At 44.1% G+C, this 70,053-nt stretch overlaps 7 protein-coding genes and 1 non-coding gene across 8 annotated transcripts; 5 read left to right on the top strand and 3 right to left on the bottom strand.

The window, feature by feature from the left end:
- Positions 1 to 13,047: 13,047 nt before the first annotated feature.
- LOC119693506 lies at positions 13,048 to 31,458 on the top strand. Its single transcript, XM_038117215.2, is given in 6 exon segments — positions 13,048 to 13,415; positions 18,648 to 20,125; positions 22,591 to 23,016; positions 23,018 to 24,541; positions 29,090 to 30,021; positions 30,370 to 31,458. Coding segments are annotated over 6 exon segments (5,514 nt in total). The 5' UTR covers positions 13,048 to 13,213; the 3' UTR covers positions 31,322 to 31,458.
- A 1,997-nt stretch (positions 31,459 to 33,455) lies between these two features.
- On the bottom strand, positions 33,456 to 38,821 carry LOC119693472 (stimulator of interferon genes protein homolog). The gene is made up of 8 exons (XM_048623296.1): positions 38,654 to 38,821; positions 37,875 to 37,931; positions 37,409 to 37,644; positions 37,097 to 37,210; positions 36,575 to 36,724; positions 35,170 to 35,371; positions 34,787 to 34,900; positions 33,456 to 34,655 (listed from the first exon to the last, which is right to left on the bottom strand). The coding sequence occupies exons 1-8, from the start codon at positions 38,727 to 38,729 to the stop codon at positions 34,567 to 34,569; spliced, it is 1,038 nt and encodes a 345-aa protein (XP_048479253.1). The 5' UTR covers positions 38,730 to 38,821; the 3' UTR covers positions 33,456 to 34,566.
- A 646-nt stretch (positions 38,822 to 39,467) lies between these two features.
- Positions 39,468 to 41,135, top strand: LOC119693445 (nucleoporin NUP42). The gene is made up of 3 exons (XM_038116915.2): positions 39,468 to 39,811; positions 39,891 to 40,117; positions 40,254 to 41,135. Exons 1-3 carry the CDS (start codon positions 39,718 to 39,720, stop codon positions 41,001 to 41,003), a joined length of 1,071 nt encoding a protein of 356 aa, XP_037972843.2. The 5' UTR covers positions 39,468 to 39,717; the 3' UTR covers positions 41,004 to 41,135.
- Positions 41,125 to 44,287, bottom strand: LOC105380555 (U5 small nuclear ribonucleoprotein 40 kDa protein). Its single transcript, XM_038116916.2, has 6 exons — positions 44,077 to 44,287; positions 43,798 to 43,924; positions 43,400 to 43,603; positions 42,732 to 42,974; positions 41,870 to 42,048; positions 41,125 to 41,354 (listed from the first exon to the last, which is right to left on the bottom strand). The coding sequence occupies exons 1-6, from the start codon at positions 44,191 to 44,193 to the stop codon at positions 41,175 to 41,177; spliced, it is 1,050 nt and encodes a 349-aa protein (XP_037972844.1). The 5' UTR covers positions 44,194 to 44,287; the 3' UTR covers positions 41,125 to 41,174.
- Positions 44,288 to 44,385: 98 nt separating this feature from the next.
- On the top strand, positions 44,386 to 45,774 carry LOC119693446 (nucleoside diphosphate kinase 6). Its single transcript, XM_038116919.2, has 3 exons — positions 44,386 to 44,738; positions 44,820 to 44,980; positions 45,327 to 45,774. Exons 1-3 carry the CDS (start codon positions 44,395 to 44,397, stop codon positions 45,470 to 45,472), a joined length of 651 nt encoding a protein of 216 aa, XP_037972847.2. The 5' UTR covers positions 44,386 to 44,394; the 3' UTR covers positions 45,473 to 45,774.
- Positions 45,775 to 45,927: 153 nt separating this feature from the next.
- LOC105387751 lies at positions 45,928 to 48,053 on the bottom strand. The gene is made up of 4 exons (XM_038116917.2): positions 47,819 to 48,053; positions 46,975 to 47,523; positions 46,660 to 46,821; positions 45,928 to 46,269 (listed from the first exon to the last, which is right to left on the bottom strand). Exons 1-4 carry the CDS (start codon positions 47,850 to 47,852, stop codon positions 46,109 to 46,111), a joined length of 906 nt encoding a protein of 301 aa, XP_037972845.2. The 5' UTR covers positions 47,853 to 48,053; the 3' UTR covers positions 45,928 to 46,108.
- A 1,481-nt stretch (positions 48,054 to 49,534) lies between these two features.
- On the top strand, positions 49,535 to 55,917 carry LOC119693507 (vegetative cell wall protein gp1-like). Its single transcript, XM_048625870.1, has 8 exons — positions 49,535 to 49,922; positions 50,083 to 50,250; positions 50,463 to 50,702; positions 51,025 to 51,085; positions 51,253 to 51,372; positions 51,888 to 52,045; positions 52,235 to 52,336; positions 55,839 to 55,917. Exons 1-8 carry the CDS (start codon positions 49,765 to 49,767, stop codon positions 55,915 to 55,917), a joined length of 1,086 nt encoding a protein of 361 aa, XP_048481827.1. The 5' UTR covers positions 49,535 to 49,764.
- On the top strand, positions 54,537 to 54,608 carry Trnad-guc. Its single transcript has one exon. It is a non-coding gene; the product is annotated as a tRNA-Asp (tRNA).
- Positions 55,918 to 70,053: the final 14,136 nt, after the last annotated feature.

Here is a 70,053-nt window from a genome sequence, read left to right as displayed (position 1 = left end):
TATGCGGCAACCCGTAATGCATAAGAAATAGAAATTAAGTTAGATAATTAAGTTTTTGTTACGAAAAGTCTTGGGTTATGCCCGGGGAGAATCAGAAAGGGAGGGGTTTTAGTCGGTGGGAGTCCGACACTACCTGACAGTACGGGCTGTCAGGTGTCCATTAGGATTTCCCCTCCCTACGAAAAAAAAAAAAAAAAAAAAAAAAAAACCTAACCTAACCTAACCTAACCTAACCTAACCTAACCTAACCTAACCAGTTGCATTCTTGCCGCCGTCCGGGACGCATCGTTTTTGCAACGCTCCGCACCTAAAAAATCGCGAAATATAGTAAAAATAGTGTCAAATTGTGCGGGCAAGCGAGCGCTACATTGCTGTGCAAAAATTTTTGTCCAAAAAGTGAAAGTAGGAAGTGAGAAAAAGTGATAAATTTAACCTTTTCGGCTGCGTGCCGGCCGAAAACGATCGACGACCCCTACTTTTTCTGGTACGCCCTGGACCGCATCGGTGACCTCTACAATCCTGCCAAGTTCCAGATTTTTGGCGCCAAGCGTCTAAGTACAAACGCCAAAAAAACAACTTCCACGTGGCCACGAGGTCATTGATCCCGACAAGTCCGGCCAAACCTGACACTCCAAAATCAACGAGCAAGACCGGCAAGTTGCAAAACAGTTTTTTACTTTCAAAAATTTTGACTTTTGGTAGAGCCACAGACATTTTAAGAAATTAAGTTTTTTCAAAAATCAATAACTTGCCCAAGTGGTCTATGACATATACTTCTGAGACCACTATTAAGTAGACCATAATTAACTCTATATTGGAGCAAAAAATTTTTAAAATCTGTTCTCTACTTTTTGAAATATTAATTTATTAAAATTTTAGGTATTACGTGGTACCCCCAATATTAAGTGTGGGAACTCAATGGGGACTACCGTTTTTTTGCTCACCAGTTGGCGCCACTGTCGACCTAGGTCAAGAGGTACCATAGCTGTCAAACTTATCAAAGGAGACTGTATTAAATTGGCGCGAAATAAAGTTTTAAAATTTTGAATCTTATAAGCTTATTAATTATAAAATAACTATCATCACATCGAGTTACTATGCCGCAATGTAGTGTAGATCCGTTATGTTCGGAAAGAAAAGGAGAACTTATGTTAACAAGGGATGAAACTGTTCTAAAACAGTGGCTTGTGAAATAATTACTATCCGACAATCTCGTGTTTGTGAAAATCATTATAACCAATTTCAGAAAGAACATAATGTATATAAGGATTAGGCATTTAATAAATACAATAAAAATAAAAGAATTACACACTGATTTAACTTTTATTTATCCTTTCCGTTTAAACACACTGCTATACAAAAAATATAACACATTAGTAATCCACACAATGAATGCTGGTTGAGTTGTTAGTTGAAACTAAATAATGGTAGTATAGTATACTAAGTATTCTATTATTTGTGGGGGTGTCAGTACCTGCACCTGGCTCACTCGAATGGAGCCTTTGTGCATATCGCCTTAAGGTCTAAACTCCACTCCTAAGCTTGGACCATTTCCTACCACGTTGGTCCTCTGTAGGTTGGTGGGTTCGAAAATCTAGATGTGCAGGTTTTATCACGATGTTTTAATTAACCGTAAGAGCGATGGTATACATTGTACATAAATTCCAAAGTACTCATTGGTGACAATATCTAGATCTGGAGTTTAATTATTAGTGTTCACACTGCTATACAAAGTTTCTGAAGGCCACTCAACAGTAAGTATACACTGAATAATTTTGTTGTATGATGCTGTCCTCTACGTTTCCAACCAAGTTACTGTTACGGTCATAGTCTTGGTGTCTGTAAAAAGAAAAAACATAGCTGTTACCTAAGCAAACAAGCATACACTTCGTAAAAAATAAGTTTGTAAACAGTAAACAAACTAACCTCGGAATTAGCTGCTCTTTGAGACTGCTTATTTTTGCGCCTCTTTTCCTTAATTATTCAGCTTTCAACGACAAATAATCCATATTTGCGATAATTTTGCAAAAAGAGATCACTTTTCAACAGGGAAATGAACGAAAATATAATTTATCACGAAGCCCGCCAAACAAATTATATGAAAAGTAAAATGTCACTTGACCTCAGTGAACACCAGCGCCCCTAGCGGCAAATTCACACGCGTTAGCCCCCATTTACTCCTGACAAAACTTGTTGTAGTTCAATTAGGGATACTACAAATTTTCAAAATATTTTTTTTTAGTTGTTTGTGTATTATTTATATTTTTTTTGTATTTTATTGTTGTTTTTTGTATTTAATTAAGCATTTTAACATATTAAAATTATTTTGACAATTTTACTGAACGGGGCTCATCAAGCCCGACAGATTGAGCCCAATCTCGGGTGATTTTGGACCATAGAATCCAAAGTTAACAAAACGGCGGCCATTTTGGACGCCATTTTGAATTTCTTTGGATTCAAGTAACTCCTGACAGAATACTCGTATTGAGCTGCGGTTTTCTTTGTTATAGCTGATCCCTCATACTCTACAATATTTTATACTTTTTGACTCTACATAGAGCAACTTTTTTTATTTAGAGATTGCACAAGATTCGGATTGGTACCACTGACCCATACTTTCTGGCCAAAACCGCGTTGCTCTGGGACATCTGGATCCGGAGTTATAGGTATTTGAATTTTCTGGCGGCCATTTTGTCCGCCATATTGGAAATCTTAAAATCGCTTTATCTCCGGAACCCGTCATCCAATCTCGGCGCGGTTTTTGGGCCTACACTCGGGTGGGCCAGGGCTGCTTTCCAGAATATAGACCCTGACTCTACATAGAGTTTTGGATTTTTATTTTGAAATATATTTTTAAATTAAAAGTGTTAATTAAGTTTTCGGTTTTTATATGGATACAGAGCTTTATTGAGCCCTGATTAATTGACCTAGAGTCAGTACTACTCACTCTACAAGAGTTTTATTTAGATTTAATTTAATTCTTTTGTTCTTCTCTGATTTGTCAACAATTATAAGTTGGCAAACGACCCGCTCTGGTAAAGAGAGTAAAGACTCTACATTATAATTTTATTGTTTGTCCATATTTTGATTGACGTTTTAAATACTGTTTATTATTATTCACTGTAATAAACTTTACTCTACATTTTATTGTTATTCATAAATTTTACAACTTATACAAACTTAATTGTACAAATTGACACGTTCCTAAAGAACGAATAATGTTCGGACACCGCACGCCTGTACGTAAATCGAACAGCGCAGAGAAAAAAGAAACAAATTCTCAGTCCCAAGAGGCCGGACAGATGCGGGCTTCACACGTGCTACGTAGCATTGGTGAGTGGGAGGCTGTAAACCCGAGCCAAAGCTCCTCAAACCCTTCCCCCCGAGCGGCGCTGGTTGCCGCGGCAGCTCCCTGCAAAGTTATGTCACCACTGACACAGGGGTTAACCGGTGAAGGAGCCGAAAAACTCTCGGCTGAAACAGCAATCTCGCCCAAGCCCAAGTACAAGAATAGGACCTCAGAGGCCCGGGCATGCCTCACAAGTGCTAAATTGCAGCTGGGAAAGGCGCGAAATCTCAGGACCGATATAAAAAATGAAGTAACACAGACGATAGAGCGCCTATACCAGCTCGTAAAAGACTCGGAAATAGACAAAGGAAGAGGAAAGGAGAGCGAAGCGATGAAGGAAAAAGATAGAGAGCCAATAGACAAAGAGGTGGAAAGCAAACCAACCCCTCCGATAAATGACCTAAGCGGAGAAATTATCAGAGCTTTAGAAACTCACACCGAAAAGCTAAGGTTGGCAAGCGAGAAAATTGACGAACTGAAAATCCAACTCGATGCAAGCGTCAAGCCCTCGTATGCAGAGGTATTGGGAGCCAGTTCGCCCAGAACCGCACCACTGGAGTCTAAGGCTACTCACTTTAACTCAAATAACGGACCTAGTCACTCTATCATCATTTCGTCTGATGAGGGTAACGATACGAGTGACCAAATCCTCACTAAAATAAGGGAGGCCATCCAACCAAGGGAAAATGGCTTCCAAATTCAAAAAGTGAGAAAGGCTAAAAACCAAAAAGTCGTTCTTAGCTGTCAGTCGAAGGAAGAAGCCCAGAAGGTCACAGAAAAAATTAAGACATCTGGCAAAGCATTACAAGTGGAGACAGCAGTAAACAAAAACCCGTTGGTAATCATTAAGAATGTTCTGAGCTACAACACTGACGACGACATCATTAACTCCCTCAAGTCTCAAAACAAACAAGTCACTTCGGACCTAAGCGAGGATGAGCTGAGAGCCACAGTACGATACCGACGAAGAGCAAGGAACCCACATGAGAACCACGTGGTGCTCCAGGTGTCTCCAAAGCTCTGGCAGACATTGACGACGGCTGGAAGGGTTCATATTGACCTGCAAACAAGACCGGTCATGGATCAGTCACCGCTAGTGCAGTGCACAAAGTGTCTGGCGTTTGGACATGGCCGAAAACTCTGTAAGGAACCAACTGACCTTTGCGGCCACTGCGGGGGCCCACACATGCGTGCTCAGTGCACTGTTTGGATCGCCGAAGAGCCCGCAACATGCAGAAACTGCCAGCTAGCCAAACTCAGCACAGACGACCACAATGCTTTCGACACCAACTGCCCGATTAGGAGAAAGTGGGATACCATAGCCCGATCAAGTGTTGCGTATTGCTAAGGGCACCCCTGGCACTACACCGAACAGCTGTGAAAAATGGATTAGCGTCGTCCAAGCTAACCTGCAAAGGAAGAAACTCGCTACTGACGAACTAGTACTTGAAGCAGGTGCAAGGAAAATAGGGCTGGCGCTGATTCAGGAACCTTATGTAGGGACAATCGGTGAGATGAAAGGCTACCCAGGAGTTAGAATTTTTCAGCATTCCGGTATAAGTACTAAATTCAAGAAGTGCGCCATAGCAGTATTTGACAATGAAATCCGCGCTACCCTGTGTCCAACACTGACCACGGAGAATATGGTAGTGGTGAGACTGCAACTTGGAAAGACCGAAGTGTTGGCAGTGTCAGTATACTGGGAGGAAGACCAAGCAGTCGAACCATATTTGGATCAGTTGAGCGAGGTGGTGCGAAGTTCAGGAGCTAAACATATATTGGTAGGCGGTGACGTGAATGCGTGGAGCACATGGTGGGGAAGTGAGACGGAAAATATAAGAGGAAAAGAGGTGTCGGGAGTGCTGGAGGAGCTAGACCTCAACATTCTCAATAAAGGAGACAAGCCAACGTTTGACACGATAAGGGGAGGTAAAATATACCAAAGTCGAGTTGACATCACCGTTTGTTCTGTTGAAATGCTTGCTCTTGTGAAAAACTGGAGAGTCGATCCAACAGTAACCAGTGCAGACCATAATGCCATAACCTTTAAAATCAAAATTAACAAAGATTCGGACACTACAAACACAAAAAATAACACCAGGAAATATAACACTAAAAAAGCAAATTGGAGTCAATTTCATGAGAAAATGGCACAATTTCTACAGGACCAAAACATAAATAAAGACACAATAAATATGATCGGCACGACAGTGGAACTGGAAGATCTAATCAACAAATACATACATGTAACAACGATGTCATGCGACGAGTCCATCCCAAAAACCAAAGTGGCAAGTAAAACACGCCTTCCCTGGTGGAATGATGAGCTACAGAACCTGAAAAGTGAAGTCTCTAAAAAGAAGAGGAGAATTAGATGTGCTGCTCCACAACGCCGGAACTGGGTGGTGAAGGAATACCTGGAACAAAAAGAAAAGTACGAATTAGCAGTGAGTAAGGCACAAACTGAAGGATGGAAGGAGTTTTGTGGAAAACAAGACGGTGAAAGTTTATGGGATGGCATATACAGGGTGATTGCAAAATCAAAAAGGAGACATGAAGACATGCCCATGGTAGAGGGGGGTAGAACTTTGAGTCCGGAGGAGTCAGTGAACCTGCTGGCTAAAACCTTCTTTCCTGAAGACTGCAGAAGTGGGGAGACAGCCGAACATCTGGCTACAAGGGAAGCAGCTGTGAAGTCTACTGAGATAAAACAAGACGACTCATGGGATCCACCTTTCATAGCTGACGAACTTAGATTTGCAGTGAGAAGCTTCAGCAGCAAAAAGGCGCCCGGCAATGACGGTTTCACAGCCGATATCTGCAGTGCTGCCATCGCCGCTGACGAAGAAGCATTCCTAGCCATCACAAACAAGTGCCTTGAGATAGCGCATTTCCCGATTCCTTGGAAGGAAGCCGCAGTGGTGGTACTCAGGAAATCGGGAAAAGAAGTTTATACTGTCCCAAAAGCACATCGACCCATTGGGCTATTGTCGATGCTGGGCAAAATCCTCGAAAAAATGCTGGTAAGAAGGATAAGATGGCATGTGTCTCCGAGGATGAACCCACGGCAGTATGGCTTTGTCCCACAAAGAAGTACGGAGGATGCATTGTATGACATAATCGGGTACATTGAGTCAAAAATGAAGGACAAAAAGATCGTGGTACTAGTCTCACTTGACATTGAGGGGGCTTTTGATAGTGCATGGTGGCCTGCGGTAAAATGTCGGCTGGCCGAAAAGCGATGTCCTTGCAATCTCCGTAGGTTAGTGGCGAGTTACCTGGAAGACAGGACAGTATCTATGAAATACTCAGGGGCAGAATGCAAGAGAAACACCACAAAAGGCTGCGTACAAGGCTCGATCGCAGGACCCACATTCTGGAATTTGCTGCTTGACCCACTCCTCCAGGAACTAGAGGACAGCCGTATTTACTGCCAAGCGTTTGCTGACGATGTGGTGCTCATCTTCTCCGGTGACACAGCACTAGAATTAGAGAGCCAGATCAATGTCAGTCTTGCCCGTGTGAGCGAGTGGGGGATCAGAAACAAGCTAAAATTTGCTCCGCATAAAACAAACGCGATGTTGCTAACAAATAAACTTAAGTACGATACCCCACGGCTGCGCATGGGCACCACTGACATTGAGCTGGTCAACGAAATCAAGATTCTTGGCCTCATCATAGATAGGAAGCTAACCTTTCAGAGCCACGTCTCCTATGTGTGCAAGAAAGCCATTAATATCTACAAAGGTTTAGCTAGAGCGGCCAAAGTGACGTGGGGCCTGAATCCTGAGGTGGTGAGAACCATATACGTGGCAGTGATTGAGCCCATAATCTTGTACGCGTCGAGTGCATGGGTAAAGGCAGCGGACAAAGGATATATTAAAAACCAGCTGAACACCGTTATGAGAGGATTCGCTCAAAAAATATGCAAGGCACATAAAACTGTCTCAATGAACTCGGCTCTAATACTGACGGGACTGCTGCCACTTGACCTAAGAGTCAAGGAGGCCGCATCCCTGTCCCAAAGAAAGGGAAGCCACAGCCAGTTCTGAAGGGCCGAAAAGTAGAGGAAAGGGCTAGCCCTCTCCAACGACCACACCCTTCACAGGAGATTCAGTTAAACTTTGAGTGCCTAGAGAGTGAAGTGGAGGTGCAGGCACGCATGACAGACGGTGCAGCGCACATATTCACTGATGGCAGCAAAATTGAAGGCAAGGTCGGTTCAGCGCTATCTTGGTGGAACAGCCGAAACGAAATAACCTGCCGAAAATTTAAGCTGGAAGATCACTGCACTGTCTTTCAGGCGGAACTTTACGCTGTTTACCGCGCCACGGAATTGGCCAAAACAAGGAAAGAAACCACTATCCATGTGTACAGCGATTCCAGATCTACGCTGGAACTGCTCAGAGGTAGCGACTCTTCCCACCAACTGGCTGCCAAAACGAAAGACAACATCGCGTGTCTTTCCAAGCAGGGAAAGGAGGTGGTGCTCTTCTGGGTAAAGGCTCACATCGGTATAGAAGGGAACGAAAGGGCGGATGTCTTGGCAAAGGAAGCAGCCCTAAAAAAGAAGACAAAGGCGGACTATGGGGATTGCCCGATTTCCTTCATCAAACGAACGATCAGGGAGGGTACGGTTGATGAATGGAACCGCAGGTATACCACGGAAGATAAGGCCAACGTCACAAAAATCTTCTTCCCTGATGCCGTTAACGCCTATAGAATACGCACAAAAATAAATGTGACGCCACTGCACACCCAGATATTCACAGGACATGGGGGCTTCTCGGAGTACCTCCATAGATTTAAGAAAAAAGACTGTGCAGCGTGCGTCTGCGATCCAGCAGTACCGGAGACCGTGCCACATATCCTCTTCGACTGTCCTAGATTTGGTAAAGCGCGTTTCGACATAAGTCAGATTCTAGAAACAGACGTAAATCTAAATACAGCATCTGAGCTGATAGCATATAAAATTTATAGAGTAAGGTTTATAGAATATTGTGAAAAAATATGTAAAATACTTATAAGCAAAAACAAAACTTAAAATACTGAAAAAACATAGTATTTATATAATGATTATATTTGTAATGTGTTAGAGTAAGTTATTTTAAGTTCACATTTGTAGTAGGTAAGAAACACTAACACTATCAATATAATAATAATATTGAATATGTGTTAGATAGAGATATAAAAGATGAAAGAAAAAAAATATATATATAAAAAAAAAAAGATTACAAGAAAAGAAACTATGCAAAAAAAAAAAATGTTTTATAGTGTACATATCGCCAGATCTGTGTGACCGCATATGCGGCAACCCGTAATACATAAGAAATAGAAATTAAGTTGTATGATTAAGTTTAATATTGTTAAGAAAAGTCTTGGGTTATGCCCGGGGAGAATCAGAAAGGGAGGGGTTTTAGTCGGTGAGAGTCCGACACTACCTGACAGTACGGGCTGTCAGGTGTCCATAATGGATTTCCCCTCCCTACGTAAAAAAAAAAAAAAAAAAAAAACCTAACCTAACCTAACCTAACCTAACCTAACCCTGCATGTGCTTTAATCCAGAATAAGTTAACTGTCTTATTCTGAGATTTGCAACGGCTCAGGTTGCTTCTTGCTTCAGTTGCTAGAGGGTGACGAGTATTGTGGTTGACAATAGTCTCCAGAGCTGACCTCGAGTCACTGAATATGCCGAAAATCGTCTCCTGGCGGTCCAATATCACCCTCGTAGCCTTGCATATAGCCAGTAGCATAGGTAGTACAGCTACCTAAACGACAGGATGGTCAAAGTTAGGTATGGTGGTCAGGAATACTCCAAGAGCACAAATAAGGGATGTGTGCAAGGATCGATTGGTGGTCCGACTCTGTGGAACCTTCTTCTGGACCCACTGTTAAAAGGACTGGACTGTCGGGGCGACTACTGCCAGGCTTTTGCAGACGACGTCGTTTTAGTGTTTGACGAAGACAGAGCGGTAGACATACAGCGTCAAGCAAATGCTGCCCTCGCCCATGTACAGAGATGGGGCCAGGATAACAAGCTGAACTTTGCAGCACACAAGACTAAGGCAATGATCGTCACGAACAAGGAAATCAAAATACTTGGACTAACCATAGACGACAAACTGACGTTCAATAGTCATGTGGCAGAGGTTTGCAAAAAAGCCCTCAACATCTACAAACAGCTGTCTAGAGCAGCCAAAGTCAAATGGGGCCTTCATCCGGAATTCATGCGACTAATTTACACGGCTACTGTAGAGACGATTATCATGTATGCCGCAAGCGCTTGGGCACCGGCGACTAAGAAACTGGGAATACAGAAGCACCTGAATGCAGTACAAAGAGGGTTTGCTCAAAAGCTGACAAAAGCATACCGGACCGTGTCCCTAAACTCCGCACTCCTACTGGCTGGCATACTGCCCCTAGATCTTCACATACAGGAAACACAAGTCAAGTACAAGTCAGGTACAACTGCATCGGTCACCAAGATATTCTTTCCAGACGCCATAGATGCATACAGGACAGTCCGCAAAATTTAAATTAGCAATGTACTAACCATTAGTTTAAAAACTGTATAAGTAGTTGATAAGAAACCTAAACATAAATAAAGTATTATTAGAATACTTTTATTATTAGAATTAGATAATAGCATGAAATAATATTAAGTGTTGGCATAATATTACATTTAAGATGTAAATAAAAATTATAAGTATATAAGTAAAAATAAGAAAGATAAAAAAAAAACAAAGCAAAAAAAATAATAATAATAAAAAATAAAAAAAGTAAATAAGAATAAATCAAAAGCAAAAAGGTACTAAGTAAATGTAGCTCGATTACCCGACCTGACCTGACCTGACCTGATCTGACCTGACCTGACCTGACCTGACCTGACCTGACCTGACCTGACCTGACCTGACCTGACCTAACCTAACCTAACCTAACCTGATCTAAAGGAAGGAATAAAGGAATGAAGGAATGAAGGAATGAAGCAATGAAAGAATGAAGGAATGATGGAATGAAGGGTTCCGCTCATCTCGCATAATCTTTATTGACCAAAACTCATTTCGCATAACTCGTATGGTCTAAACTTTTTTGGCCGAACCATCACTTTGCCTAGACTTATGTGGCATAAGGCTCGTTTCGTCTAAAACTCTTTAGGCACAATCTTTTAACACCTAAGTTTCGTTTGCTCAAATTTATGTTCGTCTATACCTATGTATAATCTTGTTTCTCCTAACAAATTGCCGTATTTTTCTCCTACATCCCGAAAATCACGATATTGTATGATCAAAAAATTGAAAGTTAACGAACCAATATAATTATTACAAACCCCATGAAATCGAAACCTAAAAATAGTGATAATGTTAGGTGCACATGTTCATTAAAACCAAAGCGGAGCGCAGCGAAGCGGAGCGGAGCGTTTTTCAAACAGCGGAAACAATACAAGGCACCAGTTTGGGCTATGTAGGGAGACGCTCCGTCAAAGTTAAAGCCAAACGAATATTATTACTTTGTATAAACCTATGCCCGACTGAGCTACCACCGCTCCGAGCGGTGGTAGCTCAGTCGGGTAAGCGCCCGCTTCTCAAGCAAGAGATGCGGGTTCGAATCCCGGCGCTGACATGTACCAATGAGTTCTTTTAACTTAAGTACAATGTATACCATCGCTCTTACGGTGAAGGAAAACATCGTGAGGAAACCTGCATATCTAGATTTAGCACATCTAGATATGTGAACCCACCAACCCGCAGTGGACCAGCGTGGTGGGAAATGGTCCAAGCTTAGGAAGGCAGTTTAGACCTTGGGGATATGCACAAAGGTTCCACTCGAGAGAGCCAGGTGCAGGTACTAACACCCCCACAGAGAATAGAATAGAATAGAATAGAATAACCAATGCCATAGCATTATTAGGCTATTCAAGATTTGGCCATACCATTATTAGGCTAAACAATGTTATGCGAAATAACTTTTTACTAAACGAGATTTATGCCATACGATTTTCGGCGTAACGAGACTTTGACCAAACGTTACTATGCAATACGATATTAGGCAAATAAATCTTATGCCAAAAAAGGTAGAACCAGGAATGAAGGAATGAAGGAATGAAGGAATGAAGGAATGAAGGAATGAAGGAATGAAGGAATGAAGGAATGAAGGAATGAAGGAGTGAAGGAATGAAGGAATGAAGGAATGAAGACGTATGAAGGAATGAAGGAATGAAGGAAGGAATGAAGAAAATGTGACCGTTTAATTTTATAGAAGTTGGGTCTATCTAACCTAAGCATGGCAGATGGCACATACTTCAAATAATAATGATTATATTTTTTGTGGTACGTATTTTATACCGTGTCACAATGGGGTTCAAAATTTATTTATATTTTAGCCGCCAAGATGTCGAGTGGTGGAAAGCGACCCAACAAAGTCGCCGCATCGTACGATATCGTGCGATATCCACGAACAACGCGGATGGCCATCTTACGTTGGACGCTGTTGAGCAGTGCTGGGTTGCGTCGGACACCCGTCAGTCTCTTCGACCAGACAGGTGCTCCGTAGAGGGCCATGGATCGCACGACTCCCGTATAGAGGCGGCGGACTCCTTCGCGAGGACCCCCCAGATTCGGAGGCAGCCCGTGCAAAGCACCAGCTACTTTTTGTATCCGGGGGGCTAACCTTTTGAAGTGTTCCTCGAATGACCAGCGACTATCCAGGACTAGGCCGAGGTAGCGCATGTGCCGTCCTATGGCGATACGAGCATCACCAACTTGCACCGCTAGGTCAGGTGGTTCCCTGCTCCTAGGCAGTTTGTGGAACCACAGCGCCTCGGTCTTGTGGGGCGCTGTTTTGAGACCCAGCTGGTGGATCTTGCCAATCACTCTGGCCACAGCATCTTCCGCCCTTGGTATAGCCTCCTCAAAGGAGGCCCCGTTAGCAACTACCAGTGTGTCGTCGGCGTAACACACTGTGCTAACACCATCTGGGAGCTCAACTCGCAGGACCGCATCGTATGCCAAGCTCCACAGAAGAGGGCCCAACACCGACCCCTATGGAACTCCGCAACTGACATCCCTCCGCGAAAACATACCCTCTCTGCCCGGGTACTTGATATACCTGTTCGACAGGTATGACCCGACTATTCGCTGCAGGTAGGAAGGCAATTGGTGGTACACAAGAGCCTCCCTAATGATTCACCAAGGGATGGAGTTGAACGCATTAACTATATATTTATAACATAACTATATATTTTATAACATATCTATATATTTATGACATTGTCATAAATGGAACTTCCGTCCCCTCAGAAGAATGCAGCTCAAAAAAACGACAGGCCGAATGCCATGTATTGGTCGATTTTGGAACTTTTAAACGTCAAAAAAATCTCCCATTCACTTCACGCACCGCGAGCCGAAACCGAGCCGTAGTTACCGTTTTACAGATGTGTAAGATTTTATTTTGACAAAACCATTATTATGATGAATAAATCCATATAAATAATGAATAAATGAATGTTTATTGGAATCAATAGAACGATCAATGTAATGTGTTAAAAGCTGTGGTTAAAAGTTTAAAGATAAAGATAAGAGCCCATGCCGGAACGTTTTTCTTTTTTCTATGTTTTTTCTTCATTGCACAGAGTTGCTAACGTCAAACCAAACCATAGTTGTCAGACGTGACAGTTGGTCAGCCATACATTGACACATGACAGTCAACAGTCAAAGCTCACAGAGCTAGAGCTGTCAATGCTGTCATTGTCAAGTTCACGTGTTTTTAGTTTAAATTGTAAACAAATCTAAGAATTTGATTATATTTCCCTTCGCGTTTCAAGAAAATTATTCCTACATGACCTAAGGTTATACCAAATTGTAGATAATGGGTAAACGAAAATTTGGCGAAAACGAGGAATCGTCTAAAAAGTTAAAATCAGTGAAATCAAAGGAAGATAAAGATGATGGTCAACATGAAGCTGCGGCAGACCCCCCCGCCGACGCCGCCGCCGCCGGCCCCGGGGCTGACGACTTCGACATCAAGCAATTTAGAAAGGAGTTGGCTTCGGATAAAGGACATATCGTTGGTGAGTAGATAATATTATTTGGATTTTTTGAGGTTATACTTCAGCTACTTACAAAAACCATACTGTGTTATTGGGTAGGGTCTTTTAGAATATAAGCGCAGGATCTTGGGGTTGTTGTTGATGGAATCATACAAGTAGTGGGGGTCCATGGGTTAGTAACAATCGTTTTAAGAGAGGAGTTTTAAAAAAATAAATTATGTTTCTTTTACAATAATAAGTTTGTACCAAATGTAAAGTACTACACCTGTTTCATTATTATATTATGCGAAACCTCAAAAGCGGGTGCAGGGTAATGCCCATGGTTTGGGGTTTCAGAATGGTAGCCCCCTGCAATGAAAATAGAATTTTTTTGTTTTAGGCGCTTTGTGTAGCTTGGCTGGAGAAGTTGTGTAGCCAGTGGGTTTGGATGGTTCACTAGCCGATCCTTGTATGACTTTTCAAATCTCTTTATTTCCTCTTTCACTGTAGTCATTTGAAGATTATCATGCAGCTCATTTGTAGTCAAAAACCAGGGTGCATTTGACACACTCTTTAGGATAGCATTTTGGGCTCGTTGTATGATGTTGATATTGGATATTGAAGCAGAGCCCCACAGCTGTATCCCATAAGTCCATATCGGCTTGATGATAGTGTTATACACAAGGAGTTTATTATCCAAGGACAGCTTAGAGTTCTTGCCAAGTAGCCAGTATAGGCTTTTAAATTTTTTGTTCACCTCATCCCTTTTGGCCTTTATGTGTTTATTCCATAGTAGCTTACGGTCCAGTTGCATTCCTAGGTATTTAACACTATCTTTGTGAGGAAGTATCTGGTTTCCAAGAGAGACTGGTGGGCAGTTTTCTTTTCGAAGAGTGAAAGTTATGTGAGTGGATTTGGACGCGCTTGCACTAATCCTCCATGTTTTAAGCCACAGGTCAATACTGTCCAGTGCTTCTTGCAGTTTTTCTGATGCAACAATGGGGTCTCGGTCACTCGCTAACAGGGCAGTGTCATCTGCAAATGTTGCTGTAGTGACTCCAGGTGTTTCAGGCAGATCAGCTGTGTAAATTGTGTAGAGCACGGGGCCAAGTACTGATCCTTGGGGAACACCGGCTTTTAGTTCGTAGAATCCTGACGTGCAATCAGACTCTCTAACCTGGAACAATCTATCTGACAGGTAAGATTCCAGGAGGCCAAAAAAGTTATGTGGAAGCATCATCTTTATTTTGCATAGCAAGCCCTTGTGCCACACTCTATCGAATGCTTGCTGGATATCTAGGAATGCAGACGAACAATATTCCCTTTGCTCTAGTGATTTCCTTATTTTGTCACACACTCGATGCACTTGTTCCACCGTAGAGTGGCGTTGGCGAAAACCAAATTGATGCTCCGGGACAATTTTTCCTTCTAGTATTGGTCTTATTCTAGATAGTATCAGCTTTTCCAGGAGTTTAGACATAATAGGCAGCAGGCTTATAGGTCTGTATGATGCAGCTTGATCTTCTGGTTTTCCATATTTGTGTATCATAATGATTTGAGATACTTTCCAGTGCTTAGGGAAGTATTCCAAATAGAATATTCTGTTGAATAGCACTGTCAAGAATACAATGGCCTTTTTAGGCAGCTCTAGAAGGACTTTTTTGTCAATGAGGTCGTAACCTGGTGCTTTCCCGTTTTCCAGTCTCTGTATTTCTTTCCTTACTTCGGAGGGAGTAGCTGACTTGACTGGTAGCTCGAGTTGGAATTCATGGCTCAGTGTTTCATTTATGATGCGATCGTCATGACTGGGGTCCGGCCGATTTGGTACGAACACTGCAGCGAGGTGTGCAGCGAATGCGTCTGCCTTCTGTTTGGAGGTTCTCGCCCACTGGTTTAGTTCATCCCGTATCGGTGGTTTCACATTATGAGGTTTATTGTAGTTTTTGGTGGCTTTCCATAGAGAATAGTTTGTATCTGCCTTCACTGTTAATGATTCTAATTTTGATTGGAATGTTTTGTTTTCTAGTTCTGTAATATGTTCTTTTAGCTCACGACTCATTTTGTTAAAGGCGGTTTTGTCGTCTGGATGTCGGCTGTTATGCCATATTCTGCGAAGACGTCTTTTTTCAAGAATCATATTTTTTATTAACGCCGATAGATTTTTGGACTGTTTGTGTACTCTTTCAGTAAAGTGAGTAAATCGCCAGCATGCATTTTGGATAAGGTTGGTTATGTATCTTGTCGCTACTTCTATGGTGATAAATGGTAGCCCCCTGCAATGAAAATAGAATTTAACACTGAAATCTAACCTGGAATCAAAACCAGATAGGTGTGAGGTGCACATGTTTGTTAAAAGCAAAGGAAAGCGCAGAATAGTCTTCAACTTTATTCAATTGGTTCCTGAAAAACCATCTCTCTGCGGCGCTAATCTAGCTGTTTTAGCAAAAATCACTAATGTCAAGCATGTCAGCTACATAATGAATTTTGTTAGTTGTTAACACAGACCTACTACCATTTTTAACTAGTAGTTACATACAAAGGTGATTGCTAAGTAAACATATTCCTTTAAATGGGTTGTAGAGGGAGGCAGTTCCAGTTGATTAAACCTCATAATGCAATATCCGATAGTCAATGAACTGTGTATTGAAGTGTTGTTTTTACTTCTAGCATTTTTTTTGTTTAAAAGCCTATATTTGAAAAACTAGCCATTTATTATATTTACACATTAGCCAACTAATTATAGTACCTAATTAAAAGTGCAATATGCAACTTAATTCAGACACAGTGCTTCAAAATAGTTGAACATAAAAAAAATATATCCAAAAGGTGAAATTAGAAAACTTAATTTTCCAGTAGCATGTTTAGATAATAGCACTGTTCGACAATTATTGTTTTAACTTCACCGTGATTAGACACTGTGTCAAATGTTTTAGCTGAAAAGTTTCACCACACAGTGTTATAGGCAGGGCCGGATTTAGGGGAGGGCAACTGGGGCAACTGCCCCGGGGCCTCCACAAAAGAGGGGCCCACACAATAGAGACTTCGAAAAAAAGGACTAAGTATGTTTTTTTTTTCGAAATCTCTATTGTGGGGGCCCCTCTTTTGTGGAGGCCTGGAACTGGTAAACACGAGACAAAAAAACGCTGCCGTCGCTTTTAGAAATTTTCTTTTGCTGTATTTAACCGACTTAAAAAAAAAGGGCAGTTCTCAATTCGTTGGGATCTTTTTTTTACATTCCTAATGTGAGTTTTCTTTCTTTCATCAACAATTTTTAAAATACTTTCTCTTAACAATAGAAGAAAACTACTAGACATGTCTTTCTTTTTTAAGCTATTAAATAATCAGCTTGATTGTCCACCTTTGTTAAGTAGCATAAATTTAAACATTCCTTTTAAAATGGCAAGAGCTCATGTCTACAAACTGTTCAAGGAGAAACCACACAAGACCAATCTCGGTATGAACAGCCCTATAACCAGGATGATAAAAATGTATAACTCGTTTCCAAAAAACTGTAATTTTGATATTTTTAGTGAACATTTGCATGCGTTTAAACGAAAACTAATCACCTATTTCACACATTTGGATAAACATATTTAAAAATTATTAAACTGTAAACTAACCAACCTCAACTAATTGTTGTACCTACTTAACTAATCTTTGTTTTCATATTTGTTTTTATATTATTTCATGTTGCTATCTTTGTAAGCTGTGGTTACCTATAAGTGGATGGTCACCTGACCTGAAACATCTATTGTTAAATTAATTAAGCTGTTTTTTAATGTAATGTAATGTGTACCATCTGTTGGTGATCCATAAATAAATAAATAAATAAAATAAGATGGATGCTGAAAATCCGCAAGGTAACAGAGGCATTGGTGAAAGTTATCAGAATGATTTAGAACCTAATCTTGGTAATGAGTTGGTTCAATTTGTAGGTATATTTGATCGACTGATACAAAAAGGACTATGGAAAAGACTAATCTCGGGAACAACACTCATGGGCAATGAAAAAGTTCCACTCACAAAATGCGGACACCAAACGACCCCAAATTGTTAAAAATTTTAATTTAAAATTTAAACAAAATATTGCCATTTTTGGTTGGTAATATCCTGATGCTCTGTTAAATGTAGTTCAATTTTGCAGAAGGCATCATTAAGCTAGCCTTTTCCGTTTAGTAATTTGGTGCTTTTGTCAGTGGAACCTTTCATTGCCCGTGAGTGTATTTTACTACCAAATTAGATAAAGAGAGAAGAAGAAAAGAGAAGATCTAATTTCAGTGCTACATTCCCAGACTTTGAAATTGTATTGAAATGTATTTAGTTTAGATGATATCAAATTGCACAGGAGATCGCTTATTTTCATAATTGAAAATTATAAAAAATAGGCTTTGAACCACTATAGGACAAAATCTTCTATCAAAGCTTTCTCTCCTGAGTATTGAAAGTACCTATTCTACTCCGGGAACTGGATTTCCAAAGCTCTGAAGATTCCGTTCATTAACACATTTAATTTCATATAAGTAATTCTCATTTCCGATTATATTTTACATGTTTGTGGCACTTGAACACAAATAAATAATTACAAAAAAAAAAACTTTTTTTTTACTGATTAACTGAAAATTATTTTGGGCCAGGGGGCCTCCACTTTTTTGTTGCCCGGGGCCTCTCGACCTCTAAATCCGGCCCTGGTTATAAGAGAATCTTTCAGTTATTAAATATGACAAACTGTGGCATCTGTGCAGTTGAAAAAGCATTCTCTCATTGAACCGTCATCAAAAGTGCTTACGTAAACATGCTGTCAGACAAGCATTAGGTATTTATTGCTTTAAAATATTTTTTCGGTAAAAAATTAAAAAAAAACATTAAAACTGAAATATCTCAGAAATAGTGCATTATGGGGTACAATAGATTTACCAGACTTTATTTTGTATTTTATTTGTTTTATTTGACTGACTATTTATTGCAAATGCTTTCTCAGTATTGCTAAAACAACAAGATTAGGGGCAGTGCTCTCCTCTTGTGTTAATTTCTTAGGGCCAGTTTTTTGGTCCATAGTTAACTCAACCATCGGTAAATAATCACAAGCATTGGTTAAAAACCAACATGATTTATTATGTAGCTCTGCCATGCTTGTCAACTGACTTGACTAAGGTTAAATGGATTTAACTTATTTTGTTTCATTTTGATCTAAACATCTGAAAAGAAAGTATTGTTTCAAAATTATCTTATTTTTGTTTAAATAGCATCTGTGTTTATTGCTGTTTGTTGTTGCAGCACTGACGCAGTTCGTGTCGAGGTGCGCGGCGGCGGGCGCGGAGGCGGGGCGCGAGCTCGTGCTGCGCTACGTGGCGGCGGGCGGCGGTGCGCTGGAGCTGCTGCGCGGGCTGCGGGGCGCGCCGCCCGGGCCGCCCGCGCCGCCCGCCGCGCTGCCCGCCGCGCGCGCGCTGCTGCTGCTGGTGCAGGCCGCCGGCGCCGCGCCGCACCTGCTGCTGCCGGCCGAGGAGGCGCTGCGCCACCTGCACAACGAGCACGGCGCGCTGCTGGCCGCCATGCTGGGCGAGGCGGCCGGGCCCGCGCTGCGCCGTGCCGCGCTGCAGCTGCTGGCGGCCGCGCTGGCGCTGTCCGCGGAGCTGGCGGCCGACCTGCTGCCGCGCTCGCCGCTCACGCCCGCCGCGCTGCGCCTGCTGGGCGACAAGCCCAACTACAAGGAGCGGGACTGCGTGCGCACGTGCGCGCTGCGGGCCGTGCTGGCGCCGCTGGTGCACGGGCACGCGCCGGCCACGCGCGCGCTGCTGGAGCGTGGGCTGCTGGCGCCGCTGCTGCCCGGCCTGGTGCACGACGAGCCGGCCGAGGTGCTGGCGCTGCTGGAGCTGCTGCGGCGCCACGTGCTGGACGAGCCGCTGCTGTCCAAGAGCCTCAAGCTGCAGGCCTTCCCGCACTCCGCGCTGCAGCAGCTGTTCGCGCTGTTCCGCTGGCGCGGGCCGCCGGGGGCCGACCCCGCCCTGGCGGATCAGCACCGCGCTGCCATCAGCGAGCAGCTGGGCGAGCTGCTGCTGCCGCTGCTCACGTGCCACAAGCGCGGGCTGTACTTCCAGGAGGCGCCGGGCGAGGAGGCGCGCAACCCGAGCGTGGCGCGCGCGCTGCTGGGCCTGCGCCGGCCCTGGGAGCAGCCGGCGGCGCGCGCGCTGCTGCTGGCGGCGGCGCGCTGCCGGCCCGCGCTGCTGCGCCCGCTGCTGCAGCTGCTGGAAGGCGCGCTGGCGCCGGGCGCGGCGGCCTTGGAGCCGGCCGCGCAGTTCCTGGAGGAGCTGCTGGGCGTGGTTAACGCGGCGCTGGCGCGGCGGCTGGCGGGCAGCTGGCGGCCGGCGCGGCTGGCGGGCTGGCTGCGCGGCGCGGCGCTGCCCGTGCCGCTGCTGGCGGTGGCGCGCGCGGCGCTGGGCGGCGGGGAGCTGGGCGCGGCGCTGCGCGGGGCGCGGCTGCTGCGGTGCACGCTGGCGGCGGCGGCGGCGGCGGGCGCGGGGCTGGCGGGGCGGCACCGCGAGGCGCTGCGGGCGCGGCTGGAGCAGTTCCTGCCGCGACACGCGCCGGACGCGGGCGCGCTGGCGGCGCTGCTGCGGCGCGCGCTGCGGGCGCCGGCGGACGCGCTGCCGGGGGGGCGGAGCGGCGCGCTGGCGCTGCTGCTGGACGTGCTGCTGCTGCTGGTGGAGCTGCTGCCGGCGCAGCTCGAGGCGCTGGAGGGGGCGCTCGACATGCAGGTAACTAGAAAGGATAACACCCAAATATTCCGAAAAACTTTTTTCCGAATTTCAAAACACCGAATATATAATTTCAAAATATTGCAATACCGTTTTTTTTAAATACCGAATTATAAAAATCACGAAAATTATAATTTCGAATATTATAATACCGAAGATTTGTTATTACGATTGTTAAATATACGAACGTTAAATAATACGATTACTTCACAAAAAATTAAATACCGATTTATTATAATCACGAAAAATTCAAACCCCGATCGAAAAAATGATATTCGTGATGCGATGAAGCGGAGCGGAGCATTTAACATAATATAGCTTAAAAATACATACATTGTTAAATAGACTATTTCTTGTTAAGCAAGTTACATTCGGGGATTTGTATTTTCAGAATATTAAAACTTCGGTATTCGTAATTTTAACAATTCGATATAATAATAAATCGTACATTTGAAACATCGAAATTATAATATTAGGAAAATTGATTTTCGTAATAGTAATCAATCTGTTGTTAGTTTCGTTTATCAACTATTCGTCATTTTAGTTATTCGGAAACTTGAAATCCGGCTCGAAGGACCAACTAGTCAAGTAAAACTCTTTATTTTAGGATCACACACAAATCTTTATTGGAAGTATAGGAAGTCTTATATGGTGGTTGCTAAACACAACCATACCGCGATGTAGCATGTGTCACACCAGCGCCATCTAGTGAAAATCGCGGTAAACAAATTCTTTAAACAATGTGCATTATTCGGAACTATGTAAATCCTAATTTTATTTATTTATTTATTAGGTTTTTCAACAGACACACACTTTACATTTATAAAAAGAAAACATCACAATACATGCCACAGTGGGCATCCAATTACAGAAAAACACAGCATTTACAACACAATCGAGCAAAACTTATGCATTATTAGCCGGCATATATTGTATATATTTTATAGGTATAGGTTTATATATTATCTATTAGTATATTGTATAAGTATAAATTGTTGTAGGATATTATATTTAAGTAGTACATATTTAGTTTTCTTCGCTGAAATTGTCTTAAATAAGTTCTTTTTTTTTTTTTTGCACTCCCATACAATTTACTCCCTGTACCTCCTGTAGGTTGACTGGTAGAAAATGCTTTTAGCATTAAGTCCACCTAATTGTACATAATTACTTTTGTATATTGTGCAATGAAGAATAAATAATAATAATAATAATAACGCGGCAGGGCAGCTTGTGGCGAGCTGTTGGGCATTAGCGACCCCACCCACCCGATGCCGGGGAGAACCCCTGTTCCTCATCTCTAGCTTGCCTTTATTGGTTGTCCAGAGTGAACACTGACGAGGAACAGGATCTCCCACCTCTTGCTTGCCTTCATTGGCTGGCTTGAGTGGTGTACCGCTAGAGCAGAAATGCTCGGAGGAAGGAAGTATATCCAGTAAGTGCTTGTAGGGGTCTTGACCGGCATCCGCGATTGCTCTGAGAGCCTTGGTATACCTCTCCACCCTCAGCACCTCATGCCATGTTGCCCCCTTGTTGCTACGTCACTGTAATGTGCTAGCGACTGTTTTGGGGGGCCCATTTAATGTGTGTGCGAGTCACCCCCTGCCTTTTTATCCGTATGTGAAACATATAGGTCCAGGCAGGGGCCATAGTCCTTCCATAGTCCCAGATACCCAGTCCATTTAGCACCCCATGCCATAACCCTGTTTTAGTTTTCTCCATATCCTACAATAGTCCTGCACTAACCGGGGATTTTCCTTGGGTTCACTTCTATAGTTTTCACAAGGAAAATCGTCGGTTAGTGTCACATTTCTTAGATTAATGTTGTCAAAAGGGCCTCTACATGTTGGCTTCGGCCCCATGCACGCCTTCCAAATGTCCGGGACCCCATGGTCCCGAGATGGTAACGACACAACATAATAATAATAATAATATAACTTAATACCTTAAATTTATACAAGTTAAAACTAAACATTTAGGGTAAGGTTGCGTATATTGGACCACTTAACTTCTAATAGCTATATAAATTTAATTATGTATCATATTCATAAGTTTTATATATAAGGTTGCCTTCTTTGGACCAGGGTATCCTTTATTGGACCTCTCAGTTTCCATGATTGGACTTCGATAGAATTGTCTCAGTGGTCCAATCAAGGAAAAGCTAAAGTAATGAATAGGTTATCTTTAGAAAAAATATTTTCCATTTACTAATTATCAAATTTTTATGTCCCCCGGAAGTTTATGATATCGTTTTATTATCTTACACAACTTACTATAGATATATAATATAGAGAGATGTAATTTTATCTTTTCAAATGTAGGCGTGTAAAAGTTTTAGTAGTTATTTTGGAGCCAAGTATACAGCCCGGAAAGTAAGTTTTTCGACCGAGGGTGTTTAGGTTTACATTAGTTGATGACTTAATTAGTTTGACGCTTTTGAAGTTAAATCTGATTTTTCCCCCTGTCAGGAGCTGCTTGATACTGCGGAGGCGCTGGACGACGGCGGGGAGGGGGAGGGGGAGGGGGGCGACGTGCGGTTGAAGGTGGTGTCGCTGTGGCTGGCGCGGGACGCGGGCGCGGGGGGCGGGCCGCTGCTGCCGCGCCTGCTGCCCGCGCTGCTGGGGGCGCACCGCCGCGCGCCCGCCGCCGCCGCACCCGCGCTGCGCCGCTGCCTGGCGCGCGCCGGCCTGCTGCCCGACGAGGCCGAGCAGCACGCGCTGCTGCACTGCCTACAGGCGACCCGCCCGCCCGCCGCGCCGCTGGCCCGCGCGCTGCTGCATGCGCTGCAGCAGCCGCCGGGGGGGGGAGGGCGCCGCGGAGGGGGGGCAGGACGTGGAGGCGCTGCTGGCAGGGCTGGCTGGCGACGCGCCCGCGCCCGCGCCGCCGCCGCGCGCGCCCGGCCCGCTGCTGCGCGCCTGCCTCGCCTACACCGACGCCCACGAGGAGGACAAGGAGCCGCTGCAGGAGTTCCTGGCGCTGTACGCGGCGGCGCTGCTGCACTGCACGCGGTCCGTGGAGGCGGTGCTGGCGGCGCTGGGCCGCGGGGGGCGGGGGGCGCGGTGCTACGTGGCGGGCTGGGCCAGCGCGCCCGCGCCGCCGCCTGACCCGGCGCTGCTGCCCGTGTGGCGCGCCGTGATGGAGGACGGCCCCGCGCCGGGTGCGGCGGACGAGGCGGCGGCGGACGAGGTGGCGCTGGCGGTGCGCGCGCAGTACGCGGGCTTCCTGCTGGCGCGGCTGGCGGCGCTGGGGGCGCTGACCGCGGCGCGCGCGGAGCGGCTGGGCGAGCAGCTGGACGCGCTGCTGGCGGCGGCGGGCGCGCTGCCGGGCGGGGGCGGGGCCGCCCTGCGCGCCGTGCTGCGCTGCCCGCATGTGCTAGCAGTGTACTCGCCACTAGCGGGGGACGCCGCGACCGCCGTGGTGCTGCGCGTACTGCGGGGGCTGCGGGCCGGCGGGGGTGGGGGTGGGGGGGACCTGCTGGAGCCCTACCAGGTGAAGACGTATGAGGAACTGAGCGCGGCCGCGGCGGGGGTCCTCGCGGGGGACGCGCCGGGGGCGGCACTGGCGGGGGCCGGGCTGCGCGCGGGGGACGAGGCGCGCCTGGTGGAGGCGCTGTGCGGGGCGGGGGCGGCGGGTGGCGCGGGGGCGCTGCGCCTGCTGGCGGCCCTGCTGCAGCAGCACGAGCTGCCGGCGCGCGCGCTGCAGCGGCTGCTGGCGCACTACGGGGCGCTGCTGGTGGCGCCGCCGCCGGCGCTGGGCGAGGTGGAGCTGGCGCTGGCGGGCGCGCTGCAGCGGGCGCCGCAGCACGCGCGCCTCGTGGGCGAGGAGCTGTTCACCGCGCTGCTGGCCGCGCCGCCGCGCCGCGAGGCCGTGCAGCTGGCGGCCGCCGCGCTGCGCCTGCAGCCCGCGCTGGCCCCCGCGCTGCTCGCCGCGCTGCGCCGCCCGGAGCCGCCGCCGCGGGAGACGGCGCTGCCGCTGGCGGAGGCGCTGCTGGCGCACGGCGCGCTGCCGGCGGACGTGGCGGAGCGGCTGTGGGCGGAGCACGGGGCGGCGGCGCTGCGCGCGGTGGAGCGGCCGCACAAGGCGGGGCGGCTGCTGGCCGGCTGCTGGCGGCTGCTGCGCGAGCTGCTGCTGGGCGGCGCGGACGGCGGCGCGCTGCTGGAGCGCACGCACAAGTGGGAGGGGGGGGCGGAGTGGGCGGCGGCGCTGCTGGAGGCGGCGTGGCTGGGCGCGGCGGCGCGCGGGGAGGGCTCGCCCGCGCGCCTGCAGCACTACGTGTGCACGCTGCTGGGGGCGGGGGCCGCGGGGGCGGGGGCGCTGCTGCGCGCGGCGCGGCTGGCGTGCCCCCCGCCCGCCGCCGCCGCCGCCGCCGTGCTCGCCAGCAGCGCCTGGAACCATTACTGTCGGAACACGCTCAAGCAGGTAAACTTTCAGAAAATATTTATTACAATAATAATAATAATATAGCCATTTATTTCCAAATTATCTACAGTTATTCTTAAATAACATAGTTTGCAAATCATAATATTAAATTAACATGCATTTTACTTAATTAATTAATGTTATAAACTCTATAATTAAATTTATAATAAAATAATAATAATTCATGCACTTTATACATTTTGAATGTTTAATTAAATAATTGTTATTTATTGAAAAATAATTTGGTCACCCATTGCTGGGTAAAGGCCACATCCATGTCTTTCCATTGTCCCCGTTGCCTTGCTTGCCTTTGCCAAGTGTTGCCTGCTACTCTGAAAATGTCGACGACCCATCGTCTCTTCTGTCGACAAGGAGTGAGACAGGGGATGTGATATCTTTGAAACTGTTCACTAATGCATTGGAAGATGTCTTTAAGACGTTTAACTTGTACAGACATGGCATATGTATAAATGGCGAGTACATTTATCATACCTCCGCTTCGCGAAAGACATCGTTATTGTGGCAGAATCTCTGCAGGAACTCAGCTAAATGCTAAGTGGCCTAAATGCTGCTTCCCGACGTGTAGGCCTCGGTATGAACTTGGACAAGACGAAAGTCATGTACCTAGGTACAATGCTCATATCAAACCGAAGCCGGTCATCGTTGGTGAGGCAACAATCGAAGTTGTGTAAGAATATGTCTACCTCGGGCAGACTATTCGGCTAGGCAGAAGCAACTTCGACAAGAAGGCTGCAAGGCGCATCCAACAGGGTTGGGCTGCATTTGGAAAAAATCGTCACATATTCTCCTCGGCTATTCCTCAGAGCCTGAAGACAAAAGTCTATAACCATTGCTTCCTACCAGTGATGACGTATGGTGCCGAGACGTGGACACTGACGCAAGGACTGGTCCACCGATTTAAAGTAGCTCAGGATGCTATGGAGAGAGCTATGTATGCTTGGGGTTTCTCTGAAGGATCATATCAGAAATGAGGTTATCCGTCAGAGGACTAAGGTTACCGACATAGCTGACAAAATATGCAAGCTGAAGTGGCAGTGGGCTGGTCATATCTTCCGAAGAACCGATGACCGTTGGGGTATACGAGTTCTCGAGTGGAGACCACGAACAGGCAAACGCAGCATGGGAGGCCTTCCTATCTGGTTCAAAGACGACAACCACAAATATTTTTTTATCGTAAAACCAGGTTGCCCATTTTGTCTTTTACATTTTCATTTCACCCTTACAGACTTTTATTCAAGATATTTAAATGCTCAAATAAGTTAGAAAGAAAAGATAATTTAAAAATAAATTCCAGGTCCCAATGCTATTAGTCCTGAAATTAAATCGGATAAGTAGGTATGTACTTCGAATCCTAATCATGGATACCATAAATACGTAATAAATTGGTATTAGATAAAAATCAAAAGGGTCAAGGGGGTCGCGAAATATTTTTTTATACCAGGGGGGTCGCATCATGAAAAAGGTTGAAAAACACTGCTAATTTAACTAACTTAATCGTAATGATGTAACCTAACCCTACTTTATACCAACCTACAACTTCCGAAACCGAACTAAGAAATATTTATTATTGCAATGTACTTTACTCGACGTCAATAACAATAATACTTACGCGACGTGAAAATTATTTTACTTTCGACTTCCGTGCTTAAATTATCATTCAGTGAATAAGTGAAAATAAAGTTATGGTTGATGGTTGATGGTATATCGTTAACAGTAATCCAGCATTCAATGATAATTCGCATCTATTACTATACTCATAAATACCATAACCCTGTGCATTGCATCGCTTAAACGTTAATGGAGCATTCAACGATAATTCGCATCTGTTACTATAGACATAAATACCATAACCCTGTGCATTACATTGCTTAAACGATAATGAATAACCGTGTCCTTGAATTTGGCCGCCTCGCGCCTTGGCGATCAATTTGTTCTCATCGAAAATCATAGAGGGCGTTGCAAGTCAAATACGGACGGTCGGTATATTGACGAACTTTTTAAATTATCAATATCAATTTAATGAAATTATGTTAATGTAGTTAATTAATAAATATAATTAATGTAATAAATTAATGAATTAAACCATTAACGATCACCCCTACTATGGAGTAAGAGGACAAGCACTTGAGATAAATTTATGATCTAGGTACCTAGAGAACAGACGGAAATCAATAATTTATTGAATCAAAATTAAAATCAATTGAAAGGAAAAATCTGCAAATCAGACATTGTCAAATCAAATCAAATATATTTATTTATTGTAATAAAAAACATGTTACAGTAAGACACACAGCTCTATTCTATTCTATTCTATTCTCTATGGAGGTAACAGTACCTGCACCTGGCTCTCTCGAGTGGAATCTTATTTATTTATTTATTGATTAGGTTTTTCAACAGACACACACTTTACATTTATAAAAAGAAAACATCACAATACATGCCACAGTGGGCATCCAATTACAGAAAAACACAACATTTACAACACAATCGAGCAAAACTTATGCACTAATAGCCGGCATATAACTTAATATCTTAAATTTATACAAGTTAAAACTAAACATTTTACATAACAAATTTTACATGATTTTTTTATGAATTAAGTACTTAATAAAAGATTTTTTTTGAATTTTTCTAAACGACATGAAAACAGATCAAATTTTTGCGGGTCTTTTACAAAAAGTTCGTTATGCTGTCTACATATTCTGTTTAAAATTGAGAATTTTCCAACATTAGTTTTTGCAGCACGAATATAAAATGGACGATAGTTTGCAATGCGAGCACCACGACGCGGAACAACTATGTTAAGTTTAGAAAGCAGAAGAGGACACATAACTTTGTTGTTGAAAATTTTGTAGAGGAATATCTGATCAGCGTTTCGACGTCTATCTTCTAGCGAAAGTAAATTAAAATAACGTAATCGTTCATAGTAATGCGCCAGACTACGACGTTTGTCTTGATGTCCACTCAGATAGTACAGAAAACGTCTTTGTACTCGTTCGATTCTTTCTATATGGCAATTATAGTGAGGGTTCCAAATGGTAGAACAGTATTCTAGAGAACTACGGACCAATGCACAATAAGCTATTTTAAGAGTATTTTCATTTCTGAACTCACGGCAATTTCGCCATATGAAACCTAACATAGCGAGGCTTTTTTTTACTATATTATTTGTATGGACATTGAAGGTTAAGCGATCATCAATAGTAACCCCCAGGTCTTTTATTTCTGTAACTTTATCGAGTGTTTTCCCGTCTAGTCCATAAGAAGCTAAAATTGGTGATTTTTTTTTTGTAAAGGATATATATTTACATTTTTTTGTGTTCAGAGGTAATTTGTTCACGATACTCCATTGTAAAACCTGTGAAAGATCCTTCTGCAAAAGTATTACATCACTGGAGCTTCTAATGGGCCTATATAATTTAAGGTCATCTGCAAAAAAAGAATAGTGGGAGCTTTGAATAATGTCAGCAAGATCATTTATAAAGACCAAAAATAGCTTTGGACCGAGATTTGAACCCTGTGGAACGCCAGACGGAGCCGCAAACGGAGAGGACTCATATCCAGCAACTACAACTTTTTGACTTCTATTTGTGAGATATGAATTAAACCATTTCAATAGTTTGCCATGGACTCCGATACAGCTGAGTTTGTTAAGCAGGATTTTATGGTTTACTCGATCGAAGGCTTTACTTATATCAGTGTAAATGGCGTCAACTTGCAATCCCTGATCTATGTATTCCTGGAGGTCTGATATATAACATGCTAAGTTTGTATTTGTTGACTTATTTTTGAGGAAGCCATGCTGATTAATATTTATTATAGGGTCAAGCATTTGTGTAAAAGTGGGACTTACGACTGCTTCAAATACTCTTTTTGCATATTATATTATATTAATCTTTGTGCATATCCCCAAGGTCTAAACTGCTTTCCTAAGCTTGGACCATTTTTCCCACCACGCTGGTCCACTGCGGGTTGGTGGGTTCACATATCTAGATGTGCTAAATCTATGTAGATATGCAGGTTTCCTCACGATGTTTACCTTCACCGTAAGAGCGATGGTATACATTGTACTTAAATACAGAAAAGAACTCATTGGTACATGTCAGCGCCGGGATTCGAACCCGCATCTCTGGCGTGAGAAGCGGGCGCTTACCCGACTGAGCTACCACCGCTCCTGACACACAGCTAATTATATTATATTTTTAACTTGTATGTAATTTTATGAATGAATAAAAAATGTCTTGAAATGAAACTCAGAATTACCGCAACTCTGTCAAGTACATACGAGCGAATGGTCCCGTACCCCACTGGTTATTGGGAGGTGGTTCTAAAAAGGAATGAGCATAACAATGGTGATGTCTTTGGCAGTTTTGGGAAATCGGTTCAAAATGAAAAGTATGATTTTTGGACCACATTTCTTAAAATTAAAGCGGCTATAAATCGAAAACCAGCTCTAAAGGCTAAAAATCTGTTATGTGTAAGTTTCAAATGCTTAGTTAGTAAGTGTGTGTGTGTATTGTGTTGCAGGGTCTGTCGCTGGAGTGCGCGGACGAGGCGGGCGCGGCGGCGGCGCTGGGCGTGCTGGCGGCGCTGGCGGCGTGGTACCCGCCCGGGGACGCCGGCGCCGAGGCGCTGTTCCAGCTGGTGACCGAGCACTCGGACCTGGTGCCGCTGCTGCTGGGCGGGGGCGGGGAGCGGCGCGCGCGCGTGCTGGCGCTGCTGCTGGCGCTGGCGGCGCGCTGCCCGGGCGGCCGGCGCGCGCAGCACGTGCCGCTGTGGCTGGCGGCGTACCGCGCCACGCGCGCGCCGGCCGACCGCCTGCTGCTGCAGCTGCTGCGCGTGTACGAGCGCGGCGGCGCGCCCCCCCCGCGCCCGCTGCTGTGGGGCCCGGCGGCGGCGCGCCACTACGCGCTGCGCGGGCGCCGCTCGCTGCTGGCCGCGCCCTCCGCGCTGCAGCAGGTGCAGCTGTTCGACAAGGACACGGTGGAGCGCACGGTGCGGCGCTTCCCGCGCGCCGCCGACCTCACGTACGAGTACTCGCTGCCCGCGCCCGGCGCCGCGCCGCGCGAGCCCGAGGCGCTGCTGCTGGCGCTGCAGGCGGACGGGCTGGCGGGGGCGGGGGGCGCGGGGGGGGACGCGCGCCGCCTGCTGCTGCAGGACAAGTACGCGGAGAGCGCGGACGTGCTGCGGCGCGCGGGGGGCGGCGGCGGGGAGGACGAGGCGCGCGGGGGGGAGGTGTACGACCCGCTGTTCGTGCTGCCGCTGCTGTCGGCGGCGCTGGCGCCGGGGGCCGCGGGGGCCACGGCGCGCCTGCTGCGCTGGGGGCTGGTGTCGCTGTGCGTGCGCGCGCTGGGCGCGGGGGGCGAGGGCGGCGCGGGGGACGCGGGGGCGGCGGGGGAGGTGCGCGCCGCCGCGCTGCACGTGCTGCACCGCTTCTGTCAACAACTCGACACTGACACGTGAGTGTCAAATTACCTACATTACTTTATTTTCTCCAGAACATTTTAGAACTTCTACGATGTACTACCTTGCGATAAACTGCTTACTGAAACGATTAGACAACCATGCCAGGGCATTATGTACTCGTATTTGTGGTATCTATGTGGGCCAGAAGTCTGCTAAGGAATGGCGGCTCAATGCTGTGTCGTCTCGATGGTTTTCCAACTTTAGGTATCCGTTTTCTCTAGGATGATTAGTCCCACTAGTGCAATATGAAGCACTTAACAATTATTGTGAATGTTTATCAACGTTAGTGGTTACTTGAGGCCCTGTACAGTTCCCACATTAAACTGTTGATCTGTTTGCAGCCGCCACAAGAAGGACAAGCTGCTGGTGACGGAGTTCATCGAGCTGCTGCGGCAGACGCTGCAGGCGGCGCCCCCCGCCCCCGCCGCGCCCCCCGCGCCCCCCGCGCTGCCGCCCGTGCTGGCGCTGCACCTGGCGCTGTGCCTGCAGGCGGCCGTGTCGCCCGCGCACGCCGCCTACTCGGTCGCCAACAACTACCTGATCGCGCGGCGCCGCGCCGACCTGCACACGCTGCCCGACTTCCTGGCGCTGTTCCACTCGGGCGCGGGCGGCGGCGAGGCGGGGGCGGGGGCGGGCGCGCGGCGCTGGGCGCTGGCCACGCTGCAGCACGGCGCTGCGGGCGAGGCGGACGCGGCGCTCGTGTTCCGCTCCATGGCCGCCAAGATGATGATGGACTGGGCGGGGGCGCGCGCGTGCGACCGCGCCAGCGCCGGCGCCGTGCTGCGCGCGCTGGCCGCGCTGGCCGCCTGCCCGCGCACGGCGCGCACGCTGTTGCACGGCCACGGGCTGCTGGCCTGGCTGCGCGCCCGCGCCCGCGAGCCCGCGCCGCGCGCCGCCGAGCTGCTGCTGCTGCTGCGCGCGCTGCTGCGGGGCGCCCGCCTGGAGGCGCTGCGGGCGGCGCGAGGGGCGGGGCTGCTGGCGGGGGGGGCGCCGCGCGAGGACGTGGCGCTTCAGCGCGCGCTGCTGGCGGCGGCGCTGGCGGCGCGCGCGGCGGCCGAGCCCGCGCAGCTGCTGGCCGTGGCGCGGCTGGCGTGCCCGCGCGCGCTGAAGGCGCTGAGCCGGCGGCAGATGGCGCAGCTGGTGGCGGCGTGCTCCCCCCCCGCCCCCGCCCCCGCGGCGCGGCTGCTGGCGCGCGCGCTGGCCGCCCCCGCGCTGCTGCGCTCCTCGCTGCTCCGCGACCTCGACCCGCACTGCGCTGAGCTCAAGGCGCTGCTCGAGACATACCTGCAGTGAACTCGCGACACACGACACTGATACAATTGAGTGTGTATAGAACTGTGCTACTATTATCTACGTATAGATGTAAGAATAAATGTAATTATTTGATACCTACTGTTAGTGAATACAAAAATAAACTTATTTGTTACTTTTTTATTCATGTTTCTACGAATATGTAAGAAAATATTGTTAATGACTGCCATTAGACATTATTAATTAAAACGGAACGGAATTAATTTACTTAAACGCAATATTGAATCAATCTATTATATTTAATTTATTTGAGCACAAATCCGTTAAAAATACTTTATCAATCGGGCATCATCAGCCAATAATCATCCACTGCTGGACATAGGCCTCTCCCAAGGAGCGGCACAACACTCGGTCCTAGGCCTTCCTCATCCAACCACTACCCGCCACCCGCCTAAGGTCATCAGTCCAGCGGGCAGGAGGGCGTCCCACGCTGCGTTTGCCTGTTCGTGGTCTCCACTCGAGAACTCGTCTACCCCAAAGGTTATCGGTTCTTCGGCAGATATGACCAGCCCACTGCCACTTCAGCTTGCATATTTTGACAGCTATGTCGGTAACCTTAGTCCTCGGAGGGATAACCTCATTTCTGATACGATCCATCAGAGAAACCTCAAGCATAGCTCTCTCCAATAGCACGCTGAGCGACTTTAAATCGGTGGACCAGTCCTACCGTCAGTGTCCACGCCTCTGAACCATACGTCATCACGGGCAGGACGCACTGGTTGAAGACTTTTGTCTTCAGGCTCTGAGGAATGGACGAGGAGAATGCAGGAGCCCAACCCAGTGGGATGTCCCTTGCAGCCTCCTTGTCGAAGTTGATTCTGCCTAGCCGTATAGTCTCCCCTGGGTAGACATATTCTTGCACAACTTCGATTGTTGCCTCACCAACGACGACCGGCTCCGGTTTGATGTGAGCATTGTGCATGACTTTCGTCTTAAGTTTCTGCAGAGATTCTGCCATAATAACGATGTCGTCCGCGAAGCGGAGGTGTGACATGTACTCGCCATTTATACATATGCCATGTCCTTTCCAGTCCATCGTCTTAAAGACATCTCCCAATGCATTGGTGAACAGTTTTAGAGATATCACATCCGCCTGTCTCACGCCACGTTGCAGTTGGATAGGACTTGTCTTGTGGTCCTGTACTTGGACAGTCATAGTAGCGTTATTGTAGAGACATCTCAACACCTCGATATAGCGCCAGTCGATTTGGCATCTCTGCAAGGATTCCAAAACTGCCCAGATCTCGGTGGAGTCGAAGGCTTTTTCATAGTTCACAAAGGCTAGACACAGGCTGATAGAATAGAATAGAATACTACTTTATTGACATGATTATACATCAATCGGTAATTTATTTTTATTTACTTTAAAATGTAGGTATATCTATGTAAGTACCTACCTACTTAAATGTAAGTCTTTGCAAAATCGTACTCTTTATATGACTGTAGTACGAAATATTCTTATATATAGTTAGGTATTTTTAAATAATTTCTAATTAGGTAGTATTTGCCAATTAAAACAATTGCTAGGAGGGTCAATGGCATGACAATAAGACCCCCCCGCAGACTGCAGACTTTAAGTCGGCCGATAGTTTGGTCGGGCTCTTAATCAGTATGGAGATGTATGGTAGTGCGCACATTCAACGATTATATGTATCGGCCGATAGGTACTCCATACTGATTAAGAGCTCGACCAAACTATCGGCCGACTAAAAGTCTGCAGTCTGCGGGGGGTCTAACTGGACAGTATCGAAATCTTAAGATTATTTATTTATTTATTTACACTTTATTGTACACAAAAATCATTTTTTACATGGACATTTTAAAACATAGCTAATAATTTGCGCACAAAGGCGATTATGTAAGTAGGTAAAGAAGAATTGGATGATCCGCTCCTTTAAAATAGGAATATAGGTATTGTGTGTTGAGAGTCGAAACTTGTAAGGAGATAGGAGGTCGATAGGTAGGTATATCCAACGATAAACAGTTATGATTCTGTGGGTAAATAGGTATGTTTCTAAAAATAAAATAAATTTATTTATTTATTTATTTCTAATACTTATATTATCTAACAGGATACACCTAACACAATAATATAGAAACATCAAATATAAATGTGCACTATTGAAAGTATTTATTAGAAATTTAAAAAAACATACAAAAATAACAAGTTTTTCCACTTTGATTTCTATGTACTTAATTAAATCTTTAGTTCTTCATTCTTGAACGAATCAATGCTAAGTGCAATCAAATACCTACCTAGGCAAACAATGAAAAAAATTGCTTACCTACTTACTAGTAAGTTGTACTTATCACATAATACTTAAGCATTTTGTTTAATGCAGCTAGTTCACATTAAGAGAGCTCTCATTAGACAACTATTGAACTAGGCCGCAGCCTGCATCAGTGTAAGCGACTACGCAAGAATGCTAGTATGGAAAGGCCTTTATTGGTCTCTCTCAAGGCTCCATACACAGCGGCCCATGTTGGCCCACTACAGGAGTCGAGGGGGCCATGGCAAGTACATCGACATTTGTCATCTAAAAATAAAATAAATGTGCATGTGCACTATTTAAAGTATAATAATATGTACCTAGTGTGGCGCCGACTGGCGCATCAGGAAGTTGACAGATTTTGTGCACAGTTCAATAGGCCCCACACAGTGGTCTGTGATGGGCTATGCTTTGCAATGCACAACTATAAAAATTAACTATAACTAAATAGGAAATGGTTCATTACCACACATATTAATTGAAACCACGTATTAAAAAATATAAAATCACAGTGGTGTAGAGTCTAAAGGCATACAATTTTAATTTAATCATATCAAACAAAAAAAATGCAATACAAAAGGATTTTAAATTAGATTAACGAACAATTTAACGGAGTTAAATTTAAATTAAATGCCTTTAGAATCGGTACCAGTACCGTCTTCTATCTTATAGCAGCACCGATAGGCATAAGTAACAACTATAATAAAATTGTAAGTATAAGAAATATAACACTTTTATACTTTGCAAAATATGGCTTAGCCCTATGACATTTAATTGACAGATCTTCATGCACAGTAAAAATAAAGGTGGTTTTCCCATGTTTTTTTTATTATTATTATTTGACAGCTGTCATACGGCTCATGCTATATTTTACAAAGTGTAGTATAGTGACTAGTGAGGGCTGTCCCCCGGGTCCCCGGGCGGCTGGTCCCCCGACCGCGCTAGTCCCCGGGCGCGCTAGTCCCGGGTGAGCGTGTCGAACTCGGGCTCGATCTCGGCGATGCGCTGCAGCAGCAGCTCCGCCAGGTTCTGCTCCTCGTCCGTGTCTGCGGAGGAACACCAGCTCATTGACAAACAACGATCATGTAGCTGTGTGTGTGTGTTGATTGTGTGTTTGTGACAGTGTGTGTGTTAGTTACTGAATGTGTTTGTTTATTTGTTGCATAAATTTGCGTACCGTCGTAGTACACGAGCTCGACGGCGCGGCGGCAGGCGGGCGCGCGCGCGATGATCTCCGCCAGCATGGCGCAGAAGTCGTCGCGGATCTCCTCGTAGTCCGCGTGCACCAGCTCTGGAACAACAGCCACATCACTCGACAGCCGACACTAGCCGGGGCTGGACAGTGGACTCCGCGGGATGCAATCTACAGCCGGACAGGCAGGCGGCTTGCGAGCTTAGTAAAACAAACGTTCTAAAAGCTTTGAGACCAGCCACACAACGATTTTTTATAATATGTAATTTATGTATGTTTGTGCGCGACTATACTATACTCGCATTGGGTTTTGATGCAATTTTCAAAAAAGAAATAATACAATCAGCTGCTGGTGTAACGTGACGTACCGTCGTAGAGCTGCGACCTCGTCTTGACCTTGTGCAGCGTGTGCAGCGGCGTGGCGCACTCGGCGGCGAGGTACACGGGGCGCGGGGGGGCGGGGGCGCGGCCGGGGGCGGGGGGCGCGGGGGGGCGCACGATCTTGTACACGGTGTTGCGGTACACGCGGCCGATGACCCCGGCCACGCTGCGCGACACGTCGTCCAGCGACTAAAATACGAAAGGGTTGTATTAGCGTCGCTGCTGACTGCACCACGAGCCGAGCCATATTTTGTGGGTTTTTTTACCGTGCTCAAAGGAGCCTCAGTCCGAGCCGTACATAATGCCGTCATTATGTAGGGCTCGGACTGAGGCGGTCGGTTTAAACTGCATACTAGTTGATCAAGGTGAGGCGATTCGCCTCGAACTGATCATAACGTGCCTCAACTCTACCAATAACTCAGAGCGAGCAGCCTCAGACTGAGGCTGTTTGCTTTAAGCTGAGTCTGCTCGACCTGAATTTGCCTCTAGTGGATACCCAGCATTGAACATTCGTAGAACCAAATTGACGAGCGTCACCTACTGACTACTGTCAGCATTCATCCTAACTAATATTATAAATGCGAAAGTAACTGTGTCTGTTACTCTTTCACGCCAAAACTACTGAACGGATTTGAATGAAATTTGGTATACATATGGTCTAGACTCTGAGAAAGAACATAGGCTACTTTTTATCCCAGAATTCCCACGGGAAAACTTTTTAAGGCGAAGCGAAGCTCGCGGGAACAGCTAGTGTCTCATATCTGAGACTTTAAACACAGAACATTCATAGCAAACTATAGAACTGGCGCAGATGTAGCGCAGTTAGTTACAGGCAGGACAGTGCAGCGGGTAGTTACCTGGCAGGACAGTACAGTAAACACCTCGCATTACAGTATACTGGGTACCGGCCGGGCAGTACAGTGGGTACCTACAGGGCAGTGCAGTAAGTACCTGTCAGGACAGTGCAGTAAGTAGGTACCTGCAGGGCAGTACAGTAAGTACCTGGCAGGACAGTGCAGTGGGTACCTGGCAGTACAGTGCGTACCTGGCCGGACAGTACAGTAAGTACCTACCTGGCAGGGCAGTGCAGTGGGTACCTGGCAGTGCAGTGGGTACCTGGCAGTGCAGTGCGTACCTGGCAGTGCAGTGGGTACCTGGCAGTACAGTGCAGTGGGTACCTGGCAGTACAGTGGGTACCTGGCAGTGCAGTGCGTACCTGGCAGTGCAGTGGGTACCTGGCAGTGCAGTGCGCACCTGGCAGTGCAGTGGGTACCTGGCAGTACAGTGCAGTGGGTACCTGGCAGTGCAGTGCGTACCTGGCAGTGCAGTGGGTACCTGGCAGTGCAGTGCGTACCTGGCAGTGCAGTGGGTACCTGGCAGTACAGTGCGTACCTGGCAGGCCTCGATGGTGGCGCCGCGGCGGTGCGGGTGATTGAGCAGCGCCAGGTCGGGCGGGCAGTACAGCGAGCGCGTGATCACGATGAACAGCCGCCGCACCGGGAACACCACGCCCTCGCGGCTCTCGAACGTGCTGATCTTGGCCTAAGACAAAACCACAGATAATATCACTACATAATATATTATGCGTATTTGAAAAGACCATAAAATATATTATGTTACTATATTATGTAAGTAGGTATATTTTTTATAATCTGTCAGAAATTTGAAAGCACCCACTTAACACTGAGGAAAAAAACACTGGCGAAAATATGTATGGTTTTTCTTTAACTTTTTTAAAAAAGTTGATTATTTTTCTCTGCTCACTTGAGCAACCTGTACATTTTCTAAAACATTTGTATACAAAAATGGCTCCTTCTGGGAGAACAATAATGAAAGTGAGTCAGTCAGTGGTAATTCAGCTATATTTATATTATGTAGGTATATGTTATACAGTAGGTACACATGAGCACATACCTGGAATCCCTGCGCGTCGTCGGAGCCCTGGTTGGGCAGCACGGTGACCAGGTAGCCCTCGTAGTACGAGCACGCCATGCCCGCGCCGTAGCTGATCGCCGCCGCCGCGCCCGCCTGACACACACGCACATGGAGACACGTGTTACATACTTAGAGAAGCTATACAGGCTATACTCTTTATTTACACACTATAATCTAACTTTTATATTATATCGTACTATCATTGGTGGTCTTATTACTTCAGTATTGGCACTAATAATATATGTTTGTTATTTATTATATTGTATGCAATCAAATAAAAAACGTATTTACAGTTTGCAGGTACTTGACCGCGAGGCTCGCCATGATGAAAAGCGCGAAGTCGGGCTGCAGCAGCGGCTGGCGCAGACACAGCAGCGCGGCGGCGGCGGCGGCCAGAGCGCCCGCCCCCCGCGCCGCCCGCCGCCGCGCCCCCCGCGTGCCCGCCCCGCCCCCGCGCCACCACGCGTGTGCTAGCACCAGCCCGTCCTCCGACCCCTGCAGCACCAGGAAGTACACCGCGTACCGCACTGCGGGGGACAGAGTGGGTCTATTATTACAGGGAGTGGGGTCACAGTCACCTTTTTGGCAAATTGGTAGGATCAGTTTTGTTAGTTTTTTAAATCTATATTTGTATTGCTGATGAATGATTATTTCAGCTTACTTAAATAATGCACTATGCTTTGTAAAACATTATTACACATTTATTGAAAATAAATTAAAATAATTTACATCCAACAAATAAAATGGAATAACTTACATGTTTGTATAAATGCATCTTGACTGAAGAGGTTCTCAACGGAGTAGTCCCGCTGCGCTGCAACACACAACAGCACCCACAGTTCACTCACCACCCACCTCCCATACTTACAGTATATTGTATGCATTATGTGACTGAATGAGATTATTATAGGGTTACTAGTTAGTATTCTATGGTATGGTATGCAGCAGATAAATAAGGCAGTGCTGTACTGCTCTCAACACAGAAACATTCAGATATTAGCACTTTCAGTAGGTTAATGTTACAGCTAGATACCTATACTAATAAAATAGGTTTATTTATCTGAGATAAACTGAAGTGGCGACAGTGTATCATTGTGAGCAGCACAGCCAGTGATTAGTGACAGAATTTTGTTAACAGTGGGATGTTTGTGCAAAAGTAATTTATAAAAACAAAATATGTATATTTGGAGTGTTTTAGTCATAGAACTTCCAAAGAATGTAGGTACTTATATATTATTATGTTAGTGTAAGCTAAGGTATTTAACTGAAGATAGAATATTGAATGCAAGCATTGAAAAAATTACGGATTAGTGGTAATAATATTAGGTTCATTAATTTAAAGTGATTAATTTTATTATAACTCGATTAAGGCTTTTGGATAAAACCCTTGTTGTTTATAAATGAATAAGATAGATACCTAGATACTCTTTATTTGTACATCATTCCAGACAACCTTTGGAATTTGGATGGCTGGACTGAATGGAATAGAATAGAATATTAATTATCTATTAATTCTAGGTTAAAATATAAACTTACCAAATAAAATGCAAAATGCTGATAAAAATTGTACTGCAAATATATGCGAACTTTTAATTTTATTTTTTGCTATCATTTTAATTTCTGTAGAGTTATAATTTACTAAAATGCTGATAAATAAAACTTTGAGATGAAAAATAATGTAAACAACAACAAAGTTTTAAACATAGACAACAAGTCAAACATAGAGGATAGAATATTGAAGGCGCCGACACACTAGCGGAGGTGGCTCAAGGACTGATAGTGTACACGGTCTTTTGGGACAGTTCGTGCCAGATCGCTCTCGGGCGTCTGAAAGCTAAAGGTCAGTCCAAGGTTACGTCCGCGACTTACGTCCGATAGTTTGAACCATGGAAGTACTTATTACTTCCATGGTTTGAACAGTGTAGTGTACATAATGTACATTCCTTACCTAGATACCTTTAAGTCGCGGCTGACAGCCGCGTCCGTAAGTCGCGTTCGCTAGTGTGTCGGCGCCTTAAAGGTTAGGACACATTATCGGACTGATAAAAACATGCACGGTCTTTCGGGACGGTTCGTGCTTGACGTCTGAAATCTGAAGGTCAGTCTAAGGTCACGTCCACTACTTATGTTCGATAGTTTGAACAGCGTAATGTATATTTTTTGTGTACATTCATTTTTAGTCGCGGCTGATAATGTGTCCCCACTTTAAATATTTGGGTCGGTTCGGTCAGTCGGAAGCAGAGTAGAGAAAGAGTACTTTGTTAATTGTTAAGCAGTTAGTCTGTGATCACTATCTGTCATCGACATCGACCTTACCATAGACAAAACAAGTGTTTTTTTCCTCCGTGAGACAAAATAAAGTATAAACCTAACCTTTGTTTGTAACCTTTCCTTTCGTTTGTTATTGTTTTTGAAAAAATATTTTCGTTTTGTATCAAAATATAAATTCCACTTAGTTCCCTAATCTGTGCTTAGTGTGTGAAACAATTTATTACAAATTTACCCACTACTACTATCGAATTACTTAGACGTGAACACAACGAGACTAGAAGACCTAGAAGTGCATAGGATAATTATTTTTATAAGTAGTAAAGTACGAAATGGTTGTTTGCAAGTTTTTTCAACAAGGCTCCTGCCGCTATGGCCAAAGTTGTAGATTTGAGCATGTGTATAGTTCAAAATATTCGTATCAAGGTAAGATTACGAACATGGCCTGTTTACTATCATAAATGAAGTTGGAGTAGATGTATGACGTGCATGGTGGTGGTTGCAGCGGGCGCGGGCGGGGGCGCGGGCGGCGCGGAGGCGGTGTCGGACGAGCAGCTGGCGGCGCAGGCGGCGGCGGACGCGCGCGCGGCGCTGCGCGGCGGTCAGTGGCTGCTCTCCGCCTACGCCCCCTTCAAGGAGAAGGCGAACCTGCCGGGCCTGCGCGACGTGTCCCCCGAGGAGGCGCGCCTCGCCGTCTACGAGGCGCGGGCCAACAACACACTCAACCAAACTGTAAGACACTTCATACATGTATTGTAGGTACCTATTACTTAATAGAATGTTTCTTTCAATGAACAAAATGAGTTAATTGTTTTGTTTAGGTCAAGGTTATAAAGATATGTAATCGTATTATTATTTTATGTTTCAGATTACTCAATTCAATAATCTACTTCAGGAAGCTAAATCTAAACATGAACAACTTCTTCAACCAAGCCCCAGTTTAGTGAGCACCCTGCGCAGTCTGTACCGGGGGGAGCCCGTCGCGGCGCCATTCGCCAATACACAAAATAATTCTACAGCTTCATCTTTATTCAGGAGCGCAGCACAAAGTAATTCAGTATTTGGACAAAGCAGTGCATCAGCATTTGCAACACCCACTGAGAATGTGGCAGCCAAATCAATATTTGCACAAGCTAACCAGAATGTTTTTGGAGGCACCCAACAGCAATCGAACCCTAGCAGCATTTTCGCCAGTGCATCTCAACAGTTATTTGGGCCACCAGCACCGACCCCCACCTTCGGCCAACAGAACCCTTCATTTGGAGCTGCCCAGTCGGCAAATGTCTTTCAAAAACAAGAAGCACCTAGTCAATCTGTGTTTGGACAAAACAATAGTGTATTTAATCAACAAAATAGTAATAATACATTTGCCCAAAATCCCAGTAATGTGTTTGCGCAAGCCAATGCAAACAGCTTCTTTGGCCAGCAGCCTCCTGCAGCGGCGCCGAGTGTGTTTGGTTCAGCCGCGGCGGGGGCGGCGGCGGGGGCGGGGGGGGCGGCGGGCGCGTACTCGGCGGCGGACGAGCTGGCGGCGGAGGAGCTGGCGTCGTTCAGCGCCGCCGAGTTCACTCTGGGGCTCATCCCAGAGCGCGCGCCGCCGCGGGAGCTGTGTGTGTGACCAGCTGACGGGCGGGACAACTAGCGTACACAACAAGGATTCAAGGACCCAAATTACAAGCCTCTGACATTACGAGTCACTTTGTGACTGAGGTGGAGGAAGTAAATAAATAACACAGATGTACAAATACAATTAAAGCTATTATTTTATTAAGTTAAATCCGAATGTATCCTAGTTCTGTATCTCGCCCAGATAGAGCGTCTTGTCGCTGGAGGCGGAGAGCAGCACGGGCTCGCGCGGGTGGAAGGCCACGGCCGTGACGGCGCCGCGGTGGCCCGGCAGCCGCAGCAGCGCGCGCCGCGACGTCGTGCACCACACCCACACGTGCCGGTCCGCCGAGCCCGCCGACACCTGCACCAACAACTCATGGTTACTACACATTCTCTATTGTTTGTATACTATAACAGATATACAATTAGGATATCCAGTGTTTAAATTAAGGTTTCATTTCAAATTCCAGTCTACAAGTGCTACTGTAAACTTGTAAGACCAGCCCTAAATTTCATTAAAATACCTAAATTAGGGGTGCTTATGACTCAGACATCTCTGTGGCATGAATATTACAGGCCACACTGAAGGCCTGAAAGAACTCTAGTCGTTTGCACTAAATCAGCTACACCTCATTTGATGCAAGCACAAATTTAATAATGGCCAATGCACACGGAAGCGAGTTATAATTTGGTGACGTAATACATATACTGGGTTTTTCATAAATAGTGGACCAACGGAAAGGGCTTACTAACTAAGGGAACTCAGGGAGTCAATCTAAACAAGTTTATTCTTAGACTTTTGGAAATTCTCGAAAGAAAAAATGCTTCTCCACTCCGCTACTTAAGGGACACCCTGTATAAGCGTGTAGCGTGTACCTTGGAGCCGTCTCTTGCCCAGGCGCAGCGCAGCAGGTCGCGCTCGTAGTTGTGCTGATGGCCCGACAGCAGCTTCACGCAGCGCTCGGCCGGCGCGAACGGACGCACGTCCCAGATGCGCAGCGTGCTGTCCATCGCGTTCGACAGCAGGTACGACCCGTCCTCCGACAGCGCCAGCCCTGCACATGCGAAACACAACCACCATCAAGATAGTTACAAATTTATTTGACGCACTTACAAAAAACCTCCTTTATTTCTACTTGAGCATTCTCAGTCGAAGATGCTCATTCGCCTAAGTGTTTGTTTGACGCAAAAAAATCGATAGTCATTTGTTGTAATAGAATAGGATAGAATAAATCTTTATTCAAAGAATACAACTTAGCGTCAATTCACACGTACCACAACCACACCACGTCGCAGCGACATAATGTGGTTACGATGTGTGACAGCGGCTTTTTGCAGTTGCGTTGTGGCAGCGACAAAATGTCGATGTGGTTGTGTTGTCGCTGTCGTTGCGATGTGGGAACCACGTGGTCGTATGCAGTTAATAGGGAGAGCAGGTGGCCGCGGTGGCGTTGCCGACGCGATGTGGTTGCGATGTGGTCGTATTAAACAGGTGGTCGATGACAACAGCAAAATGTGGCACGTGTGAATTGGATTATTCATTTTCAATACAAAATATACGCCCGACCACACAGCGTGGTTGTGATGTGGTTGTTGTACGTCTGAATTGACCCTTATGCTATTACATACATCCCTACAAGGGTAGAGTGTAGAAAAGGGTTCCTGATCCTGCTATTCATCTCGTTAAAATACGGGCTTATTCTATGGTTAGCTAAATTGATGTAATACGACAACTCACCTGTAACAGTATCCGTGTGTCCTTTGACTTTATATGAAATCTCCTTATTCCTGATGTCCCAGACCTTGATGACGTTGTCGATGCCGCCGGAGATGACTTTCTCCGCGGTGTCGTTGAAGAGCACGGCGGTGACGGGGTAGGTGGCGTCCAGCGAGGCGGCGGGGTTGCGCTGACGCACGTCCCACAGCTTCACGGAGCCGTCGTCCGAGCCCGACACCAGCAGCTCCGGCCCGCGCCGCGCGCCTGCCACACATTACTATGTTATAGCCTCCTTATATTTTGCAACTAACTGTGCAGATGCGTATTTAAAACTAGAGAGTCAGGGAGTCCAGGTTTAGACCTAGACAAGGATTTTCATAGTGATATCATGTAAGTACAAAATAAATGTACAGCAAAAAGGGGGTGGCTTGCAAGTCACCATTGACCACCCCTTTGGGGATTAGTCGTGAGCATATTTAATTATGACTGTGTATGTATGTGATAGGATTAGCTAGTCAGAGTGGGAACTTGCTGCACCCTGGATGTTTAAGGTAGGTACAATAGTACAATCACTCAGCCACAATGAGCCTTGTAAATTAGTATGATGTTAGTAACTAGTTAGTTTATTGGTATTATCCTATTTATAAATAAGGATTATTGCAAGCAATGTTATCATCACGAAGTATCACCTGAGACAGAGTTGACGAAGTTGGTGTGTCCCTTGAGTTTCTTAATGCGCGTGCCGGTGGGCAGGTCCCACACAGCGAGTGTGTTGTCGGTGGAGGCGGTGCTAATGTGGCCCCCGTCCGGGGAGAAGCACAGCTCCATGATGGCGCCCGTGTGGCCCTTCATCACCATTATGTTCTCGCACTGCCCATACACATTCCATATAACTGAAAAATCGGAAATGTTTTGTGAAACACTGTACCACTTACATAGAAGGCATAATTTTTTATCTCCAATGAAGGAAGGGTTTTAGCCCTGTCTGTGTATAATAATCTTAATATAATTATATACAGACAGTAAAACCAATGTTTTTATTGGTAATTCCAATGAATGGTTAGCATAATGATGAAGTAGGCCTCACATATTTGTCTGTCGAAGCCGGCGGAGGCGATGTGCTTCCCCTCGGGGTGGAACTGCGCGGTGAAGATCTCCCCCTGGTGCCCCTCCAGCAGCATGATGGGCGCGTGCAGGTTGGACGTTCGCGGCACCTAGAAGTAGAATAGGCACATACTTATTCAAAGAATTAGTACATGGTAAACAGTGATACTATGTACTCAATAATCATTCGTTTATGGATGCACATAATGTATTGAAACATCTGCTAGTAGCAGGAGTTATAAGGTATAGGAAGTTTGTTTACCGCAGAGGTTACCACCGCTTTTTCTCTTGTGCCGACGACGGAGATTTCATGACGAGTCTTCTTTGCAGGAACAACTGAATAGTCGTCCGCCTTCCGTTTTGTCTCCATTTCTGGCATTTTATGTATTGTATTTTCAATTTATTACTGAGAAATAACAATAAAACAACGCAAATCCCAAAACAACCATCAACTCATGAACTTTTTTTTTTGCTACACAGACCACTACACACACAATATTAGTCTATGACACAGACCGAGTTGCAATCTGTCAGTGTCAGGTTTTGGTTTTACAAGCAATTTCGGGTCTGTGGTAGAAATATGTCAAAATCAGCTGTGATGAAATATTCGAAACGAAATGTTTACGATTTTAATTTAATTGCAATATCTTTACGTGTTTTTGAGTATATTGTGAATGAAATAACCTGGAAATTAATAACAAAACCATTACCAACTATGGTACGATTAGAATTAACTCTAGCGATAATCAAACCCCACGCTGTGAAAAATCCAGTTGCCCTTTCATACATAAGAAATGAAATAAAAAATAAATTCATAGTCGTTAAAACCAAGAGGGTTTCCCTGGACAAGGAGACTGCTAGCAATTTTTACAAGGAGCACATGGGGAAGTTCTTCTACAATCGGCTCGTGACGTTCATGTGTAGGTTAGTTCTGAGGTGAGACTTGTGTTCAGTTAGTGATGATGTCACGAGCAGTGTAAGCAGTGAGTGGGTGGTGTGTTGCAGCGGGAGCGTGGACGTGCACGTGCTGGGCGGCGGCGGCGCGGTGGCGGGCTGGCGGCGCGCGCTGGGCCCCACGGCGGCGCTGCGGGCGCAGTTCCTGCAGCCCGCGTGCCTGCGCGCGCTCTTCGGCATCTCCGACACACGGAACGTGGCGCACGGCTCAGGTCACCATCTCATGCACTCTTTGTATATGCATCTTGCCTGAAAAGGGCATTCAGTTCTTCAGAATCTATCTTAGTTACATAATACCTTTTATTTTCCTCTCCTACGAGTCACCTACAATTTTTATCCTATTATCCTTTATTGTTAATGCCAGTCCTAAAGATGTCCACTGCTCACTCTGATATTATAGCTGCTAGCCAAAGGCCAAGGCTAGATGATGCAATTCACTCTGGATTAGTACAGATTTTATACTATTCAGCAGATTCTTTACCAGTATGATTAAATTGTGCTTTATAAGGCTGTTGAAGTGAAGGCTTACTTGTTCATGGAAACTTTCCTTTATTTCAGACTCTCCAGCATCAGCTGAAAGAGAGATCAAGTTCTTTTTCCCAGAATTCTCCTTCTATGACTGGCACCACACTGATGAAGTGATGTTTAGGAAAGGACCTATTATATTCAATGACTACCTGTTTCAACATGTGAGAAAACTCTAGAAGATTATAGATAGAACAATAAAATTGTGTGAAATGTTGAGAAATCCCTGAGGGCGTAGGCAATCCTAGGAGGACTGTAGATCTCCATTAGTTAATCTGTGGCTGCTGAGGTGGGCCCGACACAAATGTCCTGGCACACCTGTAGCTGCTATGCAGCATGAGATAGCTTTGAGATGAAGAATCAAAATGCACTTTGTTGTAAAATATAACATTTATTTAGATATTGAATATCAAAGATAAAGCAATATGTACTAATCTTGTATTACTAATTAGTTCAAATATAAATGTTATCTTCTGTTTAACCTATGTTTATTTCATCCCCTTATCAGAGCCCTGATAAAGTTTTTAACTACAACTTGGTCCTAGGTATTATATGATTATAACTATGTACAAAGTAAAATTTAAGTTACTATAATTAAATCACATGCCAAAAACATTAACAGAAACACTGAAGGTAAACAAACATTACATGTATATTAATTAACCATACAACATACAGTCACATTATACAATTCATTAATTATGTAAATTTTTATCAACTTCATATTATGTGAGATCAAATTTATTTATCATGCAAACTATCTACAGTTAATTTAGCTTCTGATGCGAGCGTGTGCATGAAGTACATCAGCAGGGCTACTCGCCGATGCGCACGAAGACGCGCGGGCGCGAGAACACCTTGATGCCGTCCTCGAGCTTGGCCAGCTGCCGCTCCAGCTCCATCTTGCGCGTGCGCGTGCGCAGCGAGTCCGTGCGCACCGGCAGCTTGTTCAGCTCGCTCACCAGCTCCGCAAAACCTGATACAGGACAAATTAATGTCATCAATTGCAAGGCAGGGATATTCATCACTCTGTGAGGCTCACTCTAGGACGAAAACGACGAAAATTGCGAAAAATTCAGTAGGTATCTATCTCCTTTTGTGGCCTTCAGAGAGGATTTTGCATAAAATACATTTGTTTTGTTTTGAGAATGGTGCAAGGGATTTCATCAATTGATGGAGTTCATCATTACATAATTTACAAATCTTATCTTTCTTACAATTAAGTACCATAAGTACAATTTAGTACACTTTGAAACCATTGAATTCTCATGCAATTTTGAGTACCTATATGTAATCAAATCGTCATCATCATCATCTACTGTTGGAAATATCAGTAACCATTCTATCTCAAGCCTTTTGAACTTACTATTCCTGAGCATGCGCAGTGTCTCCTTGCGCTCGGTGTCGGGCAGTGCGACGTGGCCCGGGGGGCACTCGGCGTCCCCCGGCCCCGCCCCCCGCGCCCCCGCCCCCGCCTCCGACTCCCGCCGCTCCCGCAGGTACTTCGGCACTACGCCTTTCTGGTAACCTGGAAGAGGAAAGAACTGTCCATTTAGGCATGATATTTATGTGGGAGTTTCCAATCCACTTAGAGTAAGAGGAATATACATAGATTTACAGCTCAGTATGTATATAATATGGTATAGTTATGGTTATATGTTACATAAGTGTGAGGTTTTACCTGATGGGAGATAGGGGTCCTTATTGTCTTTTCTTTCTAAAATAGCCGTTAAGCGGCTGCGCTTGTCCGCTTCAAATAACTCTGAGTCTCTATCCAAAAGGTGGCTGGCCATGTCCCCACTAGCCTTAGACTTGCCATCTGTGTCATCTTGCTTCCTTGGATACAGCACTGTTAATTTAGTTCCTTCTGCAAATGATTGAGCCAGATTTGATTCTATCGTCTGGCATCCCATGTCCCGCAGTGTGCCGGCAGATTCAGTGAGCTTCACATCTTGGTCCTCTTCCTCCTCCGTGGATTCTTCTTGATGTTTGTGTCTCTGTTCTTTTCTTTTAAGGAATTCGGCCATGTCACCTTTTTTAATTTGAACATTGGTAACTTTTTTTGATTTTGTGGTGAGAGTGTCCGGACGCATGGGTGCCGCCCCCGGGGCCCGCTGGGGGTGCGGGGGAGGCCGGGAGGCGGGCCGCGGCGCTGTGCGGGGCTCCTTGCTTTGTAAACTCTTCAGCTGTTTCTTATTCTCCCTGATAAAGTTCCTTTTTTGCTCCTTTTCTGTAAATAGTCATAAGAAGTAACTTCAGTTAAGAAGAGTTCCAGGAATGTCCAGAATTTAAATTTATAAAAGTTAATTAAATGCTAGTAAGTAGTAAGGAACAGAGTACCTAAATAAGTACCAGTGGATTTCCAATGAAAGGTGACCAACTAGTTCTACACATACCTACTTATTTAATTTTAGACTTTTTAAATGAGGTAAGCACTATTACATTTATTTACTTCGCCTTTTCTAATATCTTTTCTTTGGCACAGGTGCAAAATAAAAACAATGGCATAGAATCGGTATACTTACTTGGCTCAGGAAATATCCCTTTCAAAGTATACATAATTCAAACGCTATCAAAGTCAAGGCACAGAAAATATACACTCATTATTTAGCTATAAATCAGTCCTAAGATTTTACCATATCAAAATCGTAATCATAGTAAGTATTTTAACACTTTTAAATATTTCAAAATAAATTTCGTTGACTTTTGAAAATTCACGATCGTTTTTTTCTCAGTTTATGTTTGTGTCAAATGTCAACTTCACTTCTATTTTTAAAGTGTCATTTCAATAAAATTTTGTCTATGATTGTAAGTTTTTCGAAAAGGGTACTCTGCCCCCGTATTATGTAACTCCGAGTGGGGTTGGTTGGTATAAAATGGCTGACAACTTAGAGCATTATTAATTAATAACTTTTTACTGACTTATCTGATTTCACAAACCTTTATGTTGAATGTAAGGATATATTGGTAGGCTTCTTGCATATTTCTTTCACTAAGATTTTTGGTGTTTTCGGTTAATAAGTCTCTAAGTTCATACCAATTATCACCGGTTGCTAACTCTCAAAAAGTTACAAAATACGGGGGCAGATGCGTTTAAAAATTTAATATTATTATATGCTGGCACCCCACTTGGCATATGTATTTGCCAAAACTTCTATTGGCTATATTTGCCATATAGGCAACTTGTGTTTGGCGAATATACTGACCATACATGGCAGTTATGGCAAATACGAAAAGCTAAGTGGGGTAGCAGCAACAAAATAGAATAGATGTATTGATTGATTGTTGATATTTTATCATCACCATTTCCTAGGTGATTAATCCCAAAAATCTAAATTAAATACGGTACGCAGATAAGAATGGGATCATTCAGGCACGATAACCCATTAGGTACTTGGTAGGTGGAAATAAATTATGAGTTGAGTTCACGAGTTCAAGCCAAATTTTAATTAAGTATGTTTTAATTTTTGCTTTGAAGCGTTGAGCGAGATGCCTTCAATATCAGTGTTGCCAGTGGCAGATAGTCAAATATAACACGAATCAGATCAAAAAGTAACATTTTCCCGAGAAAAGTAACATGACCTTTTTAAATAAGGAAAACGACACAATACTTATTATGGCAGTTTATTATACAAAAAGTAAAATAATGTTTTTATCCTATTCGGTAAAATTTAAAAAAGCAAAAACATACAGTCAATGTCAGTCAAAACTTATTTCAGTTGCAAACACGACTTGTTATTAAATTACTGATTCCATATAAAAAACGAACTCATTTATTTTTATTGGGTCAAAATAATGAATGCAACATTTACTTAACAAATCACAACGCAAATTACAAAAAAAATAACAACGACACATAAGTAGGTACTTTGAAAAAAGTACCGACTGATCGATTCGCTGCTAGTCAGACAGAACTCACTTGACTCACTTGTTCGCACGCCAAGAAACCGGGATGGAAGATTGCGAAATACACTCGACTCACGCGAGTGAGTGAATATGCGGCACGATGAAGTTGAAAGATTTTCACACCGTTAGTCAATTCACAAAATCAAGTACAAGCCAACGTAACAAACAAAAAAATGTATCATTCTTGGAGGCGTTTCATTAAAAAAAAAAATCCTGTAAAATCTAAAAAGTAACGCAAATATAACATATTGAGTCGTGTAACATGGAGGTAACACAAGAGGGTCAAAAGTAACGTAAAATGTTACTTTTGTAACATTCTGGCAACGCTGTTCAATATTCTAACCTCTGATCGCAATGCGAGGGCGGGCGTTACATACCTACTCTGTGGGGGGTTATTATTCTGAGTTCGACAAGGATCGTAAATAAATAAAACTCATATATAAAACTCGAGTGATTGAATGCTGTGATTGAATGCCTGAAAGCCTAAAACTTAAAACCAGGAAAGGTTGAAGTTAAAACTTACCTACCAGCTGCAACAGCAACAGCAAGCAGTGCTTCATTCAACATGAGTCACAGAGATATCAGCAGTATTGAAGTCGAGAACGGGAAGCATAAGTCTGAATGGAATAAGTATAAAACCAGTAGGATTAGCAGAAAATTATCAGTTGTGGATGAATCCCGGCTGCTATCGTCGATGTCGCAGGATTTGCCCGAGCGATCTTGGTAAGCGTTCCAACATGCTTATTATAGATCTACATAAGTTGAGCCAGGGATAGAAGATAATTATTCATTCATGGTCTCGAGATAGACTCGCGTTTATTCAATCCAGTGGCTCCAAACCCATGGAAGTCACCTCTGACCAGCAACGAATGTTGACTCGTAGGTCGGAGATATTCAGCAAGGAGGACGCGGACATGGTGGTGCTGGAGGTGCGCGAGCAGCTGCTGCAGGGCGCCCTGGCCCAGCCGGCCCCCGCGCGGCCGCCGCCCGCCGCGCGCGCGCGCCTCGCCGCCCGCTGCGCCGCCACCGCCGCGCTGCAGGTCATCGACTGGTCAGCACGCTATCATTAAACCTCATGGCCGTCTTCGGTAGGTACTTACTTTTCTAACAAGAGACCACGAGGCCTAGAGCAAAAGAGAGGTACATATCATTATTACTACCTCAACGTTAAAATTATCAGTAGGTAATGTAAAATGTCAATAAACCATCTGGCGCTCTCCAATCATTTTCATGATGCACGAGGATCTCCCATGCATGCTGCAGGTACTTCTACCGCCACGACCCCGGCGAGGAGGGCTCGTGGCCGGCGGTGTCGGTGCCGCGGCGCGCCGCCTCGTGGCTGGCGGAGGCGCCGCCCGCGCCCGCGCCGCCCGACGCCTGCGCGCGCCAGCCGCTGCCCGTGCGCCCCCCCGCCGCCCCCGCGCCGCCGCCGCCGCCGCGCGCCGGGCCCAGTGCTGACTCGATGCACTACCCCGACGTACAAGATATCCCGAGGGAATGCTGGTACACTTTATTGAACTTCTTCTTGTTGCTATTGTCAGACTGGGCTCTAGAGTCAGTCACAGAGTGAGAGAAACCTATCCAGATGTACCGAAGGATATACCTACTTAAGGGATAAGGAAGATAGTACATTGTACATGTTCCGATTAGGCAAACTGCATAACGCTGCAAAATACGTAGAGTGAGGGCAACACTAGCAGAACTGTGACCACTTGATGATAAATAAACGTAGTTCGCGCATCCGCACTGTTAACCCAGTAGTTACCTAGTATAATAAGTAATAATAACATTTGCCTACGTAGCCTCATGTAAATTAACGTTTCAGGTTCCCTGGAAAAATTAAATGGCCAAAATCGGAAGGAGAATCATACGTAATTTATGGAGATGTAAGTAAATAAATGACCTCTACCATTATTCTCCTAATTCAAAGGTAACATGTACGCAACTTTTTATCTTATAGATAGATATACTTAACCATGTTATAGATAGAACACTACCTCAGATAGCACTCTGAATAAGACCAACTAACAATAACTATTGGTTTGCATGTCAGTCCCGCAGTGGGTTCTCTGACAGCAGCGGCGACTGGCTGCGCGACGCGTCGGGCAGCGCGCTGGCGCCGAGCAGCGAGCTGCTGCAGCGCGTCACCGACTACACCGACCCATCGCTGCCGGTGAGAGCTCCCCTGGTGCTGGTGCCGGCGCCTCATGCCGCAACACCGTCACCATGGCCATATCAGCTTTTAAGGTCTCAGGACTACTGATGGAATGGTGTGAGAGCATCAAGCTATCCCACTGATAGATAAGTAAAGTAATAAAAGAAGTTTATGTGTCCCATCAGGTAAATCCAGCTTGAAAAATTTAAGCGCCTTAAAATATTACAAGAGCTATTAGTTGCATGAATTGTGAATTCTCATACTCTATGCCAGTAACTGTGCAGAACCAAAGATAGACAGGGTCGCTAGCGTCGGATACAACGAGGAGGCAGGGATATGTCAACTACTATGTGGTTTACTTGTCTAGGCGAGGAGGCCATCATCATAGAACCAAAAGCTCTTAAGCGGAAAGACAGCCTTTATGGCGCTTTGCCTATCTGATTTCGTTCCCTGATGAGATACGATAGCAATTTGGTGTATTGGCAGGAAGCCGGCAGTTGATTGCGCAGCAGCTGATCTCCCTGTCTCTGCAGGTGTCCCCGCGCCCCTCGCCGCGCGTGCCCTCCGCCGCGCTGATCGAGGGCGAGGCGTGGTCAGCGCGCCCCTGCGAGACCGCGCCCCCCGCCCCCGCGCCCCCCGCGCCCCCCGCTGTGCCCCGACCGCCGCCGCCGCCACCGCCAGCAAAGACCAAGTAAGTTGCAGCATCCTCCCGCTGTCCTAAATGTCTTTGCATCATTTTACTGATTTGACTGTTCCCCAATACAATATAGACCTTAGCCAATCGTATAAGTACTTAAGTACGCATAGATTTATAGGTAACTAGGTAGTTACTATACTTACACATTAAGAGTATGGTAATGACAAATCTATCGACTTCCAGCTTGTCGGTGCGGTCGGTGCGGTCAGTGCGCGCCCCCCGCGCGGCGCCCCCACCCCCGCCCGCCCCCGCCCGGCTGTCCCACTGCAGGCTGCGACCGCTCAGGTGAGCATAAACACCACTGTTATACCTCTCTCTACATACCCGGGATGAAAGCAGCCAAGCGTTAGCACCATGGAAGTCATAGTTTAGTTATGCTTACACAAGTGAGAACATTTAACTAAAACCAGACTGCAGTGCGGCACATTGTTAAACATGTAAGCATTGAATTGACCGGTTATTAGCATAATGTAAAGCGGTGATAAAGGTGGAGAGCATAATGCATAGAGCTGTGTCGAGGAGGCGACGACCGCGGCCGGCCAGTGTCCCGGCCACGTGCAGCGCGCAGCCCGCGCCGCACCACTGCCCTGTCCACTGCCCCGTCCACTGCCCCTCACTGCTCAGGCACAACCGCGCACCACGGGTAATTCATAAAACATTCGATACACAAATCAGAACTTTTTAAATCGCGACACAAAGAGCCTCGGGTCAACAACCCTGGCCTATTTAAGGGTCTTTTGTAAAGCAAAGTAAAAGATTCTGGTTTTGTTTAGATTGTGAAGCTCCATTCAATTTGCACGTGTGTTCTTAGTGTTGAAACTTTCCCATAATAAAAAGAGTTGAGTGAATGCTCCATCACAACCACTTGTCAGCATTCGTAGTTCACGTGAATAAACTATTGTGTGAGACCATAAAGGGTGGTAGGAATAGAAATCAAATACGTACCTTAATGTACTTACCTCTGTAATTAAACAATAAGTTAGTTGCGGCTGCGTAGCTCTAGCTCGCATGACTGAGAGGGTCCCATATTCGATTCCCGGCACTTATTCAGCCAGCAGCGCTGGTCCAGCTGCTCCCGGGGCGAGGAACGTTCCAGAAGCGGTGAGTGACCTCAGCGCGGCGCGTCCGCTGCATAAGGCATAAGTCACATTCATGTACCTACGAATATGTGATGAGCTATGAGAGATCCCGGTCACCCCGCCACGGCTAGCTGTCGCTTTGTCTCCAGATCACATCACCACAGATGACTATATTATACATAATAAAATTATAACATCGGTAACATTGACTGTGGTGTTGCGTGAGGCTAGAGTTGTTGTGGCAGAGTATATACCTAATACCTACTAACCAGGATCTGAATCTGACTTGGTATTGGACTATGTATTTGGAGCTAAGGCATAAGTGGAAGTGTCCTGAGGCGGTGCCGTGGTGCCCTGCGGAGGGTCACTGACCGCGGAGTCGACGCCCCCTGAACCTTTCAGCACCATGATGCCTCTTGCATGAGGCCCTGCATACATGCATACTGTTGCATACATGCATACTGTACTGTTGCATACATGCATACATGCATTATGCACCACATACATGCATATATCATACCAATACTAATGTTAACGCGTAAAGAGGAAATATTTGTACCTAGTTACTTCTTATTTACTTTTATCTCTGTTAGTAACAGATAAACTGAATGTAACTATACTTACCTACTATAAAGTGAGACATCATCTCTGAGTGCCAGGCAAGACTTTTTACCCTGTCTGTCTTGTGAAGCCCGGGTGGAGAAGCTAGTATAAGTACATATTATGGCAGGAACTGCGATTACTTCTTTGGACTTCTCTATGCTACCACCATACCGGAAGTAGACAAACTCACCAATAGGTACAATGGTACATTATTTTAAACGCTCCGCACATGGACAGTAGATACTTTAGGTAGTTCTGAAGAACTTCTACAGGATGTTGCAAAAGTGGTACTACTGGTACTAAGCCGGAAGGGGGTGACTCAGGGGGTCAACCTAAACAACTTTTGTTCTACGACTTTCGATAATTCGAGAAAAAATAGGTAGGTAGGTGTACAGACTACTCCATAGAAAAAGTGACGTACGTGATCACGTGATCATCCAATCACAAGTTTCAAATGATCAAAAGTTGTTCCCCTCATTTCGGCTTAGTAAACCACTTTTGCTGTAATGCAAACCCTGTTGATCTGCATAATTTAATTAAGCAAGCTTGCTGATTTTTTAGTTTAAATGAAGTTATATTTTGAAAGAAAGATAAGTATTTCATACACAGTTACACACACAGACACAACACTAAAATAAGTTCAAAAATGGTTTAAATAAATAATAAGAGACAAAAATTAGCATGATTTTTGCTTCTCTATTTTATGATAAAAATCACAAATTGATTATAATAATTGATACGAGATCTAGTCAACATTTATTTTCACCATAACATAAACGATAATTTCACCATCCTTCTCAACATCTTCGGTAGTATAGTGGTCAGTATCCCCGCCTGTCACGCGGGAGACCGGGGTTCGATTCCCCGCCGGAGAGAATCTTTTTTATTTTTAGGTTATTTTGTTGCATCAAAATATTATAAAAATACAAATGATATTAAATAAGTATACTAGTGTCGACTTTTATCAGTGAACTTTCTGAAGGCAAGTTCGCTGTTGAGATTTTACAGTTCTCCCATATTAATAATGCGCATGCAAATCTTCGCAAACTGTCGTATTCCCGGAAACACCCGAATCATTGAATCCTTACAGCGTTAAACAAAGCACTTGCATTTTGCTCCTTGTTCGAAAGAAATAGTAGTCAATATCATGTGACACATAATCGAAAACAATTTGGGCGGTCGGTGGCTGTCACCGACCGTCTCAAGGTCAAGATCAGTATTACTTTTGTGGAATTATTAAGAGCTGCAATTACACGTCGTTCTTGTTATTTTTTTCAAATGTGAATTTAATTTCAACTTTAATTATTTTTGACGACGCCATATTATGAGGCACATTTAAGAATAAAATATACGTCACATTGATAGACTTCACTTTGCCAATAAAGCCACACCCAAAAGACCAACCCCCTTATTCATAGAGAAGTTACAGAACGTTTTAACTAATAAACTGTTTTGTCCCTCTCCGACAAAGTACAATTTGTTCTTTGACAGAGAGGGACAAAACAGTTTATTAGTTAAAACGTATTGTAACTTTTCTATGAATAAGGGGGTAAGTTTGTAATTGTAAAATTATTGTGAATGATCAGCGCTGTAAATACTTTTGAACTGAGATTTTAATGTAAACATTTTTATTAATGTGAAATAATACAGTGCTGTAAATACTTTTGAACTGAGATTTAAAATTTTTAATGTAAACCTGTGTTTGAAATCCATTTCTCCTTATAATATAAACCTTGTGTTATTCAAACCTTCTTTCATCCATCTTTACATCAGCTTCAGTAAGACACTTGAAAAGTATCAACTGTAACATTTTCGAAGTAAATTTTAATATTATGGAATATTATGAATTATCGAATCAAATTTCGTTACTGATAAATCAATTATCTCTTTAAGCACCAATTACATAATTCTACTAAAATTTATGAAAGAAGAAAATGCACTTAACCACTCTAAATACATAATAGTTTTCTAACGCTCGGGAATACGACCGTTGCCGAACAATGACGAAGATTTCTATGTGCATTATCAATTTTGGGGAACTGTACTTGATATTTTTTTATAGATAAGTAACTATAGTAAGCAAGTATTATTTTGTTTTATTTCAGACTAGAAACTCAGTACGAAGTTAACTCGGAGAAGATAGAGTCAAAACCAGCAAAAGCCGACAAGAAAAAGAAGAAATGAAAATGAAGATGAATAAAAAAATCCAATGATTAATGTGTTTACAGAATATGTAGTTGACATTCAGCAGTACAGCACAGTTTTTACTCAAATAAAGTGCATAACGTAATATATTTTATGTATAAACTGGTCACTAGGTACATGATTTATTTACCATCGTGAGGAAATCTTCACGTCATGTAGATTGTAGATATGTGCCCTAAGTGCATTGTACTCACTATCATGTGAGTACAAATGTACAGCGAAAAGCGGGTGACGCTTGAAAAAAAACATATTCTATGGACGCTTGCGAGTCACATCTGACTACCCCTTACTACCTTACCCAGGGGATTACAGTCGTGAGCATAATATTTATGTATGTTTGTTAAAATTTAAGTAACCCAGCAGCAGGTAAATACAAGGTGGGCCAAAAGTCATCATCCGATGTTGTTTGGCTCTCTTTTTTTTTCTAAACGAAAAACTTCAATTATGGTTTTTGATGATATTTATTTGAATCTTTAGAATTGTATTGGTAAAGTCAAAAATATGATATCGATCAAATGGGCGCCGTCACAATTGATTGCAATACGGTCTCGTTTTACAGCATTTTTCATCACTTCAGCGAGAACTTCGGGCGACAGACTCTTGTACTCGTGTTTAATGTTGTCTTAAGGGCTTTCAGAGATACGGGACTTCAAAAAACCCCACAAAAACCGTCTGAAACAGCTAAATCGCGCGATATTGCAGGGAAAAATTACAGATAAAACGAAAAAATGGCGACCCGTAAACTCAATATTTCTGGTTCTTGTTAATATCACTCCATGGCTAATGAACTTGTATTCTGCATTTGTCTAGTCCACCAATATCAAAGCAGATTTGAAATTGGCGACCATTTGCACAAATTAGAGTAACTTCCAATAGGGTTGATGAGTTGATGACTGATGATGACTTTTGGCCCACCTTGTATGAGTAATATCTCCCCACAAATTGGCATCAGGCTAACAAACTCGGCACTCAGCGGGGAAGGCTGCGAGGCTCCGGATCAGTTAATACAATTTGTAAGATTAACCGCTGAAAGTTTCAGCGCCAGGTGAGCCCGGAATCACAATCAACGCGAGCGCGGACACACGCTGCAGGGGAAGAGACTATGGTTCATAGTAGGTACATAGTCGTAAGTAAGTATAAAATCTCTAACGTATAAGGTTAAGGCTGCTAGTTAAAAAGTTAAAATAAAAAAAACATACAAATTGAATTGAATTATAAAAAAGAAGGCGAAAGAAAAAATATATTTTCCGTCTGAAACAAATAGAAATTTGCTAAAAAACATGAAAATGTACTCAAGTCATTTCTCCTTACACCAGAGTCGATCGAGTCGAGTGAAGTTCGAATGGAGTTCAGTGATTCAGTCATAGTAAACCCCCCTCTAGTCTCATAGGATTCTAAGGGAGCACCAAGTACTGTACTTTCCATAATTAAACTCAATTGTTACAATAATACATCACTGTGGTTGATCGGGGATGCAATTAAATTATTAAGTATGTTATGTTCAAAGCTCCACTGCACACTTCATGATGGCTTGTAGCGTGGGTTCACAAACAGAGATGCGTGCGTGGAGCCCATCGCAGGTTTATGGCGGCAAACAAACGGGGTTTATTTAAAAGTTGTTCCATTAGTTCCTCGCGGCGGCGCGGGGCGGGCGGCGGCGGGGCGGGGCGGAACGACCGCTCTGCACGGGAGAGGGATCCACGACGTAGGGAGGGGATCCACGATCATCTGTTGTGGTATACCACTTACAACCTGCAAGGCAAGATGGCTCTAATACAATTCATATCTAAGAAGGAGAGCTTTCACTAACGGTGGAATGACAGCACCCCGGCCTCTCGTGGCAATAGTTCTACAATGATGTCGATTCTGAAGGGATAAAATGTTATTTCAGAACGGCACATAAACTAAATTTCTGTCAGAGAAAAACTTTTCACACAATTAAACAAAAATTTAAAATTGGCAGCATTAATTAAATTGGTGTCTTCAGAATCGGCGTAAATAGCTACAGTAGCTACTAGCTACATCATCAGACGTGGGTCGCAGCGCCTGCACATCACTCATGTATAATTAAAAGCCGGCAGAGCCTCCGCTGGTCGGGGCGGGCGGAAACAGGCAAGTTAATGGGCCTACGCTTTTATGAGCCACGCGCCTAATGCTAATGACTAAAAAGTAACGTTTTGAAACGATTTTTCAGAATTATACTTCTATTTATTCATGAAAGTAAATTATCTTGATATTAAAAATCAAACATAATACACAAAAATAAGTATTTTGATGAAAATAATTGCTGTTAAATAATTTAATAGGTACTTACTTATAAGTACATTATTCAATTACACTCCCGGGCAATGAAAAAGTTCCATTCAGAAAATCAACAAATTACTCCTATACGGAAAAAACTAACTAAATGACGCCTTCTGCAATATTTAAGTACATTAAAATTTAATAGTGCATCAGAATATAAGCAACTAAAAACGTAAACATTTTCTTCAAATATCCGATGAAATGTTTATAAAAATTTAAGCTATTTCGTGTCTGTATTTTGTAAGTGGAACTGTTTCTTTGCCCGTGAGTGTATTATACATAATAGCCAATATTACTTTCAACCAATTTCTTGTAAGCTTATGCATTATTGCATACTGACCCTGTATTAAAGAAAGTCTCTGAAAAGCCAGCAGTCGTAGCCCGTAGGCCGCGTAGCAGGCCTCGTAGCACGCTACGGCGTAGCGCGTAGCACTAATTTGCAAGATAATAATAAATAATGAAATCAAACTTTTGTAAAATTAAAATCATTATAATTATAACTTTATGAACAAATAAATAATTAACCTTAAGTTATGAGTAAGTAAGTTCTTATACTGGTTCAATAGAAGGTAGATATTGGCAACTGTATGTGTAACAACCTCCTATATCTATAAAAGGTGGTTGCCATGCTCCACGCTTGGCACTGAGCGTGGGCTATCATGATGTAGCTCGACTGACGGTGCCGCCATCCCCGCTGCATGGGGATGTGATTGTGAATAGTGAGGATGGATAATGTAATTAATAGTTCTCGATGTCGCTGATGAAAGGCTTGAGTTTGTAGAGGGACAATCAAGTAAGTATACAGTGTAGAGCCACGCTAATCTGGACAGGAAAAAACCGACGCTTGACGGGTCCTAGTTTTTTTTTTGTGCGTACATGAAATAAGCAGGATGCCGGATTAGCGAGGCCTGACTATATATTGTAGTAGCTGCACGAACCCGTGCGGCGTGGTGCGCGGCGCCGGCGGCCGCGGCCCTTTCTAATCACTCGCGAGAAGAAAGTACGCGAGAACGACCACGTATCGGTGGTGCCGTTTGGTGTATACCGTCTATAGACATTTCTATACATATTTTAGTAGTAATGTAGAAATCATTCATACCATACTACGATTTTTACCCTCTGAACACTTGATCCGACTACTTAGTCCGACTGATCGAACCAAGTGAACTTTTTTTTCCACTTGGTCCGATCAGTCGGACTAAGCAGTCGGACCAAGTGTTCAGAAGAGATTTTTAGATGGATATGTCGGTCTAAAAGACGTAACTCTAATGATTTTGCCATAGTAGTTCACAGTTACGTGGTGAGGTGGGGCGCCACTGTACGGACCGGTCCCGGCTATAGCGACCGCACTGACACACACGCACACACACACACACACATACACACACACACACACACACACACACACACACACACACACACACACACACACACACAACACTTATCTTTCTTCCGAACAGTGAGTGTTTCTATTTCCTAAGGAGACACCCTACATGTACTCGCTGAGGCACAGAAGCTCGCGCTGGCCACATCGTCACAACCATAGGTTATTACACAAACTGTGTAACGAACACTTATGCCGATCAATAACACATCTCATTGTTCTTGCTACAGACAGAACATGCTAACACCTATCATTGTAGGTAACTTTGAGTTATTTTTTTCAATCTCGGTATGTTATGTTCATACCTGCAATTCATATTTACTGTTACTGTAATGACGTAGATAAAAGCGTATATAATGTGATGAAACATTTTTCCTTATTTGAGCGGTCCTGCTCCCGTGCCGCCACCGCCGCCGCCGCCGCCGCCGCGGACGTCTACTAGCTGTGTGATGCAATATGCATGAGCGCCGTTCTATTGGAAAAGTTTCCGCTAACCAAATGTTTATTCGCATTTTTATATTTCCAAGTTTGATGCCGGAGTCAGGCGAGCGACTCTGCGAAAGAATAAGTAGGAATTCTAATAGTATAATATTTCTTTACATATACTTACCAAACATAATGTACTCGTACAGAATTCCAACGGCTTTACTTACTTTTGAACGGTTCCATTGGTGGAGTTCTTTGGAATTGATGTACAATACCGTCACTAAGGAAAACATCGTGAGGAAACCTGCATAATATCTAGATTCCGCAGGGGTATAGTTGAGAAACATTGAGAAATATGTAGACTATTTCGTTAAAATATGGTTACAATCTCATATTCTTATTCGCGATATAAAGAACGTCCCGACAAAACTCTAGAATGTATCAATGGATAATCAAAGACATGTCAGTATAATTACCGCGCTGGTCTCACACAATGCGTCGGTCTTGTATCCTCCGCCTCAAGGTTCAAGGTCACACGTGGCCACCAGCCGCCCGCTGTGACCCGCCAGCACATCTTCAGCATCACCCTTCACCATCGCCAATAGAGTCTACTTCAGTTTAGCAATCACTGCGTGTCACGCAACGCTAGGGGACAGGATATTCTGAATGGCTGCGGCTCCGCTAGTGCCACAATGTTGCAGTGTTGCACGCTCGAGCTCGGTATGGACAGCAAAAAAAGACAATGATCCAATCCCAGTGCAATCATGACTCTCATAAATATGTAAATGCTTAGGAGCACCTACTCCATACCTAATAGAAGCAAGTGGAAGATCGATAAATCTTTTTTTTATCGATACACATAAACAAGCCAGTTGATATATTTTTATAAGTACTTTTCCTGCCATCTTCAGTGAATCTTAAAATTAAATTGTTTACTCGTGGAGGATTTTCATATACTTAACTCTTTTGCTGACTGTACATGACATGGTGCACTAATCGTTGAGTCAACATGTAGAAGCTTCTGGTCAGTGTTGTTTACACAGTATGAGGATTACCTCACTATGGCACACTTGTTTACGAACTAAGTAAACTAACTTACTTATAAGTACATAATATATAAATTCAATGTCCATGTTATTTTTAAACCTAGGTTCGTATTATTATTTTCTTGAGCATAACATAAGTACCTAAACTTACTTTCAGTTATAATGGTTATCATGATATTTTACGTAGCCGTGTGATAAATAGAGATAAATATAGAGTCGACATGGAGTCTACCCAGCTCGCCAGCAGATTTATAACAATGTTTGGATTTAGTTTTATTTGTATATTATGTACGTGTAGGTAGCTGTAGGACGGAACACAGTGCACGTGCAATCTGCTAACTACTACTCAACTTTATAAAACTAGCAATAGCTTCTGTATTATAATATCTATCTAATGAAATATCTAATATCCAGTAATGGAAGAGTGGCTGCCAAGGAACCTGACAACCATTCTGTTTACTAGTTCACGGACTGTGGGAAAGTTGACAGTGAATGTGCTGCACTGGTTGTTTCAGCCGTGCGCTGCGGCCAGCTTCGATCTTATTGTTTGTATTAGGAGGAATAATGTGAGAATGTTAAACATATTTCATATAGAAAAACATACAAATCCTTCCATGGTAGGTACGTTTTGAACTGCATCGGTTAAACCCTTTATTATAACGGGTTCAATTCAAGCATTTGAGGCTCATTAAGTATGCTTTTAACTGAGTTTAGAAATTGTATTAGAAGTAGATATCCTTAGAAAGCTCCATTCTTATCGTCCCATCATTATCCAAATATTCAGTCAAGTTTTAATCAATTTCAATCTAAATGAACAACCAACAACATTGATATTGAAATTAATCAAATGTGATAGAATTACGATAGAATATTTGGATTCAAAACGTGGACAGTTCAAAACTAGATACGTTTTGAAATGGTTTTGAACTGTCCACGCGATGTCCAGGGTAAGATTTGTATGTCTTAAGTGCCTTGCAGTAATAATTTCTAGACAAATGCATAGTACTTAAAGGTTTTACTTTACCATATAAATGGGCGATGCACGTAAACACGCCCAGCCGATGGGAACGCGAGGTATCGTAAAGTTTTAGGTGTTCATTATGCGAGAGATCTCCGAACAATGTTGAATGCACCCCCCTCCCCCCGCCCGCCCCCGCTGCCTAACGACATGGCGTGATTATACAAATTACTGTACATATAATTTTACGATATTTCTTCATAAGACAGCGCCGGGATTGAATGGGCTGCCTTCAATTGAGTGGTTTCGAGTTAATGAAATCCAGATGAGGCTCGAGGTTGTTGGCTATTGTTGACGGAACGGAGGCGCCTCGGGTATGGCCCCCAGCTCACTTCCATGTTATTTATCAAGATAGGTAAGTACTTATTAAACTTTGCAATCTAAAATGTACCTAGTAGGATAACCGGTAGATATCCTGAGTGGAGACCACTAACAAGTGTGCGTCATAGACAAATTTCAGGCTCGTCTAGGTTGATGATGATAATATTTACCGAAAATAGGTGAGCTGGTTTGCAAGTACTTACCTACAAAAGACAGAATGACTTCTCCTATTCAGCAGCTGAAATGACTGATACAACGCGAAACTTCGACTACCTCGTAAAGACTACATTTGAACTGAAACTCGGAACATTTCCTGGAAAGTTCCTAAATTTTCAGCGATCCCGCTGAATTGAAATTATTAGTTGGAGTTGAAATATTCGGGCCTTGTGATGGAGATAGGAGCGAGGTAGCGGACCCTTCGTCGTTTCCAGTGGACTGTCTCTTGATGAACTCGGGGGGTCACGGGGAGCAGGAGATGTGGTGGATGATGGGGATGATGGTATAATTAGATATCTGCAGAGTTGATGATTCAGCTTCCTTGTCACCACGCTCATAGATGATGGGATGGTCCTCAGTGGACAGCAGGCGTGTAGGATGGGAAGGTGGCTATAGATTATCATCTCTTCATTGGGTTGGCAGTCGTCACAATATAAATATTATCCATTGTAAAATTGTTTACATTTGCCCGCAACATTTGGAGTGTGTAGTGTAAGGTAGCGCTTGCTATAGATGTTGTTTAAGTTAGCGGAGGTTCTCAACGTTGTTTTTTATATTCAGCTTTCATCTGTCCTCATCTCCCCGCCTGCCTGCTCCATATGACTCCGTGAACGTGAACAAGTCGAGTCCCTCACGCTCCGTCAGCTCGGAATCAAGACGAAATATCAAACACTCGTGCAGTTCAAGTTACGTCGGAAGACAAGAAATAAACTTTTCTCATTTGCATTAATTTTAAGTGGCTAAAGTGAGCAGCCCTTTCGAATAAATTATTATTCTTACTGTACTGAGGTAGATCCGTAGTCACGACTCTCGAGGAAGTTCAGATAAGATAAATCTGACGAATGACAATTTTATTAAACCATTGACCATGACTCTTAACTTTATTGCCCAAACACAACAAACACAAAAGGTAGACTTAATGCTAAAAGCAATCGCTCCCGGCCCGTGAACTAGCGTCGAGCTCGTGACGGCGTCGTGGGCGTGAAAGCCTTCCATACACTTAACATTTGAACATTAAAATCGTGTGCGACAGTAAATGTGTACACGACATAAAATATATGATTTTATGGCGCCCGATATCATGGAACTAATAAACAAACGAAATACATTCACCGCCCGGCTCATTGGTTAGCGTCGGCGCTTCCCAACATGTTGTGTTCGACTGTGCCATATCTAAATACTGTAACGAAAGTGGCACCAACTCTACCTCTTACCATCTTCTTCTTAGAGGTGAGGCTTCATATAAGAGGTGAGGCGGTTTGACGAAGCGAGGGTGGATTGTATGTTAATTTGATAAATTTTTATATTTTATTTAATAAATGATGAGAGGCGATGGTGAAAGCTTACATTTTTACTAGATCAAACAGAAGCAACATTGATAGCAGTCTGGCTGGCCTGGAGTAATTCTTCACACTAGTTGAAGTACATGTTCATCATATAAGTAACCACATTGTATCATGAATATCATGACTGTATGATCAAAGTAAATATCATCCATTTGTATAATAAGTTATTGAAGTAATCACAGTTGGAGGGCGGCTGGTGTAGTGTTTGGTAGGCGCTGCGGCTCCCGCTGTAAAAAGTTTATATGAAGTCGTAAAATCACTCTTCCTCGCGCCTACCTCTTATGTACTTACAGTTGTTCCTACTATGTTTAAGTATACATAATACAAATGTGTGAGGTTCGAGGTTCACGCACAGTACAAACACTTACGTGACTCGGTAATTGGGAATAGTTTATCATATTCGTGCTGTGCACAGAGCTTACTTAGGGGTGCTGAGGGTCCGGAAGAATGTTCTTGTTAACTAAAGGTAGAAAAAATCAAAGTACTTAATTAGAATACCTAACGTGTTAAATTGAATATTAGTTTTCTAATAACACTTTGCTAGTATTAAGTATATATTTTAGTCTCATTGTAGGTAAGTACTTAATAGGGTGTCTCGGTCTCCCACTGAAGTCTAATAAGTACTTTAAGAGCAGTATTTCATTAGTAGGGATTTAGTTTATCGGGTGTACCTATATAGTACGATACCTACCTATGGCCATGGCCAGTCATTGGCAACATCTGCCGCGTAGCAACTAGCGCCACCAGCGGCCTGGAGCGACAACGCGCGGCCTTCGTGCTGCCACCAGCGACACTCGACTCTACCACCCACACATAGAGCACACATTCCTCCGGACCAACACACAAACATTCGGGATGCACGTGCTATGAAAAGAAAAACATCGACACATAAAAATGTAAATTGGACTATTATGTGCTGATAATACTGCCTATAATTCAATGATGGCTCACACTCAAGTAAGTTGTATTAGATTTTCAACCTTATTTGTGTTAAGTGTAAACGTTATTTTTAGTTGGTGTGTTTAGTGTAAACAGAATCAAGGTCGGTTCCGGGCCATTTAATATACCTAGCTGGTAGGTATGGAGTGTTGTGTGGATTAATTGAAAACACAAGTTAGAAATATCTGAAGTACTTAGGTAGGTACATACCTAAGTACCAACACAAATATATGAATTTTGGCCGACAGTAGGTCATTTATTTTCAAGTAAGTATACTTATTACTTACTGAGCAACTTAAAGGTTAACAAAAGACATCTAAGTAAGTATACAAACATTTTGGCTTTATTTAAGTACTTAATTAGAAAAAAACTTATGAAATATTATCTGAGAACTGAGCCCCATCACTATCTAGATCCAAGGTTTGGTCTTTTTTCTACATCCATGGTTTGGACGTTTAGGTTCTTAAATATCGATACTCAATCGACTCATTGTTTTTAGCAGTGTACAACTCTGCACTGTGCAGTCTTTCTCTCTCTCTCTCTCTCTCTTTATTTATTTTAAATATGGATCACCAGCAGTTAACACAGACTCTCTTTCAGGCTAAGTGTCCCATATGGCGGTGGGTCTTCCTCGTCTTCTCTCTCCACTTGGCCCTGTCTCCAACGTCGTGAGAGGGAAGTTGCTTATGAATCATTGGAGATACGGCTCTAGTGGAGATAGGGCATTAGGAGAGCTTTCAGTGTTGTTGCGAAGCTCGCTCCGCGGGGGGTCGGGGTGACCGCGGTCGTCGCACTTAGGAGTTAGGAGGGACATTTTTGTGCATAAATTTGGAGCAATTTTGAGCCCCTCGCGTAAAGGATTAAAACAGCTTTCCGTCTAAAACTTCTGAAAGCGTAGCCTCAGTTAATTAGTTTAGGGAGGAACTGTGGTGACGTCCATATTTATAACAGCTATTATTTATAAGTTGCTACTGTAGCGTGACGTAAATTACGATAACTGGACGCCGAAGAGGGTTTTTAAAAACTCAAATTGATTTTTGAGATATTTAATTAATTAATAAATGATTACATAGAAGTGATTAAAACTAATTTATAACTATCTGATCTCGATGATCAGAGGATTGACCTTCGGCTACCGCGATTGGAGCACAAAGACACCTTTAACACTAAAAACTGTCCCACGGAACTTTTGGAATTTACTTGTCAGCACTAAATGAATAATGAAGCAATCACAATACAGTTCCTTTGAATATGGGTATGACGAAATATGTGTAGAGAGGGCTTGCACTCGTAACACCTCCCCTCCTAGACGAGTGACTATTTGCTGACGTGTACAGCAAATGTCGCGGCTTTCCTTTCCTCCAGGGACGTCATGGACTCATTCGTAGAAGAGGGCAGCTTCGTCTCAGCATTCGACTGCAGCTTTGGATTCCATTTTATGTTTCTTCGACGGCGTTGAATCAGTATAATAATTGTCAGTACAGATGCACCGGATAGTATGATGATGTACACAGGTATAGTGGTGTGATACAGTGAACTCACATCAGCAGTATCGAGTTTCGCTGGCGATTCTGTCATAATTTGTTGTTGGATATTGTGCAATTTATTCAAGTCGATTGTTGTAAAGTTATAGCGAACTCGTGATTTTGATGACTCCGGCAATTTCTGGGAAGCGGTGATTTCAACGGCATATCCAAGAACTTTATTTTCGATGTTGTAAGCTGTGAATTCTGGGGATTTTATATAGCAATTATGTGGAATTGTAGCTAGGAAACTGCCTTCTAATAGTCGATGTTCTTCTTGACCGCATTCGAGTTGCACCTTAGTTGGTTTCGGGAATGACATGATATAGTGTTGACTATCTAGCTCCAGTAGAGCTTCCTTGTACAGAGAGATAGGCGTGGGGTGGCACGTTCCTTCTATCTCCTGTTGGTAGATGAGGTCATAGACGCAATCTCGATGTTCCTTGTTCTGGATCCGCGCTTTATGATTGCAGATGTACCACGTAGCGACTTTCTGGCATTCAGCCTCCATGTAGACAAATTCCTTGGAATTAGTTGCCATAAAAGGGAGTGTGGGTAGGATAATTTGGGAATATTTGTTAGGTACGGGACACAGTCTATAGAGGTCATACGTGGGCAGTAAAACTAAAGGAAACTTTAATACTATAACTATTTTTTTCTCTATGAAATAGTATCCTAAGCTAATTAAATCATAGTAATACCTAATATCTAAGCTTAAAATATTATCTGAAGTATATAACTGTTTTAATTTTTTCAAAATTCCTTTAAGATCTTTGCTAGATAGTAAAGAATGATGAATGGATTTAGTGCGGCTAAATGCTAATATATTTTCTATTCTACTAATTTCGTCGGAGAGCTTTTGAATATTATAGCTTAATATCGTGAACAGTTGCGACAGCTGCATATATTTTATTGAAAGGTCCTTATCAGTACTAGTGACATTAACTATGTAACTGATAGCCTTTTCTAATGTTCGCTGATTACTACTTATGTTATTCAATACCTGACTTTGCTGTAAGGATAGTTCCTTATATAGACTAATGTGCTGAGACAAACTTTCAGACAGTAAATTTTCATTATTCTGCAGAATTTTGAGTGCATTTTCGAATCTCAGAGCGTCATTGTTATCTAGGTTTCCGGATATACTTTTTATAAAGGTGCCTAACGGGTTAAATAAACCGCGTTTAACTCGAATGGGTTCAAAAGAGCTGATTTTAGTTGAAATTTCGTTTAGTCTATTAGTTAGGTGAAAGATAATGTATTTAAAAGATAGGAAGTGCTGATTTGGAATCCTGTTAGCTAAGTCAGTAAGTTGAAGTTTTATAAGATCTATTTGTTGGTCTATTTTTTCAAGGTCTATCTCTTCAAGGAATGTGTGGTAGTGGGAAATAATTTTAGTGGGGCCAAGTCTGAAGGGTAGTAGTCCAGGGCTGTCAGCTAAACTGTCAAGTCGGATGTTGGTTGCTTGTGGACGGTCGGCTTGTGCTTGGACCACCATTAGGGTCATTATCGGTCTGTAACAATTGAGTTTTATTAGGCCTTTTAATTCTAGCTTTAGCGATGCGTCCGCGCTTTTTTGATGTATAGATGTGTATAGGTAAGTTTGTTACAACTTTATCGTGAGTGTATCGCGGGGCGAGCTTTTGTCGCTGTGCGGCAGGGTTTCGAATATATATCTCCTGGTTGACGTTATAGTCTACTACAGGTTCACGGCTAATGTTACGCTGTGTCATTAAGGACTCGCGGTTTGACAGTGAAGACTCATGAATGACACCATATACTGTTTCCATTGCTCGACGGTGATCTTGTATGTACTGTTGGTATAATCTTAGGTTCAAATCTAAGTCAGTGGGGTCTCTAGGATCGTAATGTCCAGTTATTAATTCGAATGGTCTAGCTTTGGTCAAACTATGTGTTGAACTATTATACGCTATTAGTGCTATTGGGATGAGGTTCGACATGGGCTCGTTTCGGTATTGTAATCTTAGTAATCTCAGGTGTTCAAGCAGTGTACTGTGAAAACGTTCTATGGCGCCGTTTTCGTTTGGGGCGTGTGCTGCTGTGGTGTGATGGTGTATCTTGTGCAGTTTGAGGAATTCGCTTACGACTTGATTATTAAATTCAGTTCCGTTGTCTGTTGTGCAAGTAAGGGGAAAACCGTGATGACTACTGAATAAGATAAGAGCTTTTACTATGTTCGGGGCGGTACAATCTGGTAACCGGTACGCTTGGGCGTATTTTGAAAATGTATCGATTATGGTTAAGTATTTTTCGTGCTCAATAGTTAACACATCCATGTGGATCATTTGAAATGGCTTCGAGGGCGGGGGAACAATCTGAAATTCCTGACGCGGGGGTGCACGATCGTACTTTGCTCGTCCACATATTAAACATTCATTAATAAATTTTGTGACACTCTCTTTTAACTTTGGCCAGAAATATCTTTGAGATAAAGAGAGGTGTGTTTCATTTATGCCACGGTGGTTGGTTTTTCCTGTGTGGTACTTAGATATGATGTCCTGTTGTACTAAGTAGTCGGTTATATCTTGTAGTTCTCTTTTAACTAGGACGAGGTTAAGGGATGAACTCTGTATAGTTTTTTGTAAAATCGGGACGATAGCATACATTTTATCTAACGGTTCTACCAGGATTGCTGTCTTGAATTTGGGGTCAATGTGATTTTTTGCCACTGAAATTATGTCATTTTCGAATGAATTCTCGCTGACTTCTATTGTGGTTTTTTGAAAAGTATCGAATGGATTTGTGGTTTTTGGTTTCGCTTTATTGATTTTATTGACAATTTTAATGTGAATTTGTCTTTTGAATTTATTCAGGGGGTCATCAGTAGAAGGTATTTCTAAAATGGGATCTTCTACACTAGTGTGAGCTGTAGTTACGGGTAAGTCATTCTGTAAGTCGTCATCGAAAATTGGGTTTTGACTGGGGGCGGTATCGGTTGAAGATTGACTCCGCAATGGTCTTTCATCTGGGGCGGACAAGGTAAGGGATGACCGTCTGGATGATGAACTAGAGCTTATGTTCACAACTACTGACTCTAATTCATTATTATTAATTTCGATCCGAGAAAGTGCATCAGCGTTCGTATTATTCTTGCCTTTTTTATATATAATAGTATAGTCATAGGCTGATAAGCTGAGTCGCCATCTCGTAAGGCGTGGATTGGGCTCTTTAAGATTCATAAGCCACTGCAACGGCTTATGGTCGGTGATTATTTTAAATTTTCTGCCAAAAAGGTAGGGCCGAAAGTATTTAACGGCCCACACAATAGCGAGGAGTTCCTTTTCGATAGTGGAGTAGTTAAGCTCACTATCGTTAAGCGTTCTTGACGCATAAGCTATTGGTCGGTCAGACCCAATTGGTCCCTGCGACAAAATCGCTCCTAGGGCCACGTTACTGGCGTCGGTGGTTAGTAGAAACTCTTTACTAAAGTCTGGGTAGATAAGTACGGGGTCATTAGTCAGTAAAGTTTTACAGTGTTCGAAACACTTTACGTAGTCGGGTGACAAATTAATTTTCGCGCCTTTTTTCAAACAAGCAGTTAGTGGTTTGGTTAGACGAGCGAAATCGGGGA

This window comes from Plutella xylostella, chromosome 3, assembly GCF_932276165.1.
Source record: "Plutella xylostella chromosome 3, ilPluXylo3.1, whole genome shotgun sequence".
In the NCBI taxonomy this organism is placed as follows: domain Eukaryota; kingdom Metazoa; phylum Arthropoda; class Insecta; order Lepidoptera; family Plutellidae; genus Plutella; species Plutella xylostella.
This window is presented reverse-complemented; position numbering and strand designations above follow the sequence as displayed.

Excerpts from the sequence above, each read along its gene's own strand:
- LOC119693507 (XM_048625870.1), top strand. The coding sequence starts at position 49,765 with ATGAGTCACAGAGATATCAGCAGTATTGAAGTCGAGAACGGGAAGCAT. Across the intron at positions 50,251-50,462 it reads GCGCTGCAGGTCATCGACTG|GTACTTCTACCGCCACGACC; the intron begins GTCAGCACGCTA and ends TGCATGCTGCAG. Across the intron at positions 50,703-51,024 it reads GATATCCCGAGGGAATGCTG|GTTCCCTGGAAAAATTAAAT; the intron begins GTACACTTTATT and ends TTAACGTTTCAG.
- LOC119693472 (XM_048623296.1), bottom strand. The coding sequence starts at position 38,729 with ATGATAGCAAAAAATAAAATTAAAAGTTCGCATATATTTGCAGTACAA. Across the intron at positions 36,725-37,096 it reads ACGACGCGCAGGGATTCCAG|GCCAAGATCAGCACGTTCGA; the intron begins GTATGTGCTCAT and ends GTTTTGTCTTAG. Across the intron at positions 35,372-36,574 it reads CCACCATCGAGGCCTGCCAG|TCGCTGGACGACGTGTCGCG; the intron begins GTACGCACTGTA and ends TTCGTATTTTAG.
- LOC119693446 (XM_038116919.2), top strand. The coding sequence starts at position 44,395 with ATGTCAAAATCAGCTGTGATGAAATATTCGAAACGAAATGTTTACGAT. Across the intron at positions 44,739-44,819 it reads CTCGTGACGTTCATGTGTAG|CGGGAGCGTGGACGTGCACG; the intron begins GTTAGTTCTGAG and ends GGTGTGTTGCAG. Across the intron at positions 44,981-45,326 it reads GAACGTGGCGCACGGCTCAG|ACTCTCCAGCATCAGCTGAA; the intron begins GTCACCATCTCA and ends CCTTTATTTCAG.
- LOC105387751 (XM_038116917.2), bottom strand. The coding sequence starts at position 47,852 with ATGTATACTTTGAAAGGGATATTTCCTGAGCCAA. Across the intron at positions 47,524-47,818 it reads AGGGATATTTCCTGAGCCAA|AAAAGGAGCAAAAAAGGAAC; the intron begins GTAAGTATACCG and ends GACTATTTACAG. Across the intron at positions 46,270-46,659 it reads ACTGCGCATGCTCAGGAATA|GTTTTGCGGAGCTGGTGAGC; the intron begins GTAAGTTCAAAA and ends GTCCTGTATCAG.
- LOC119693445 (XM_038116915.2), top strand. The coding sequence starts at position 39,718 with ATGGTTGTTTGCAAGTTTTTTCAACAAGGCTCCTGCCGCTATGGCCAA. Across the intron at positions 39,812-39,890 it reads TTCAAAATATTCGTATCAAG|CGGGCGCGGGCGGGGGCGCG; the intron begins GTAAGATTACGA and ends TGGTGGTTGCAG. Across the intron at positions 40,118-40,253 it reads ACAACACACTCAACCAAACT|ATTACTCAATTCAATAATCT; the intron begins GTAAGACACTTC and ends TTTATGTTTCAG.
- LOC105380555 (XM_038116916.2), bottom strand. The coding sequence starts at position 44,193 with ATGCCAGAAATGGAGACAAAACGGAAGGCGGACGACTATTCAGTTGTT. Across the intron at positions 42,975-43,399 it reads CTTCGTCAACTCTGTCTCAG|GCGCGCGGCGCGGGCCGGAG; the intron begins GTGATACTTCGT and ends AATGTGTGGCAG. Across the intron at positions 41,355-41,869 it reads GGGCAAGAGACGGCTCCAAG|GTGTCGGCGGGCTCGGCGGA; the intron begins GTACACGCTACA and ends TTGTTGGTGCAG.